General features: G+C 47.3%; 1 protein-coding gene across 1 annotated transcript; it reads right to left on the minus strand.

Annotated features, from left to right (window-relative positions):
• Positions 1 to 2,803: 2,803 nt before the first annotated feature.
• Positions 2,804 to 58,095, minus strand: LOC149857497 (syncytin-2-like). Its single transcript, XM_090063952.1, has 2 exons — positions 57,389 to 58,095; positions 2,804 to 2,990 (listed from the first exon to the last, which is right to left on the minus strand). The coding sequence occupies exons 1-2, from the start codon at positions 58,093 to 58,095 to the stop codon at positions 2,804 to 2,806; spliced, it is 894 nt and encodes a 297-aa protein (XP_089920078.1).
• Positions 58,096 to 72,089: the final 13,994 nt, after the last annotated feature.

The raw sequence follows: 72,089 nt of genomic DNA on the forward strand, positions 1-72,089 counted from the left end.
CTTTTTGCCTGTTCCAGCTTGCCCTTTAAAACTCTCCAGTGACTCCAGGGGCCTATGCCACCTGCTGCCTGCCTCTGGCCACTGGGTCCCACAGAAGTGGACCTTTGTCAGCCACAGCAGCCTGCACAGACCCAGGTGCTGGCTCTCAGCTCAGCCCCACTGCCTGCCTGAATGTCCCACACCATGCCCCTGCACTGTACTACAGGCACCTGCTCAGCACCCAGACTCTCACCTGTAGCCCCTGAGGGCTGTTGAGGGAACCACTGTCATTGTCTCCAATTCCACTTTCTGTGTCCCAGGGCTCTAATTTGTCCTGGGATGATATTATGAACATCATAGCACTGTGGAGTGAGGCTGAGGTCCAGAGCCAGTTCACTTGATGTGGGCACTCCAATGCCCACATCTGTGAGGGTCTGGTGGGCCACAAGTGGAACTGCAGGCATGTCTGGTTGACACACCAGTGCCACATAAAGGTCAAGGCCCTGCGGGTACAGTTGGTCCACATTACCAATGACAACTGCTGGTCAAGGGCTGTCTGCATGGTCATGCCCTTTATGTAGTAGCTGGATCACACCCTGGCACTCCAGGACCCTGGATAGAGACATGCCACATTCTCCAGCACAGGCAGCCTGCTGGAGCCTCTGCCTTAGCCTGGAAGCAGTGACGAGACGCTAGCAACGGAGAGCCCCTTGGAGTATGCCCTGCCATTGTTCCCATCCCCGGCATTGTCCAGCACCTCTGGCAGCCCGGGCAAGCACCTGCCCTGCCAGCTCCAGGTGCACAGCCCCAGATAGGAAGCCAGCCCAGGGATGGCACTATCTTCCCTCACAAGCTCCAGCTCTTCCTCTGAGGGGGCCTCTTCCTGGCCAGCCAGGTGCTGCATCCCTGCGCCTCAGGATGCCAATGGGAGCCACATATTGTCACTGCTGGCTGCAGAGAAAGACTCAGGTCACTGGGCACACCTGTCACACCCACACAGTAAACTTTGCATTGGGAGGAGGGCCTTCTTGCCCCCACCCCTGCCTCTGCCCCTGCCTGGGAGTTCCCATAGCACACAGGGAGGTGGGAGGCAGTGAAAAACTTTACTGAACAGCCAGTGTCCCCTCAGTTAGGCAGGTGCAAGCCTCTCACATGCTGGGGGATGTGTCAATGATGGCAGTGATGTCATCTTTGGCTGTGGTGGGCAGAAACTTCTAGCATAGGCAGAGGTATCCTTCCAGGCAGCAGCAAACATTGCAGAGAAGTGTAAACTTGCCCATCACATCATCAAAACTCAGGGTCCTGCACCGTCAAGACTCAGGGTCCCACACCAGGTTCTCAGGTGTGCCTGGGGCACTACGTCATAGTGAGTTAGGCACCCCTGAGTCCACACAAGCAGCTCATCATGGCTTGCCTGGGACACTTTCACCAGGGGCATGCTCAGGATGTAGTACGTGGTGTGGGGGGAACTCTGGAGAGGCTTCCTGGGGGGGAAGTTGGGGGTGCCATCAGCTCTGCATCCCAGTTGGCTGGGAGTCCCTTTCCCCCTGAACCTGGGTGCCATTGGCCTGGCGGCAAGGGAAGAGACTGCTTGGACTGCAAGAGAAGGGGGGAGTGGTTCTCGAGCACCTGCAGCTGGGTAGGGGGCAGGTAAGGCAGACTGCCCGTGGCAAGCATCCAGCAAACCACATGCCCCTGCATTGTGAGCAGGGATGGGGAGCTTGGCCACCAGCCAGCTATGCCAGCTTGACAAATTTACCATGATCCCTGGGCATCTGCGCATGTATGATCGCTGATCTGAGGCTGGGCACCATAGAACCCACTGGTATAGTGCATATTATCTCAGAAATGTTGCAAACTCTCACAAACAGCCTCTTTCTTCTGACTGCAGGTTCTGACTCATTCAGATGCATGTGGGGGAGAGGTACCAGTTGCATGCAGGGATACAATTTAGGGTCACTCCTGGTGCCATCTGGGGCCCTCCTTAAGCATCAGCTCTGGCAGCAGTGGACCCAGGATCAAACCCTGCTGCTGGACCAGGTGGTCACCATGCCAGAGGAGCAGCTGGCAGACTCAGGGGGTTGGTACATGGAGAACATTGCGTATGGGTAGGAGAGGGCTATGCATGAGCTGGAGAGCGCCCAGGAGAACTGAGCATTCAGGGTCAGGCTCCTGCCCCTTGAGGAGAGGCACTTTACCCTTCTTGAGAAGGTGCTGGAGGCCCAGGAGCAGCAGGATGCCATGGTGGCCAGGGCAGTAGAGACCATAGAAGAGGACTGTGAGGTGCTAGACACCTTCTTGCCCTTGGGAATCTCCTTTGCCCTGGCTGATACCCAGTCCCTGGCCCTAGCCTTATCTGCCCCCTGGCAGTCACTTGCCATGAGGTCTTGGGATGAGGTGCAGCAGTGCCTCCTGTGACCAGGGCCCCCTGTCCCAGCACCCATGCGCACCTGCAGTGGTGCAGTCAGAGTCTGGGGTGCTGGGTCCCCCATGAGGAGGGACAGGTCTGCCACCTCGCCAAGCAGGAGGTTGGGGACCTCTGGCACAAAGTGCCTGCTCTCCACCAGGGCTGGCAGGGCAGAGTTGCAGAAGATGCAGGCATTTTTGGCGCTACCACAACAGCCAGCACTCACATTGGTGAAAGTTCCTTCATGGTCAAGGACAGTGTGCAGCACAATGGAATGAAAGTCTGCTGGCTGTAGTGGAGCAGTTATCATGGGGTGGGCAGGTGATGGGGATGTGGGTCCAGTTCAGGACCCAGATGCAGAACCAGGCCACCACCACCAGGGGGCTGTGCATGCCCCAGCACATCCTGGAGGATGCCCTACATCTCCAGGATGACCTCCTTGACAGTTTCCTTGCCCATGCTGAAGAGGTGGCTAATGTAGTGCAGGCTGGTGGGCACAGCCAGTTTGACCAGGGCACTGGCCAGCTGGATCTCTGTGTGGGAGGGGCAGTCATGTGGTGGTAGTCCGCTGATCCAGGTGGGGGTGGATCTATTTGAGGAACTCCTAGAAGGTAGCCCAGGTCATATGGAGTGAGTCCAGCCACAGCTTGTCATCACAGGTGTGTTGGATGATGTTCAGCCACCAATTCTAGCTGGCTGGGAGGGCGCACATGCAGCACAGCTAGAACCCCAGGAGCTCATGGATGGCACCAGTGGCAGCATCCGTGTGTGTCGGTGGTGTCTCTGCTGTGGTCTGGGCGATGGGCCGGGGCTGATCATTTTTATGGGACCTCAGATGCAGCAGTGAGCCTGTGCATGTGGCCATGCAGTGCAGAGGGGCCAGCAGGGGCGACAGTATAGATTAGATTAGATTATATCTAAGGGGGTCTACACAAGATTACTATGATCAATCAAAAGTATGTGAATACTCATACTTACAATTCAAAGGGATCTGCACCTCTATTTGAAATTTCCAAAAGGGTCTGTGCTCCATTTACATTTTTTAGGGGTCTGTGCATGAAAAAAGTTGAAATCCATTGCTCTAGAGGCCTAGTCTGAATATGACTCTTGCTAAGCGCGTCTACATGAGACGCCTTCATGTGCAGTGGACTGTTTTACTGTGCATTAGTGCATCATGGCAAAAAGCACACTAAAGCACTAATGTGCAGTAGAATTAATTTACTGTGCATTAACATCACAAGAAAAATACCTTTTCTACTGAGTATTAGTCTGTGCTTCATCTAGTACCTCATATTAAAGGTACTAAACTAAATGCACAGTAGCAATGGTGTATTAGTGAAAGTGTAGATGTGCCTGCTGAATGGATCACTTATGACTGATTCCCCTTTCAGGTGGGAATAGTAATGTAGGATCATGGATGCAATGACCTGTTACCATGAGTGTTGAGACAATCATACCACTGGTTGTGAAGGAAAAACTGGCACCAGCATGTGGGGGTTATAACTCTGTCTCTGTCTTGCCTGTCTCCTCTCTACACTAACCAATTCCAGTCTTCTCAATCATCTCCCCAGAGCTTAAAGTATTCTTATTCCTTGTGTTGTGATGTCATGTATTTCTGCTTGGAAAAAGAGGTGACCAGACCTGAGTACTTGGGGGCATCCTGTTGGCTTATGTGATGGCACTGTAGTGTTTTTCAGGATTATTTCTATTCTATACAGATCTTAGTAACCATGTTCTCTTTTGCACTGTTGCACTTTGAGCAGAGGTGTCCATTGAACTGTCCCAAGTGATGCCTTAATCTTTCTCTGAGTGCTCACAGTTAATTTACCACCCACAAGTATATGTCAGTAATTCAAACAGCTCCTTCTAATTATTATTAATTAACATTTATCTTTGTGCAGAAAGGTTATAGCCCAACTGGGCCACATTTTTCTGCTGTTCAGATGTACAATAAGTGGCAGGCCCTGCCCCAAAGAGTTTACAACAGGGGTGGACAAAATGGCTGATCTGACCGGCATATGGCCCGTGGGTCAGACTTTGCCTGTCCCTGGTTTACAATGAAAGATTTAATGTGAATGGTTTTTACTTGCCCTGTTCCCTGCTATAGTACTGTTCCATCTGGGTCTTATTTAATTCCTAGAAGTCTTTTCTCCTTTATTTTTTGCAAATTGTGCCACCATCCTTCCAATCTTATGTCCAAGATCATCAGGGCCATCTAAGTTTGTCCAAACTGTGCTAAATCAGTTTAATACACATGCTAAGTGGGATTTTTCATTCAGTTTAAGCTGCAGAGCCAATGGGATTGGAAGATTGGAAGAAGTTCTCTTTTCCTGGTCATGAGAAGGCCCGATATAATTGTTACATATATCTGGTCTTAATATAAGCCTCAAAGCACTGTGCAGTTAAACTCTTCAAGTACTGGAAGTCAACCATTTATACCTCCTCTTTGATTTTGTTTCTGTAACTAGTTTCTGAGCTCTGCCACATTTTTTTTTTTTTGTCATCCCAGACTCCTGTTACCTATTAACAGGTCTTCCAAAGGACTTCGTAAAACTGCAAATAAATATTATTAAATATGTATTTTTCACTGTTTTATAGACAATTACAAATTCTAGAAGACAGGAGGAGTTTGATAGTCCATTAATGATACCACTGATTTATCCTCCTTCAACTGGTCCATGCAGACCTTCATAACTCTGCCTTTAATTATTCTTCAGTCTATTTTCCTAGGCCTTCAGAGAAGCTTACTACTCTGTAATTCAAAGGTGCATACCTCTGCTCAGTATTTCTTATTTTCTTGCTAAGTGATTCTCAGCCAAGGTACTGCAGCACCCTGGGTTGCCATGAGATCCTTTTAAGGATGCTGTGTGCTGCTGTGTAATGTTAGCACTGTTAAGTGTGCAAACACCTACACATGATTCACAAGATAAATCCAGAGATTCCAAATAGGAATCCACAATGTCAAAAACATTCTGTCCTGTTGTGATCTCCCTGGACACATTCACTGAGGTGTTACCTAATTAGCTCCAGAGTAAATGTCTCAGCATCTACGTGAGTGACTCTGTTAGGCCACAGGAAACTAACAAGCTGTGCTGCAGGTTAGTATTTATAAATACTAGTACTATCCTGCTGTGAAGTTTTTTTGTTCACAGCAATGCACGTGTAGACACTATGGGGCTGGCTGGGACATGAAGAAGCTTCAGTGTGGAGACTGCGTACTGACTAAACCCACACTGAAATGCCCTTGTGCACCAGCCAGCCTCTCTGGGCCCCCTGCCAGCTAGGGCTGCTCTGACCCAGTTCAATATGCTGTGGGCTTGGAGACAAGTTCAGATATGGCACCCAGGAGCAATAAATTCTGGTGTCATATGCATCAGAGTTTATTACTACAAATTAATTGCATGTGTAGATGCACCCGCTGAGTTCTTTGCAACAGAAGAATTGCTCTGTTATTTTTCTGTGTTCAAAAAGAAAATGAAAAGAGCTGATCTTTTCCAAGGGTACCTTGAGTCTGAAAAAGGCACCCATGGAACCATCAGTCAGTTTCTTGCCAAGAGGGGTGACTTTAGGTGACTACCTGTGCAGGCTGTTGGGTAGCTTAAGACCGCACTCTCAAGTTCTAACTCCCCCTGTGCAATATCTAGGGATCTGGGATGCTTATCACAGAGTGCTGGATTACACAGTGGTGACAAGGCACCTAGAAGTTAGATGTTGCAGTGGTTAGCGTCATGCCACCTAACTCTCCCTCCTCCCTTTTTTTTTGATCTAGCCCTTAGCGACTTGCCTAGGTGAAAATGAAGGCCTGGAACAGAGTATTTTGAGTTGCAGAGCACAACTCTAACCACTAGGATACATTTGCACTGCTTGCCTTCCAATTCCTGTGATTTTTTTCCCACTTTTAAGTTAACTCCACGTGTTCCTCTCTCCTTCTGTCACACTTGCATTTGAGGAGCATTAACACTGACATATGTTAATAGCCAGAGCCAAGAGGTAGTTCTAGTGAGACCTATTCCCAGCTCCCTTTCTCTCTTGCTATGAAACAATAGACAGGTCTGTATCCCTATCTCAGTTCCCCCTCTGGAGCATGAGGCTAATTAACATTCAGGTCTCTTGTGGTCAGCATTTGTGAAGCACTATAAAATCCTGAGTTAGACTTGTGGCGGACAAGAAAGCTCTTAATATCATTAAACTGTCTCCCAATTAGGCTGTAACTTCAGTGTTGCCTGGGTGGGTCTGTGGTTTGCCTGTAAGCCATAGCTGACCTAAGAGCAAATACTTGTTGGTGTTCATTGCCCTCCAGGTGGTGTCTCAAAGGGCAAATCTCACAGCGTAGCTGACATGCTATGCAACAGGTCATGAGTACGTAATAGGTGGCTGTTATGGCAGAAGGCTATGCAGGAGCTGCTGGGAAGCCCCTGGTTTGGTTTCTTGAGTTAAAAAGTATAGTAGAATCAGATTGGACATTGGGTTTGGGGGGGAATGATGTAAGGAGAGCCACAGGTGGGAAATGGATGATGCCTGTAGAATAAATATTTTGTTGCGACATGAATGCCATTCAAATAAGTATTTGCCATGGGTTGATATGCGGATGCAGTCTCTGAAGTTGCTCACTGTGAGGAAAACCCACCTGACCAGATGTGCTAGGCATCACCTCCCAGCATAACTTGACCTGCAAAGGAAACAATAACATCAATCAGGAGATGGCACGATTCTAAAGGCCACTCCATCACCCTACTTCTCTGTCTCGGGGTTGGTGCTGTTCTGACCTGTTAGCAAAATTTTTGCCTGGGTGGTTCATGGCCAGGAGTTAAATGTCACCTTTCTCCCATCTCATTCCAGAGCAGTTCAACCTTTCCTGCCTGCCCAGTGTCCATGACACTGACTCAGCCTGCAGGTCGTTTGCACCTCGCATAACTCTACTGATGACTAGTACTCTCCTCATCACTTGTTATTCTTGTTCCCACAGCGGCAGTACAATGACATCTTCAAGATGAAGATAGTCTGGTTCCTTGCCACCCTATCAGTCCTGCCCCTGTCTTGAGAGTTGTCCAGAGAACTGTCTTGGTAAACCCTAATCAATCTGGGACTGCCTCGAGATTCTGGTTGTTTCCTCAGTGGTTGGGAGTTCACCTGGCCTCATAGGGAAACAATTATTGTGCCAGGCCTTGATAAGAGGTGATGCTAAATAGTCTTGTACTGTGAAGGGGAACAGTTGCATTTGTCTGTGAAAAACAAGCTTCACCTTGCAGCAGGAAGCATGCTTCCCAGTCAGCGTGTTTACATGGGCATGTTAATGCACTACAATAAACTCTAGTACTTATTGTACCAGAGTTTATTGGTCCCTGGCATGCATTTATATGTGTGCCCTGGATCTCAGTATGTTGAGATGGGTCAGAGCTGCCCTGGCTGGGGGTGGGGGGGAGGGGGATCAGCTTGCCAGCCCAAGGCTCCTCCCCCCAGCTCAGCATGCTGTACAGGGGCTGGTTTAAGCATGAGGGTGTTTCAGCATGGGGCTAACTAGTGGCAACCCCCACAATGAAGCACCCTCATGCCCCAGCCAGCCCGGGTAGCAATTATATGGGCACTGCTGGGGAGTAAATTCATTTACTCCAGCCTAATGGAAGTGCATATGCAGACACATGATGCTTATTGCATGTTTACTGTGCAGCTAATTACTGCACAGTAAATATCTCATGTAGACATGCCCAGCAAGACTTTTTGGATGTCTTGGAGAAAATGGAATTTAGGCTAGTAGGAAACTGTTCATAAATGTGCAGTTCAGCTGCTGCTGTCTGAGCCGCATGCCATAGCCTGTGTTTGCTTCCAGAATCTCTAGGCAGTTTGCTTCTTATGTGCTCTTACAGAGTGTTCCAGGATCTGCATCTCCTGTAACAGCCAGGCTATTAGTTTTTTCTTCATGGAGCACAACTTGAGCTTACTGGGCAGCCCAGAGAGTACCTTGCTGTAGGAAGCTTTAGATTGGGTGGATGAAATTGGCTCCAGTTTGGGGTCACTTCAGCATGCTTCTTCTGTTCCGTGCCTTCCCAAGGGGAGGAGAATCACAGAACTCCATTAGTTGTAATGGCTGGTACTCCTGGGTTGGCTCGGGAATAAATTGTAAGCTCTACATTGTTTGGCAAAAGCTAAACAGAGCAGTATAGTTTGACCTAGAAAAGCCTCTTAATGCGTTTTTCATTTAGAAAGGGGCAATGGTCTTATCTAATCAAAAACCACATCCTTCAGAAGCAGAGTCACTGCAGCCAAGTTAACTCAATTAGTAAATCACCACAATGAGCTATTTAGAGGCAGCCCTTAATGGTTTTAGCAATGGGAGGATAATAATACAGTAACAAAGTGCCCTAATATACTGTGATGAGATAAACTGTCATCCCTTTTGGTTTCCATGAGGCTTTTGCAAAAGGACAGGATTGCACTGGGTTCTTCTACTCCAACATAAATCCGAACACATCCTCTCAGGCTGCCTGCTTGTCTAGGGGTCTGTATGCTGTGCTCCTCACTGGAACATCATATTTCTTCAACACAGCCACATTTTTGTTTTTTTTTCAGACTGTGGAGAAGTGAAACCATACACTGCTGCAGGCATTGAAATGGGCTTATGTTCATAAAATAGCCAGTACCTCTTTTTGGACATGTCTGCACTGGCTCCATGTTGTTCTCACGAGAGGCACTGACAAGTAAATCCTGCCCACCTACTCCTACTCTGCATGCTTCAAACTTGGGCCTGAGGTTGTGAGGACACTCTGGAGATGCCTCCACTGCTGATCTCAATTATGCCGGAGAAAGAGACCTTGACAGTAACAGCAAAAATGTTCCTTACTACCTCACTCTAATAACAACTGCATATGTGTAGAAGCAAACACTTGTATTTGGGTTTTCAAACACTGTAGTTTCTTTGTGATTCAGAATTTTCAGGCATTTAAATTAAATCACAGAACCACAAATAAAACATGTTACATTAAAAGAATTACACTATATTAGACTGTTGCTGAATCAAACACTTGGAAGTTAAGAAATAAAGCCTAGATTGTTTTGTTCAGTTTTACTTGGGCTCCTAGTGAGCACACTTTTTTGATAATTGAGTGATGACAGACTATTTTTCATATGGCACTTGCTTCATGTACTGCACAGGATGGACACTACTCAGGGATGAAACACCTGCTCAATATTTCTTTTAAAAGACATTTTAATGTGTTGCTCCCATACATCATTCTAACTCTACTCTAAATGCAGGATTCATTTTGCCAAAGGCTTTTTCATTGTGTTCCCACTAAAGTAACTGAGTGGTATGCAATCAACAATGAATGTATAAGGAAATTATCTTATTCCCATTTTACATAATAAGAAGTGTGGCACACAGAGAAAGGGCAAAAATTGCTAAATTCAATTCTGCTTTCCTCTGAGTAAACTAGAAATGTGTGTGTTTCTCTTTGGTTTTGTTCAAAAAAGTGTTGATTTCCCTATTAAAGAAACAAAATGTTGCGACATTGTGAATACTCCAAGGCTATTGCATTAAGCACACCCAGTTTCATTTATTTTCTTTTTCCTTCTCAAACATTTTACTAGCAGGGAGTAATACCCAGCCACACTTAACTGGGGATGTGTCTTCTGAGAGAGAGAGAGAGAATGTATTTGGGGCAAACTGAAAAAAATGGGTGGAAATGGTTCAGACGCAGCAAAGTTCAAAGTTTTTGTTCCTTGTTGAAATGAAAAAATGAAACTTTTTCACTGTAGATACACTGAGCTACTTTGTTTAATGAAAAACAACATTTTGGTTCCATTTTGGACATATTTTTCAAAAAAGCAAAACAGTAGAAATGAACCATAGAGAAGTAGGGTTGGAAGAGACCTACAGAGGTCATCTAGTCCAACCCCATGCCTGAGGCAAGATCATTCTTTTCCAAAGCATCCTATACAATCCATAATCTAGACTCTATGTAAGACTAGCATCAACCCTGACATGACACAGACCTAGCAGCCACAGGTAAAGCAGGAGAACCATGGCAGCCAACATTTGACATCTATAAAATAATATCAGTATATGCTCAAGAGATCTGAGGTAGTAGACCACACCCCCCATGACAGAGGAAGGCAAAACACCCCATAGTCAGTTCCCATCTGGTCCTCAATCTGATCCTGAGCACAGGGGGAAGACCCCCTAGCCAGGCACCTCTGGCTTTAAATCCCAGCAGGCACATTGTCACACTCTAGTCAAAGTCCTTAGCCTTGGCTGTAGCCAACACCCAATGCCTGTGAGGAAGGTTTGAAAACACCTTGACACATGTAGCATAGGGGAGGGGGGCAACCCGCAAAGCTTAGTGGCGAACCCAGAAGTGGACTGGAAGTACTTCCAATCCACTTCTGGGTCTGCCAGGGAGCATGCTAGGGCCCCTGCACTCCTCCTGGCTCAGCAATCAGCCACAGGGGTACCCCAGGTGCCCTCCCAGACCCAGGAGGCACCAGTCGCTGAGTCACCAAATTGGGCCAAATTTCCACCAAATTGAATCAGGGACCAAAGCTTCGCACAGCCATAATAAAAATGTTGAATTGCACTGGGCCTAGGATAAACTTCTGTCAGACTCTACTCAAAACCTTCTGACATTTTGACATAGATCCATTTATAATTATCTTTTGATTGTGGACATTGAGCAAGCAATCCCCCTTAAAGTAGTTTTGTCCATTTGATCTGCTGTTGAGGATTTGTGGTTGGACTATGATTTGTTTGGAACCTCCCCTCAGGCCTGCTCACCGTGGGTGACCAGCCAGGAATGTGAGACTTCAACACAGGATCTGGTGAGTAATTGCCTCCTTTGGGAAATTTCCTCATTGTGTCTTTATTCATTGCAATCTTTGAGAAGACACAAAGATCCAGGTGGATCAATGCAGTCATCATCCCCTGGCAGCACTCACTACTAGGAGTGAGTGAGTACAGTCCTACAGGGAGGATATCTGCTAAGTCAAGAGAAACAGACAGCAGGTGTGCAGGTGGTAAAGAATCAGGCCAGAGCAATGAGTCTGCTAATGGGAAAAAATGTGAAACCCCCCTGACCCTGGATCTGAAGACTGGAAGTCAGGTGACTGGAAGGAGGTAGAAGAATGGCTATATAAGCCTAGCCCAGGACCAGAAGGAGCTCTTGAATGTCTTCTAGAAATAAGTACTGTCTTGAGTTTGAATTTTTCATGTTATGAGTGGAGTTTTGGGGTGTCTGGTAGAATAAAGCTAAATGGTTTAGTGGCTGAAGACAGGAGAGAGATCCCTGCAAAGGTCAAGGACCCGGTGGGTGGCATGGACAGAATCTCGGACAGGGCTAGGGAACCAGTGAATGAGTGGAAGGGGGTGAAGCACTGAAACAGCCCTGCAAGGGTTGGGGAACTTATGGGCTGTGTGAGAAGAGGCTTGAGACAGGGCCAGGGACCTCATGAATAGGGAGAGACCTGCCAAGACCAGGGGTCTGGTGGGTGGAGTGGGCTAAAGCTGAGAGGGCAAACAGGTTCTCAGTGGCTAGTGCTTGGGTGGGGCTAGGAACCATATGGAGGCTTGTTTAGGAAGATCCCCGAGGCATTGACATGGCAATGTTGGTGGTTGGAGGCTGGGATTACTGCCCCTAATGTGATTCGGGCCAGGGGGACACACATAAGGCAATGGCTGGTGCTGGCAGTGTCCCTTGTAGGTGTGAATAATTCGCTGGAGGGTCTGAGCCCTATGACACTGATAGCCAGCAGGCCCAGGGTCAAAAAGGAGAGTGAAGCAGGGCCAGGAGGCCTAGAGCTGAGAGAAGGAACAAGAGAGTAATACCTTGATTAGGCAGGACTTAGAGCCAAGATATGACTGCCTAGGGATGAGCTAGGCAGAGTAAAGCATGCAAGGCTCCCTCTGATCTCTCAGGGCAGTTTCCATTATCTCTGATTTAGACATCACGGAGTGTCAGGTGAGCATAAGGTGGTGATCTGACAGACTAGCAGGGTGAGACAGGGTCAGATTGATTGCTATGGGGAGCCATGACTGTCCTCTGGAGGTGAATCCCATTACAGTGCTCTAGACTGCAAGTTAGGGAGTGCACAGAACACTTCCCATCCCTCCTTTTGAAGCTATTCCCTGGTCAACCAAGAAATGGATATACATCAGGCCAGGAAGATGAGACCAAACTGGTTCAGTGAGATGGCTGCCCTTCCGAAAGGGAAAAAAAAGTCCTATGTTTTAACTAGGCTCTTTGCTCTAATGGGGCAGAAAACTATCCACAGCTCTCTATGCATTGTATCCAATGAATACTAAATGTACAGTACAGTGCCTCAACTTTAAAAGGACCACTGGAGACAAGACTACCAAATTCCGTTTTTTGGTTTTTCCTGGGCCACAATTTTGGGACTTACGCTTAGGTACATGCAATGGAGCTAAAGCATAGCTTGCTGCACATGCGCAATGGAGTAGGATTTCAAGATGTGCGTATGCTTAAAATGGCATGTAGGCAGCTGTGGAATGGGCAATTGGGAAGGAAAAGTGAAATAGGATTCTGTGCTTTGTTTAACAAACTTATCTATTCATTGTCACATCCCATGACCTATTGGGCTATGCAGTGATAATCATTTGCTTGCCCTGGGTCAAAATTCTTAAGTATCTTATACAAAGTGAAAAAAATCCTAACAGGTAAGATTGAGGCAACCCCTTCCTCAAGCTGTGCTATAGGAGACAATGATTCAAAGCCCTGCTTTTAATTAGGGACAGAACAGATGTAAAGTTGAGAAGGTATCTCTAACCTGGTTTTGGGGCACTCACTTGGGAGGCAGACAGATGGTTCCCCACTCTCTGGGTGCCTGTCCTAGTCATCAGGATGTTGGGTGAAAGGAGACCTCCTGCATGACTAGTTTTGTTATTGTTTCTCTGAAAAAGTTTTAAAGCCAAAAATATTTGGCAAATCCAGGTCAAGTACTTCTGGGTTGACCATAACTGCATTTTTTAGCAAATATTTACATCTGTAACTCCCTGTCTGAAGCCTGTGTAGATTCGTTCTTCAGAAGTTTTCACCTTTGCTTCTGGTGCCATTATGCCACTTTGTATTTACTCACCTCTTTTCTCTATATCCAGCTTAAGTCTGGGATTGGTCTAGAAAGTAAAAACCTTCCCAATGCTGTTTACCACCTCCTTAATCACATGACAAAATATGTCCATTTGGGCTCCATTCACAGATTTCATAGACATTAGGGCTGGAAGGGACCTCACAAGCCCATCGTGTCCGGTCCCCTGCCCAATGGATAGGAAGTCAGCTGGGGTCAGGTGTACTATTTGACCATCTCTATTTTTGGGACCAATATAAAATAGACACTGAATATTTACTTAGCATAACCTATGTCATTGATTTCTCCTCTAAGTGGAAACTGACCTGCAACTTATATGTTAAATATAAATATTAAGGATTTGATAAAGCATTTGACTTGGTACTGCATGATGTTGTGATTTAAGAGCATGTGTCACAAGAGCCCACTAAATGGATTGAGAACTGGCTACTGAACATATTTCTAATGATAGTAGACAATAGTGATGGGGGGTATTATATCTAGTGGGATTCCATGGGAATTGGTACTAGAGCTGACTAATCAACATTTCAGTGACAGTATCGGAATAAACACAATGGGCGCATCCAGATGAGCATGCATGTGCCTGTTGCCCCGCCTCAAACCCCTTTGAGGCGGGGCAACAGGCATGTACGGGAATGAAAAAATGTTCCCCACTCCGCAAGTTTGCAGCACGGGGAGAAAATTAGACTCCCGATTATCCAAGGGTCTAAAAAAACCTGCTCCACAATACAGCAGAGCAAGCATGGTTCAAGACCATGCCTGGAGCCAGTCCTCCAAAAGAGATGCTCTGGTTTTGGCCAGAGTGTCTCTTTTGTGTTCCTGCTGCCCCCGGTACTGTCCAAGGTAAGTCAGGGGTGCATTTCATGGGTGTTGGGGGGGGTGAGGGGTGGCAGGGGGATGTGGGGAGGATTTGGAAAGTGGCAGGAGGGGATGTCCCAGGGGCTGCAGGGAGGTGAGGACCTGGCCCAGTTCCCTGAGGCTCACTAGTCTGGCTTTGCACCGGAGCAGGTTGCACAGCTCTGAGAGGCACACACAGGAGCCACGCCTCCTGGAGCCCTGTGACCCGCTCCAGTGCAAGACCGGACTAGCTAGCCACATGGGGCTGCGCCAGGTCCTCACCCCCCACAGGCACAGGGGGCAGAGGTGGGAGCTGGCCCTGAGGCCCAGCTCATGCTGATAGGACCTGGATCAGCATGCGGTTCCCAAGTGCCGCACCGGGTCCTGCTGCAGCCGGGCCCTTCCTATAGCTGCAGGACTTGGCCCAGCATGCAGGGACCACGTGGGTCCAAGCTGGGTCTGCTGGCCCTGGGGCTGCTTGTGCCAGCATGGGCCGGGCCCCAGGGCTGGCTCCTGCCTCTGACCCCTCTGCCTGCAGGGGGGTGAGGACCTGGCCCATGTGGCTCGCTAGTCCAGTCTTGCACCAGAGCAGGTCACAGGGCTCCGGGAGGCGTGGCTCCTGTGCATGCCTCCTGGAGCCATGCAACCTGCTTTGGTGCAAACCCAGACTAACGAGCCTCAGGGATCTGGACCCAGCCTGGCTGGGCTGCAGAGGGGGACCAGGAACTGGCTGGGCCTGGCAAGTGGTCTCCGCATGCCGCACCGGGTCCTGCTGCCACAAAACCAGCCCAGCTGGGTGGCAAGAGCAGCCCCAGGGCTGGCAGAACCAGGCTCGGCCCAGTGCATGGTCCCCCCACTGCTGTTGTTAAAGGTTAGTTATGGGCCCTGGGCGGGGGGGGGGGCCCTGTGAGGTATAGGGGCTGTGGCCCTCCAGGGTGGAGCTGGGCAGGGGGTCCTTTAGGGTGCCTGGGACCCTGGGCAGAGGGGCTGGGGCCCTGTGGGGAATAGGGGCTGGGGCCCCCCAGGGGGGAGCTGGAACCCTGGGTGGGGGAGCATTCCATGTGCTGTGTGGGGGGGCTGCACCCTGTGGGGCCAGAGGAACCACCCCTCCTGAGCAGCCCACACACAAGGTCCCGCACACCCACAGTGCCCCTAGCAATTGCCCCACTCCTACCCACAGACCAACCCATATCCCTCCACATCCACCCACCCACCTTCCCCCACACCCCTTATCACCCCCTTTCTACAAACCCCACATCCCCCTATCACACACCCATCATGTGCGAAGAAAACCAAAAGCACAGATCAACACATCAATATTTAGAATTTATTTTTTCATGATGATAGAGACACTGGTAGGCTTCCAAATTGCTTTAACATTGTAAATATACCAATAAAGCATTGCCCAACTTATCCCTCTCTCTCTCTGTCTCTAGATGTGTGTGTGTGTACAGTGTTTTGTTTTGTTTTTAATGTGGAAGAACATGGATTTTGGGGTATTTTAAAAAATGGATTTGGGATGCTGTTGCACCAGTCCAGCTGGCACAAGGGGTAGTGTCCCCAGGTATCAATTGTCTGGGCCCCAGAACCTCCGGAGAGTGAGTAGCCCCGAGCTGCTTGCTGGGGAAGCTTTTTATACTTCTGAGGCTAGGCCAGGGCAGATTTTTATACTACTGGGGACATCGCAGGTGCTGGCCCCGGGCTCTAGCTCCCCCTGGCTGCAGATCTGGAAGGAACCAGGCAGGGTTATTTTGCCCCAAGTGGCACAATTTGCTCCACAACAAAGTGCATGTCTGAGTATGTGCACTGAGGCAAAAAGCCCCAGCTCAATTTGCACTGCTTCTATTTGAGCTGCTGCAAGCACACATGTGGACACATCCAATCACTTCAGATAAAATTTGCAGATAACATATAAATAGGCAGGGATGAATAATGCTGAGGACAGAGTAGTTATACAGAGCAGTCTATCACCTGGTAAGCTGAGGCAAATGAAGCAAAATTTGTTTTGATAGAGCAATAAGCAAATGTAGATGTCTAAGAAGAAGGAGTGGAGACCATACCAATAGAATGGGAAAATGTATCCTGGAAGCTGTGAAGATGAAATGCATATAAGGGTCATAATAGACAAGCAGCTCAGCATAAGGTCCTAGTGCAGTGATGTGGCGAAGAGATCTAACATGATACTTGGATGCAAGTAAAACTCTACTTCTGCATCAGCACTGTCAGACAAATATGGGACTACTGTGCCTAGTTCTTGAGTCCATGTTTAGAAACCCACATCTTGAAAAATTGGAAACGGTGCAGAAAAGAACAACAAATTATTTGTGAATTGGTGAAAACACTGTATAATGGGGAAACTTAAAGAGCTTACTCTTTTCATTTATCAAAAAGAAAACCAAGCTATGACTTGATTACAGTGTATAAATATATTTGCAGGGCAACGTACGTGGTACTAAAGGACTTTTTAATCTAGTAGAGAAAGTCAGAACAGCATCCAATGGCTGTGTAAAATGAAGATGCATTTATTCAAATTCAAAACAAGGTGTGCATTTTTCATAGTGAAAGTGATTACCTGTTGGAGCAAACTACCAAGGAAAGTGATACATTTTTCATCTCTGTGTCTTCAAATCAAAGTTTGATGTCTTTCTACAATGGTACTTTAGCTAAACACAAGTTATGGGTAACCAAGGGAAATCTAAAGGTTGGCAATGGACAGAATATCAGACTAAATAGTCTAAGGGTCCCTTTTGGTCTTGAAGTCTATGAACCTGAGGGTCTGTGAACATTGCTACTGTTTAACAGAGGTGACAAAACAAATGTCTCCTGGACTGGGACTGGAAATCAGATCAAGTAAAGGACTAAGTATGCTATGAACCCTAACAAAAAGATTGGGACCATCCTCCTCTATTGTGTGGTGTGTGGCACTTCACCTTTGTGGAAATGAGTAGGTAGAAATTTTCCATGAAGAGCTCTCATTTACACTTGAAGTTCTTTACAACATCCTGGTAGTGCCCTTTTGGTGAGTATAAATGTAATTTACTCTCACTCTAAGGGACCTTCATACTGCCAGAGCAGTGGTAAAAAAGACCTCTATAAATAAGAGTTAGATCCAGAGTATGAGTTCCCGGGGGTACTACCTTGTGGTAAAGAAATAATCTGTATAGCAGGCAGTTTGACTCAAATACCGGGGGAAAGGCCGCATTCTCCCATCTTATAAGTACAGCATTCATTTCCTGGGAACCGAGGGGTGAAATCTTGTTCAGGGGAGAGCATGGTGGAGTTCTGAAAAATGCAGCTTTCTAAAGGGAACTAGTTGTTTTATTGTTTTACTTTAAATGAAGCATCAAGGCCAGTAGGCACTGATACTTTGATACTGTCTTAGCTTTTTATTCCATGACTTATAAGTCATAAGAATGTTAGAGGACCCTCTTGTGTAGTATTTTTGGCATAAATCTACTTTACTTTATGCATCCAAATGTCAGTTTCCCAGCTGCATAATTGCCTTTTTTGCACTTACGTACAGTTTGCAGTCCATATGCAGTACAGATGTGCAGGAGTCCTCCATGCTGTTATTGTGAGAGAGAAAAATGTAGGTCCTGAGACTACAAGAGACCGTGTGTAGCTCAATGAAATGGCTGCCCTTCTTTGAAGGGGGGCGGGGGCAGGGCTCTGGAGTCTAGCATGCACCCTTGCTTCCAGTGAAGCAAAAAATTCCTTACTACTCCTCATCCCTTACATGCAAATTGCAATAGCTCAGCTTCAAGAGGAAGGCTGGAGAGCAGCTGCCAAATTTACCAACCTGTGGATGAGAGGTTATAGCATTGTTCTCGGAAATTCAACCACCTTCTGAATACATTGCTTCCTGCCTGCATGATGCCCTAACCACTCATCTCTTGGGCTCATTCCTGCTTGCCTGCAATTTCAGGACTTATACTGTATATTGACCTGCATGCATGCCTTTCCAGAGTGGCCTACTTATGCATGCTTAGTAGCCATGTGGATGATCCATAGTGCTGGGGGAATAGGATCACAAACTTGGCATAAGTGCCAAGACCAACACATGACTCAGTGGCCACATCCACATCAAACACTGACTGTGCAGTAGCCTGATACTTCTGCACAGTAGGGGTGTGCAAAATGGGCTGTATTTGATTCAGATTTGGCCCAAATCGAGGACAGTGATTTGACTAGTTGATTCAGATCACTGTCCCAGTTTGATTTGCCTGAATCCGAATCTGGAGATTTGATGCTGATTCAGAAAATTAGCGATTCAGCCATAGACACAGCTTAAAATGTTTTTTCTACATACCTCGAGGTACCAGGTATGGCTTGTGAATGCTGCGATGCTGAGGCAGATGGAGCATCCCATAGGAGCATGGGGGGGGGGGGCCCACCTGCTCTGCAAGGGACCCCCCCAGCTCAGTGATCAGCTGTGGGGGGACCCCAGATGCCCCCCCCCATCCAGGAGGCACCAGTTGCTGAGCTAGAGGGTCCCCTGCATGCTCTCCAGCAGACCTGGAAGTGGACCAGAAGCACTTCTAGGTCCACTGCTGAGCATGCTAGGGACCACTGCCCCCCCCCACTCCCGTGGGATGCTCCATCTGCCCTAGTATCTCAGCATTCATGAGCCACCTGGTGCCTTGAGGTATGTAGAAAAAAACATTTAAAGCTGTATCTATGTTCAAATCATTGAATCTCTCCGAATTGATTCAGAGGGTTCCAGTTCGATTTGGAGAGATTAAAAGTATTAAAGTATCTGTCTGCAGGACTTTACTGCTATAGCCTACAACAGGGGTTTTCAACCTTTTCAGTAAGTGTATTCAGGGCAGCTGGGGAGGGGGGTGGCATGCGGTTGGATGCAGAATTAGAGTACGCTTACTAAAAAAGGAGCAGAGTGGCAGCAGTGTGTTAGGGTTATCATATTTCCAAGTCCAAAAAAGAGGATGCCTTGGAGGAGTGGGTAGGGGGAATATGATGGGGGGGGGGGGGGAGGGCAGTGACACGCCAGTGCCTTGCTCCCTTCCCTCCTTGCTGGTGCGCCTCACTCATGACCTGTAGCACCCTGGCACTGCCAGTGCCCTGCACACCCAACCCACAGTCACCACCGCCACCCCTCAATCCTGATCCCCAGCCCCTGCCCCCTCCCAGCCCTGCCAGTGCCCTGCACTCCCAACCCTTTGTACGCCCTGCTGCATCGGATCGCCGTTCTCCTGCTCTCACCAGCAGAGTAAAGCAAAATTGGGAACTTGGCTCCCGACTGTGCACATGCCTAACTAGGTATTCTGGGAACTGCAGTTCTATCTAGCAGTGGCCATGCTGAAAATGGACTAGGGTAGGAAATCCCAGACTTCTTGCTTGTATTTAGAAAATCCACCTGGAAGCAACACAGGGAGACAAAAAAGAGGACATATCCAGGAAAGGTTGGACATATGGTAACCTGGGTGGTGGGAAGTGGTGGTATGGGGTAGTGGGAAGCTTCCTCCCCCTGACACCCCTCTCCACATCTGTGTCCAACCAGCCTGGTGGTGCCTGTGCACTCCGCAGATGGGTGCCACTGCCCTCACTCACCACCAGCACGCTCCTGCATGGCAGTGGCATTTCATCCCTGCCTGCCCGTGCATACTCCAGGGGTACATGGACCCCTGGTTGACAACCCCTGGCCTACAACTTTCACACCTGTCATAGGATCATGGGGTTGGAACAGACATTGAGGATCATGCCTACTCAAGACTTCAGGGTTTTACTCTAGTCTTTCTGCTCCTGGCCTACTCTATTTGAATACAGTAGATTTTTATTCCATTTGGTATATTTAACTTGTATATTAAGAGTAAATGAGATTTCCAGCAGAGCATATGTCTGAAAAGGCAACTTCTTAAACATCTGTTGCAGCAAAAATGTATGGGCTAGATCCTCACCCCTGAGCATAGGAGCTCTGTTGAATTAGGAGTTTTGCAAGGCTAGGCCTGTTAGAAAGCAACAGTTAGGAAAGGCTTGCACAAGAAAAGATAAAACATCAACAAATTGGGGGCAAAGAATTCAGAACATTTGTTTCTCGCTTCCAGCCCATTCTACCCCTTCCTCCAGGTTTTAGTAGAGCCACAGTTTATTGGCAGCTGTCCACAGCTGTGTTGTGTGTGGTGTGAGGGGAGAGTCCAGAGTAACCACTTTACTAGGCACTATCATTCCATAAACTTGAGTTCTTTGAGACAAGAACTGACTGCTCTGTGGTGTGTGCTTAGACTATGCCTGCTACCATGAGGCCAAGGCCCATACAGGACTTGTGGAGATTGCTGTAACATAAAGATGACATAATAATCATCTCTGGAACTCACTATGCCAGGCATCCTCTCTTATGAGTGAGAGGAAAGGCCCAGAAGGGATGGGACCAAATTAGAAATGCAAAAATGGAGATTTGCTTAGTGAAACAGCCTCTCTGTGTTAAGTCCTAGGGAGGCAGAGATGCAAATGAACAAAATCCATCACTGAGAGTTCACAGATGAGGAGATGAAACTTGGCAAAGTGCTCACCCAGATGATTGGTGCTGGGCTGATTTCAGAAATGGAGCTTAGTGCTCAGTCTCTTTCCAATGATCTGCGTAAAATTAATGATTCAGCTAAAGCGAATGATGAAATGTTATATGACTCCTGAGATCAGGGGATAGATAAACAGGTGTAAACATCTCAAATGCCTACAATAACAGGATTTTTTCAGGAGGTGGTAAAGAAAAGAAACTTATCAGTAATAAAGAAGCTGATCAGGCCTAAGACAGCAGCTCAAGATGGTTTCCTGTGATATTGTGATTTATTTAGAAAATGACTGGAGGCAGAGAGATGCATTTTTTTTTCTTTGAAATGGAAATTGCTATAGTCAGTTGGTGAACTGAGTGAGGCAATGTGAACTGTGCTTTGGTACAGTCCAAGTTCCATATTATTGATGGGTGATTCTTTGTGTGAATATTGTACAGCCATAGTAACTAGAAACTCCAGCTCCAAGTAGGATAGGCAAGTACATACACAGAACAAGAGGTATACCCTGCCCCCGAGAAGCTTGCAATCAAAATTCAAGAAAAATCAAGCTGGGGGAAATGGAGGTACTAGGCCAAGATCACAATGCGAGTACCTAACTGACCAGAGCATACATCCTCCACACCTCAACATTTTATCTGAAGTTTGGGGAGTATTAGACACTTCCATAGGAATCGCTCACCATCTAACTGCAACTGAGAAAATCAATACCAGAAGGAATTAAGCTTCTTTCTAAGGATACAGTTGTTTGTTTTCATCAGTTAGTGAGAATTAGTTCAACAGCATTAAGAGTAATAAGAGGGTTCAATAAATGTTGTAGTTGTTGTCTGAAATAAATTCTCCATGTTGAAAACACACACAAAATTTTTAAACAGCAACAACTTTATTTACATAGCATCAGCTGGGTGTTTTATTTAGGCAAAGCATTTATGAAAGCCATAGCAAGAAATGCAGGTTTGAGCATGCTGAAACATGTTTTGAGCAGGCCCAACCACGTGGAAAGTTTTATATTTACTTTTTACAAATTGCATCACCATCCTATCATTTTGTACTAAATTATCGAATAATACAATTTAAAAATCTGTTCAAAAGATAGCCCCTTGTTACGGTGGTGCACAAAGAACACACAGTGGTATCTCTCATACATTTGCCATCTGTCTGTACCAGCTGCATGTACTTTTTTATGCAGTTACTGTTTTCAAAATCTGGTTGTAGGGCTTTTGTCGGGGTTTGTTCTCAATTGACGTAGAGGGCCACAAAATTAATATTGTAATATTTAAAGGGATTTAATATTTAAAGGGATCACGCTAACACCCATATGGTGCATTAAAGGGATTTAAATATTACAATATTAATTTTGTGGCCCTCTACGTCAATTGAGAACAAACCCTGACAACAGCCCTACAACCAGATTTTGAAAACAGAGGCTGCAAAAACTTTTTTAAAAAAAGAGGCTGCGAAATATGCTTCCCATACCAGCCCTGTACATCACAGGCATCCCCTGATATCTGGGAAGACCATACCCAGCCTGGGCTTCAAAATAATTTATGTACAAATTAGGGTCACCATAGATTTTTACCATCACCATTGTGCTTCTACTTATTTTAAAATATCTCAAAGTCTTCCGGGGGTGTAGGTAAAGCTTAATGATCACCTTACCAAAGCAAAATAAGATGTGTTTGTTCTGATCCATCTTCATTTCAATACTGATTGTGTCAATGTGGTACCTATTCATGGGGACATAATGTAGCTTGTCATATGTAATGGTGACAGGGATGCAGCATAGTAAGGAAACCAAAAAGTCCCCGACAAGCTGATGTTCTGCCATGTCGGTTTAGACTTACAGTGAATTGGACCCTCCAGTAATATCAGCCATGAAGGGTGCTTTTTTAACAATGGACCCAGGTAGCATTCCCAAAATATAGGCTAGCTCACTATGAGTAAAAAAAGCATAAGATCTATTGCTGGTTTTAAGTCTCACTTTTCTGATCACTTGATCACAGTGGATAATTAATTCAGGTGGAGTAGGTTGGCTGGCAATAATATTGTACATAAGATCCAGCAACTCTGTGATGGTTGCATAATACCTCTGACACAGTATATACTCCCATTTTTTAGTCTCAGAAACTATTTTGAAAGGGGTATCTTCACTGACGTTGTTCCAGCTGTGTGGGTATTGTAGTTCTGCTAATCCTATCTCCCAGTTCCTCAGAAGATCCAGAGGTTTAACCAGCTGTATAGTAAACTTTGAGCTGGTGGTCTGCAGAAAAATCCTAGCACTGTCGTTACTGAGCAACGTGATGTAAAAGCCACCATCACTCATCTTGTCCTTCTGGCTGAGGTACCCCTATGTGTTACAAACTTGGGAGGCTTCCACCCAGCTGTTAAATTTAGCCAGCCACCCCAACCATTTCACCAGCAATCGTTCCTTTTTTCCCCATTCCTCTCATTGCTAGGACTTTTACAACCCTGTAAACTCTGTTCTGTTTGGGGTTCTCTTTTTGTAGCTTTTCAGGGTAAAAACAACCTTCAATATTTTCATTTTTGTAATCTTTTAGGTGGTATACAGACATCTGCACATGTCTAAGTACTTCATCCACTATGAAAATCTCATTGGTGAACATTCATTTGTAACCTCTTGAAACCTCCCTTTGGTCCTAGGCACCCTCATGTGGTTTCCTTTTCTGACCAGGAGTGCTGCTGCTTTTATTTTGAAATAGTCCCTGTACACAACTTTCCACACCTGTGGAGAGTTTGAGAAGTTCATGTCAACTGGCCTGGTGTGGATAGTTTTGTGAAAACTGTGGTTATAGCTCTTTATAAACTCTGGTAACACATCAGTGTAGCAGAAGGTGTTGTGGGCTGTAAAATACCTCCACATCTTTGATTTTAATGTTATGTTAAACCTCTCTATCACCCTTGCTTTCACTGCACTATTCATCACAAAATGGTGAATATTATACTGTTTTAACAGTTTGCTTAAAGACTTATTAAAACATTCTTTCCCATGATCAGTCTGTAATTGTTGAGGTATGCAGCCTTCTGTAAAAACGGGTTTAAAGTCCTGAGCTATTTCACTACCCAGCTTGTCTGTGTACCCTGGGTACACCCAGGGGGTGTGCCCTGTCCTCCCATGACAGTGCTGGGTCCTTCCCAGGCAGGGCGCTGAGGAAGGGGTCAGCTACTAGAGTGGCTTCCACCCCTCTCTATAGAGCTAGGCCAAAACCAAGTACTTAACTATGGACAAAATTTATTACAAGAATAAATACAGACACTTAGTATAAAACAAAGAATATTTACAAGGCTTAACAAATAATACTATATATAATATTCCATAATTCACATATAATACCAAATATGAACCAAATAACTTACAACCTATACAATGCAATTAACACATAGGGATATTAACCTATATAACCCAAGTATATGAACAATAGTAGTTATTTAAATCTTCACAAATGACAATACCAATATACACATTGAGGCATTACAACATGTAAACCATACACAATGACAACCTTAAAACAGGGAGTGCACTCAGTACCTCCCAGAGGGGTTTCCCTGAAGCTCCTCTTCTTTAGGGCCCTGGGATGTGGACACACCCCTTCCCCAATGGAGGGTGGAGGTGGTGAACCCTCCTCATGTGTGTCAGCCTCCCCTGCAGGGCCCACTTCCCCAGTAACTCATGCTTCCTCTCTTGAGAAGTCAAGGCTCATCCCCTGGTGGCTGATCGCACAAAAGCCTCCCCCAGTGGCACCTTCAGCTCTCCTCAACAGCCTGGCACCCCACACTGAGCACCCAGGGCACTCTCTGTCTTGTGGGAGCCAAGCCCTTGCAAGCTCCAACTCCCCGGTCTCACACCAAGAGTGTTCCCCTTTCCTGGGCCCTGCTTTGGGGCTCTTTTAGTTAAAGGCGGAGCCGCACTGTAGGGCTCCGGTCACTCGGCCCAGGGCTGGGGCTAACCTGAGCAGCCCCGAGCTGCTCCCAGGGCAGTTCTTCATGCACCGACCCACACACTAGGTAAGGCCCAAGCAGCCATGAGCTGCTCCCAGGGCCAGTTCTCTGTGTGCTGATCTGCACACCGTGTGGGGCCCAAGCAGCCTCAAACTGCTCCCAGGGCCAGCTCTCCATGTGCCAATCTGTATACCAACTGTCCAGTCACTTGCTGGGTTTGCAGGCTCAAGCCACCTCAAGAAGCTCCTAAAGCCTGATCCCTGTGCTCTGATTTGCACACCACTGAAGCTCAAGCAGTCCCTCATCTTCTCTCCCCAGCATGCTGAGCATGCTGCCCTTTTATACTCTTTAGGGGCTCCACCTCCGAAGTTCTTCAGACCTGACTGGTGTTGTTCCAATTCAGGTCCAGCTGCTCCTTGCCTCCTCCCTTCAGACAAGGGTGGGGCATTGCTTCCCTTGTGCTGCCTCTGGATTGGTGGGTGGGCTCCACCAATCAAACAGCAGACCCTCAAGCCTGGGACTCAACCCAAGCCCTGAAAAGGTAAGCCTGCTACATCTTTTTAGACCCACACCCCAGGCATACTTTGATAATTATGTCTATCACTTTTCAGATGTACTTAACTCCACAGTTGTGTTTGGAAAACTGCTGCATATCCACCAAATCTGCCTGCCATTGCTAATCAATATTTGAAACAACACTCTTTGTTTCTTTTAAAATGTCTTCTTGCCAGGTTGTGTAGGGTATAAGCATCCTGATTTGAAAGCCAGGCGAGCACCGCACTTTTGTTCAGAACTTTATTCTGTCTCTTGGCCACTACAAAAAGTGAGTTCACCCTGCCAAAACTCCCAGCTTCTCCAGGAGAGTAATATATTTCCTTTAACAAAGCCTCCTGTGTAGACATGTCTGTAACCGCTGTGTCCCCACCCCACGCTAACACCCATATGGTGCATTCAAGCACTTGAGAACAAATTTAAACCATGGTGAATATACAAGGTTTATTAAACAGGTTATGAAATACAACATGAACGGTGGTATTGAACAGTTGTTCAAAACCAGGTCATGCAAGAAACCTTTTCTGAACAGAGGTGAGCTATTTATTATTATTATTATTATTATTTGAAAATAGTGCCCCGTACAGTCCTGCTTGGTGACTTTCGTGGGCTCACAGCCCTGCTCAGTGACCTCCACAAGCTCAAAGTCTGGGTTGGTAGCCGTTGTCTCTGAACAACACTGTTGCATCCGTCTTCAGTCTCAAACTGCTCTCTTTCAGCCAAGAACAAAAACAGTTCACGCAAAAGACCTTAACTGTCGGTGCAGTACCAACGTGCACGTTTTGAAAGCTCTCTATAAAGGCATTGTTTGCCTGCAAAAGGATTGTGATTAACGTAGGCCCAGACAGTTACAAGAAAAATCACCCTTACAAAAATAAACTAAATTAGTTACTTCAGCAGAGCCCCTTGAGACACAGTTGTCCATGCTCTCCATTTGTTTGTGTTTATGATGTGTTTGTGTTTGTGATGTTCCACATCATGTGACTGGGGAGGGGGCAGGGTGAGCGGGGTTTGTGATGTCATGCACCATATAAGGGGAAAAGGGGCAGGGTGACAGAGGCGGGACATCTGGTCCCAAGATGGCAGCCAAGCTGTCACATTAATGGGGGTGTTCCATAATACTACTAAGGTTTCTGCATTTTAGTTTGGGTCCCTATACACAAAGTGGTGGAAACTATGCCATTGCCACTATCCAATGAATATCAAATTCAATGGGCCACTGAAGAGGAGGGCTGGATACTGCCCAGGAAAAAAAAGACCTACCTGAAGCCTGGTAATTTAAAGCAACTTGCTAGGAAGTGGGTCATAATTTGAAAGTGTATTTTGGGGAAAGAGCTGCTTAGGCTCAAGATCTTATTCTCCCTAAGCAAATGTCCTAAGTGCTAGGTTTTGGGTTAAAAGGGAAGAAAAGCCTTTTTTTGTATTTTGGGTAGATGTGCCCACAGGGTGCTTTTATTCTCCATCCAGAAGAAACAGAATCCAAATTGCTTTTAGGTGCCAAAAATACTATTACATAGCTATGTAGATGCAAGAAACTGAAATAAGACTTAGCCCACAGTTTGCAGAGTATGAGAAAGTCATGCTTACTTAAGTCTTTAGAAAAATGAGATGCTTAGATAAGACAATGTTTTATAAAGCCTTTGGTAACTTTTACCCCTTTTTCGCTGATTTTCTAGTAGCTTCAAAATAAAATATTGTGCGTTTAACTATTTTAATTGCATGATAAATGTAAAACCTGCTAGGTTTCTTAGTTAGGCAGGAGGGGCATGGCTCTCCATTTAACCCAATGAGGAACTTCAGTATGTGGCAAGATGCCTCCATCTTGAAATCCCACTCCTCCATGACTACATAAGGTGCATGCATTTTTTGCATGACATACTGTCTATGCTGAAGTAAGAAGTAAAGAGGGTAGCTCCTCCTCCCTTGGTGTCCTAGTAATTATAACACTTGCCCAAACCACAGGAGACCCAGGTTCTTGTTTCCACTCTCCCTTCCACTTGAAAGGGCTTGAACCCACACCCAGATAATCATTTTAGGCTGCAGGGTCCAGTTTTGGGCTTCACATCTTAAAAAGTTTGAGCATTTCAGGAGTCAGTGATAAATGATAAAAGGCTTGGAAGGCAAGACGTATGGAAAAGTTGAAAGAAATGGGTATATTCAGCTTGCAGAAAAAGAGATTTCAAGTGGGCATGATAGCAGTTTCCAAATATCTGAAGGCCTGCCCTAAAGAGAAGGGAAAAAAAAAAGACTTTGTTTCACCAGTGCAGAGATGATGTCATGAACCAATGGCTGAAAGTTGAAGCAAAATAAGTTTAGATTGGATATCAGGAAAAATGTCCTTCGGTGTCAGATAGATGAAGTAGTGGAATGGACTGCCATGGGAAGTTGCAGAACTTTCATCTGTGGAAGTTTAAGAAGAATTTGGATAAACATTCATAGATTCACAGATGTATGGACAGAAGGGACCCCCTGCCATGGGCAGGAGAGAATACTGGGCTCATATGACCCCAGCTAGGTAACCATCAAGCCTCCTCTTAAAGACTCCCAAGATAGGAGCCAGCACCACTTTCCTTGGATGTTGGTTTCAGATCCTAGCTGCCCTGACTGTGAAGTACTGCCTTCTAATGTCCAGCCTGAACCTACACTCAAACAATATATGGCCATTATTTCTTGTTACTCTGGGAGGTGCTCAGGGGAACAGGGTCTCTCCCATTCCCCACTGGTCCCCCCTGGTAAGTTTATAGATGGCCACCAGGTCTCCTCTCAGCCTTCTCTTGTGGAGGCTGAACAGGTTCAGGTCTCATAGCCTCTCCTCGTAGGGCCTGTCCTGCTGCCCCCTGATCATGCAAGTGGCCCTCCTCTGGACCCTCTCGATGCTGTCCACATCTCTCCTGAAGTGCGGCGCTCAGAACTGGATGTAGAACTCCCAACTGTGGCCTGACCAGCGTCACATACAGGGGGAGGATCACCTCCTTGGCCCTGCTTGTGATGCATCTGTGGATGCATGACAAGATGCGGTCAGCCTTACTGACTGCATCCTCACATTGTCAGCCCATGTTCATTTGGAATCAGTAATGACTCCAAGATCTCTTTCTGCCTCTGTGCTTTTGAGAAGGGAGTTCCCCAGCCTATAAGTATGCTGCTGGTTCTTACTGCCCAAGTGCAGTACCCTGCACTTGTCAGTATTGAATCCCATCCTGTTCTTATTTGCCCATCCCATAACCTGTCCAGGTCCAGCTGTATCCTGTCCCTCCATTCTAGCATGCCCACCTCACCCCAAATTTTGGTGTCATCTGCAAATTTGAACAGGATACTTTTCACCCCCTCATCCAAGTCACTAATAAAGAAATTGAATAGTGCAGGCCTGAGGACTGAGCCCTGGAGGAGTCCACTTCCCACATCCCTCCAGGCTGAATATGACTCATCCACCCTCACTCTCTGGGTGCAGCCCCTCAGCCAATTTGCAGCCCATCTGACTGTGTAGGCATCAATGCTACAGTCACTTATCTTTTTAATGAGAATGGGGTGGGAGACAGTGACAAAGGCCTTCCTGAAGTCCAGAAAGACTACACCCTCCACAGCACCTGTGTCCAGTGATTTTGTGACCTGATTGTAAAAGGTAATCAGGTTGTTCTGACAGAACCTGCCCCTAATGAACCCATGCTAGTTGCCCCAAGCATCATAGCCCGTGCTGGCCCTTCACAGATGTGCTCCTGGATAATCTTCTCAAAGAGCCTCCCCAGGATTGAAGTAAGACCCATATTTGCCCAGGTCCTCCCTCCTTCCCTTTTTGAAAATAGGGACCACATTGGCCTTCTTCCAATCATCTGGCACCTGGCCAGAGCACCCCAAGTGCTCGTAAAGCCATGCCAGGGGCCCCTCAATAATCCCTGCCAATTCCCTCAGAACCCTGTGGTGGAGAGCATCTGGACCTGTTGACTTGAACATGTCCAGCCCCTCCAGAAGTTCCCTAACTCGGTCCTCCCTGACCCTAGGCCTGGCGGAGTCTCTCCTGAGTCTGTCCTGAATCTCGGTAGGGGTGTAATGGTCCCTGCACAAAAAAATGGAGGCAAAGAAATTGTTAAAAAGGTCTGCTTTTTCCTCTGGTGTAACCACCAGATTGCCAAGCATATCCTGCAGGGGTCCCACATTACCTGGTGCCTTCTTCATACCCTCTATGTATTTAAAAATGGATTTTTTGTTGTCCTTGATCCTTGATGCTAGCCCTAGTTCCATATCTGCCTTAGCTTTCCTAAGAGCCCCCCTACAGACCTGAGTGATGGAGGTATACTCCTCTTTGGTGACAGCCCTAACCTTCCACTGGGTGTATGCTTCCTTTTTGGCTTTGGTCAGGGATACTCTAGGACAGGGGTTGGCAATTATTTCAGCTACAGGGCTGCTTAATGACTTTTGGTGAGCTGTTGAGGTCTGAAAGGGTAGCCCCTCCTCTTGACAGGTGCCCTACCCCCTGGTCGCCATCTTGGCACCAGCAGTTCCATTACTAACACCTGACATTTGCCACTAGCAGTCCCTCCTCTTGCCCCTGGAAGTTCTGCTTTTGGGAAAAAGGGTTTGCCATATTGGAATGGGGGGAAAAATTATCTATATCTAGATATAGATATAGATATAGATATATATACACATATACACACACACACTAAAATTCAAACACCTATAATAACATATTTTACTCCCATTCTCCATGACCTGTGCATAGCAGTGGGTGGCGCCAGAACCTAGAGGTGCATGGCTTCAGCCGAGAACCCCAGAACTGCATGCAAGCCTCATGTGATAGAACCAGGTGGAGCCCATGCCCAAGCTGGAACAGGGTCCACACTCCTGTTGTCCCACCCTGGGTCCCTGCTGGCCCCATTCCTGGCCTTGGGGCACTAGTGCAGCCCCCATGCTCCTGCCTAGCTGCTGCTTTGCTCCAACTCACTTCTGCCTCCACTTCCCTCCCCCTTCCTGCAGCTGCAAACAGCACCACCACCACTACCACCCTCTGCTGCCACCACCACCACTGTCCTTGCCACGGCCCCCCACCACTGCTTCCCTTCCCATGCCACTTCTCTTTCAACCACCCTACTCTCCCTCCTTCTGCCTGCTGCCACCACCACTTCCCCCCCCACCCCCAGAGCTGCCACTGCTACCATGTTCTCCACTGCTGCTTCCCTACCTGTGAGGCTGGGGTAAGGGCATCCCACAGGCAAGGGTGGTAATATAGCATGCACTGCCCCTGTGTGAGTGAACTGAACTCAGCCTTGTGCAAGCAGAGCAGGGGCAGCCTGAGACCAGGATGGATACACTGAATTGGTAGGCACCTGCCCATGGGCTGGATGAAATCTCCTGGCAGCCTACAGGCCATATTTTCCTGCCCTTGCTCTAGAAATTCTTATGCTTGAAGTGCTTTGTAAAGAACAACAATAAGAAGTCCAGGAGTCCCCTCCATGCCCTCCTCACTCTGGCAATCTTTGTGGGACAATGAGAAGAGCTATGCAACCCAGAGCAAGTGGATATTGGAGAGAACCATGCTCAGCAGCAGGAGAATAAAACCAATTTCATAACCATCTTAGTTATGAAAGAAAATTAAAGCAGCTATGATAATATTATGGAAGGGATACAGAAAAATGAGTTCTGGCTGTTCAGTAAGATGGTGTGATGTTTGGAGTTATATTTGCTGTCCCCAGGTTGCAGAGCAGCATGGAGGGTGTTTCATAGATTTTTATAAATTGTAAGGCTGGAAGGGACCTCAGAAGATCATCAGGTCCAGCCCCCTGCATGAGGGTCAGGTGACCCCAGCAAGGTGACTGTCCAGTCTTGTCTTGAAGATTTCCAGGGTAGGCGATTGCACCACCTCTAGAGGGAGCTTATTTCACATTATGGACACTCTAACTGTGAAAAAAGTTTTTCCTAATGTTGAGGTGGAAATGGTTTTCCAGGAGTTTGTTGCTATTACTCCTGGTTTTCTCCAAGGGTTCCCTAGTTGTTCACCGAACCTGTGACGTACTCCCCTGATGTAGCAGTAAGCTGCTATCAATTCCCCTCCCAGCCATCTCTTTTTCAGGCTGAAGAGTCCCAGATCCCTTAGCCTTTCCTCTTATGGCTTGCCATGCAAGTCTCTAATCATATGGGTGGTCCTTCTCTTGACTCTGTCAAGTTTTACCTTGTCCTTGTTAAAGTGCGGCACCCAGAACTGGAAGTAGTACTCCAGTTGGGGTATCATAGTGTCAAGTGGAGTGGAAGAATCACTTTCTTGGTTTTTCTGGAGATGAATTGACTGAGGCATGCCAAAGTATTATCTGCCCTGCTGGCAACAGCATCATACTGCCGGCTCATATTCATGCTGTGGTCCATTATTAACCCCAGGTTGCTTTCATTTGTGGTGATGGTCGGTTTGGCACCAACAAGCCTGTAGGTGTGTAAGGGGTTGTTCATCCCCTTGTGGAGCACTTTACATTTTTCAATGTTGAACTTTATCTGGTTCCAACTCACCCAACTTGCTAGCCTGTCTAGATCCACCTATATCTGTAGCCTATCATCAAACTTGACAACACTTCCCCATAATTTCATGTCATCCATGAGCTTGGCTAGTGAGCTCTTCAGCCCCACATCCAAATAATTCATCAAGCTCTTCATCCCCACATCCAAGGCCACCCCTGCCCCAGCCCTGGAACAAACTGTAGATTAGGCAAGGGCCCCCCAAAGAGACCCTTGCGTGCCTATAAATAAATGCCAAAAGCTTGGGTAATAAGCAGGAGGAACTTGTACTCCTACTTAACACAAATAATTATGATGTCATAGGGATAACAGAGACCTTGCGGGACTCCACCCATGACTGGGCCATGGGTATAGCTGGCTATACCCCATACAGGAGAGATCGAGTGGACAAAAGGACCGGGGGTGTAGCTCACTATGTCAAGGAAAGGTATGCGTCCCTGCAAGCCGACATTGGCACCCAGGGTGGATGGCTGGAGATCCTCTGAGTTAAAATCCATGGAGAACATGGGGACACAATGGTGGGAGTCTATTACAGACCCCCTACCCAGGATCAACACCTTGACCAGGAGTTCACCAGGGAATTGGCTGAGGCCGCATGCTCCTGGTGCATGGTTGTTATGAGAGACTTCAACTACCCAGACATCACGTGGGAAGAGCGCTTGACCAAATCTGAGTGGTCACAAAGCTTTCTCTCCTGCATGGACAAGCTCTATCTGACATAGGAAGTCTATGGGCTGACAAGAGGTAAAGCGCTGCTTGACCTGGTACTGGCAACCGGGGATGACCTAATCAGTGACTTAATGATCAAAGGGAAGCTGGGTGACTGTGACCACGAGCTGATCAAATTCACCATATGCCAAAAAGCTGGCAAATCAGTCAGCAATACAGTAGTCCTCAACTTCAGGAAATCTGACTTTGACAAGCTAAGGGAACTTGTCAGAGAGGCCCTAAAAGGCCACAATGCAATGGAGAGGGGAGTTCAAGATGAGTGGTTGTTCATCAAGGGAGCAATCCTGGATGCGCAAGCAAAGTCCATCCTGTCTCAGAGGAAAGGCAGCAAAAGGGCACAGTAGCCCCCTTGGCTCTCCGGGGAACTGGAGGACCTCCTGCATCTTAAAAGGAAGACCTACAAAGGATAGAGGACTGGAACGGCCACCAAGGAGGAATACTCTGCTTTAGTCCAGACTTGCAGAGACCAAACCAGGAAAGCCAAGGCTGTGATGGAACTCCAGCTCCCTACAAATACCAAGGAAAATAAAAAGTCCCTTTTTAGATCTGTGGGGAGCTGGAGGAAAAGCAAGGGCAACATTGAACACCTGCTAAACCAGATGGGACAACTGACAACCAATGCCCAGGAAAAAGCAAACTTGCTAAATTGGTACTTCACGTCAGTTTTACACCAGTCCCATGGGATACCCCTGCCTACTATGGGACAGGAAGGCCCAGGTGAGGGAGATTCCTTACCCTTCATAAATGCTGACCTCGTGAAGGAACACCTTGAGAGGCTGCATACCTTCAAGTCAGACAGCCCTGACAGTTTATACCCACGGGTACTCAAGCTGCTGGCTAGCATCATAGCTCAGCCCCTGGCACGGATCTTTGAGAACTCCTGGTGCTCTGGTGAAGTGCCCAAAGTTTGGAAGAAGGCCAATGTGGTACCTATTTTCAAGAAGGGGAGGAAAGTGGATACGGCAAACTACAGGCCCAACAACCTGACCTTTATCCTGGCGAAGATCCTAGAAAAGATTATCAAAGAGGCCATTCTTAACAGATTGGTTGACGGCAACGTCCTGAGGGATAGCATGGGTTTGTTGTGGGTAGGTCTTGCTTGACCAATCTCATTTCCTTTTATGACGTGGTGACCTATCACCTAGATATGGGAGAAGAGATTGATGTCATATATCTTGACTTTAAAAAAGCCTTCTATCTGGTATCCCATGATCACCTCTTGGCTAAACTGGATAACTGTGGCCTTAGCCCAGCACGATCTGCTGGCTGGGGAATTGGCTCCATGGTAGGACCCAGAGGGTGGTGGTTGATAGAAGTCAATCGTTGTGGTGCCCTGTGATCAGTGGGGTCCCTCAAGGCTCTGTCCTAGGCCTATACTATTTAACATTTTCATTAATAATGTAGACATTAGTGTCAGAAGTGGACTGGCCAAGTTTACTGACAGCACCACACTCTGGGGTAAAGCATCCACACCTGAGGACAGGAGGGTGATCCAGGCAGACGTTGACAGGTTCAGGAAATGGGCAGATGAGAACTTGATGGTGTTTAACACCAAAAAATGCAAGTTTCTCCACCTTGGGAAGAAAAACCTACATCATGCTTATAGGCTAGGGGGTGCTACACTGGCTAGCAGCACAGATGAAAGGGACTTGGGGGTTATGATTGACCACAAGATGAACATGAGCCTTCAATGTGATGCTGTGACTAATAAAGCAACCAAAATGCTGGCTTGCATCCATAGATGCTTCTCAAGCAAATCCCGGGACATCGTTCTTCTGTTGTACTCGGCCTTGGTGAGGCCGCAACTAGAGTACTGCATTTAGTTTTGGGCTCCACAATTCAAAAAGGATGTGGAGAAGCTTTGGAGGGTGCAGAGGAGAGCCACACACATGATCAGAGGTCAGGAAAACAGACCTTATGATGAAAGGCTGAGAGCCATGGCTTCCTGTCATGCTGAAGGAGACCTATTCCCTCAGCTCCCACAAGAGTACTCCTCCTAGTATCCCTATCTATAGAACTTTCTTGTATGTTGGTACTTGGGCAACCTCCAGTCAGTGTTTCCCTGTCCCCCAGCAATCTCAGTTTAAAGCCCTATCTAGAAGATTGACCATCCTGACTGAGAACAGGAACTTACCTCTCCATGTGAGGTGGATCTCATCCCTTCCCAGGAGTCCTTTGACTCTGAAGTGTGCATTGTGGTTGCGGACGCCAAAGTCCTTTCTGTGACACTACCATCGGTGTGTCACTACCACCATTGACTTCCTCAGTGCATCCTTCCCTCTTAGAACTGTGGCCTGCAACTAGAAGCACAGAAGAAATGACTACCTGGGCCCCAGACCCCATGAGCCTAGCTCCCAGAGTCCTGTAGTTGCTGATGATCTGGTCTGCATTGCTCCTGGCTGTGTCATTTGTTCCCACATGGATGAGTAGCATGGGGTAGTAGTCGGAGGGCTGGACTAGCCTGGGGATCCTTTCTGCAACATCTTGGATGTGGGCCCCAGGGAGGCAGCAGGCCTCATGGGCTAGAGGCAGAGGGGACATTCAGTGCCCCACAGGAGGGAGTCCCCCCCCTCACCACTACCTTGCGCCTCCTCTTGGGGTGGCAGCACACTTCTTACCATCCTTCTCCTCCATCACAGTCAGAGCCTCCTTGTGTGGGGAGGGGAGCATACCTGTTGTGCAGGGCCAAGGGAAGAGCAACCTGGGTCCTACATTTCTTGGAGTGTGAGGTGACACACATCCAGGTAGCTCTGGGTTGGTCTTGGTTAGCATTCTTGTTGGCCACCATCCCTATGTCTTTCTCTTCTTCCTTCTTCTGGAGAAGGGCCTGGCAGTAACCATTGATGAAGTCTTCATGGGCCTTGTTGGTATGCAGCTGAAGTACCTCTTCCTCGAGCTCCCACACCTGGCCCTCCAGAGACTTCACTAGGGAACCCATCCCACAAGTGAGGGTGCCCCCATTCCCCGCCATGAGCAGCTATGCCAGGCAGCCCTCAGTTTGGGGCCAGGGGCTCCATCTGAATGGTGGCCAGATACACAGGCTCTGTCTGGGTGGAGATCTTGGTGGTGCCGGGATGCCTGCGGCCACTATGAGTCACTGCCATGGCTGAGAGTAAGTTCATGCCCCTACCTCATCCCAGCAGCTCCTCTTTGGGCCTCTGGGCTCAGGCTCCTTACTGAGACAAGCTCTCCAGGTGCCTTCTGTGCGCCCCTCTGGGCAAACTCCCATGCAAACTCCCATGTAAACTGCCATACCCAAGTAGAGCTGTGCCTGTTTGCATTCTCTGTTTGTGTGGCTCCCTGGGGGCCTCAGCTAAGTAGTGACCCCAGGAGGGGGGGTGGGCCTTCCCCTGCCAGGCTCTGCTCAGCTAGTGTGTCCAACCTGGTGTGGCTCCACACATATGCATGCACACATTCCCCCGCAACATCCTCCAAGTGCCCCTGCATTTGCCCACCCTCTCCTGGACCTGGTACATTTACCTCCTGGCTCTATGTTGGAGAGTTTGTGAAGTCTGTGTCTGGGTCTTCAGCTCCTGGGGGCACAACGGCCATTAACCCATGTGTCTCCTCTGGGAGCAGGCCCAACTGTTTCTCTCCTCTCTCCACAATGATTCTGGGCTTTGCTGGTTGCACATGGGGCCAGGAAGAATCTTCTTCACCTCCTTTTGTCAGTTCAGGTGTGGCATCTAGAAGCTGGCTGGCTCCTTGAATTCTGAGACTTGTCTTTTCAATCCTTGACAGCCCCTGGTTACCTGTGGTCCCCTCAGGTTCTGACTTAACTCCTGTAGAAGGATTTTCCCTCCTGAGGGCATAGAGGGCACCCAGAGTCCCGTGCAACAAAGCAGGTAAATGTTCGACAAAAACAGTGCTCATTTTTCAGCAGCAATACACAGTGCAGACAGGCAACAAGAATGATCAAGGGCTTGGAAGGGAAGTCATATGAGGAGATGCTGAAGGAACTAGGCACGTCCAGCTTGTAGAAAAGGTGCTTAGGGGAAGGGTCATGCTAGCAGTCTTGAAATACTTGAAAGGCTGCCATAAAAAAAGAGGGAAAACAGCTTTTCTCTCTTGTTGTGGTGAGTAGGATACAGACCAATGGCTTGAAGTTGCAGCCAAGTAGGTTTAGAATGGTTTGACAGAATCACAGCACAGGCAGGGCACAGCTGCAATTGGATTGCCAGAGCAGCAGCTAATGAGATTAATTAGAAGGCACTGCAGGCAACCCTGGAAAAGGGAAAGGGCTTGGGGGAGGTAAGGCCGCCTCAGAGGCTGGTCAGGCAGTCTGGCTGTGGAAGCTGGTGGGGATGGAACCCTCTGTGAGGGGCATGAGGACTGGTGCCAAAACTATGGAGAGCACTCAGAAGGCAGCCCAAAAGAAAGGAAACTGGGAGCCTCCATAGGAAGCAAGTTAAGTACCCCAGGCACTTTTTATTTTGGCTTTTGTTTTTATGTGGAGCCTGTCACTAAGGAGTGTGGTAAACCCCATGTGAGACATTTTTTTTAACCAGGGCTAGTGATTGCATTCTGAGGTTTCCATACCTGCCCCCTCCCCCATCCAGTGGTCAGAGCAGGAGTTGGACTTTGGAGTCAGAGTGCGTAGCACCTGGAGTAGGATGGAAATAGTGTCAGGGACCCAGATAGAGCCCGGGGAGGCTCAGCAGCCCATGAAGGAACAGAAACAAAAGACTCTAAGGGCCAAACCAAAAAGTGGAAACCCCAAAGCTCAGTTTGGTTAGTGGACTAGAGCTAGAGGGCCCAGCAAGAGAAAACAGGCAGAGGGTGAGATGACTGAAGCCTGACAGAGGGACAACTACAGGCTTACTCTAAGACCCTCAGGCAACCTCCCTTCTTTCCAAATATTAACACCAAAGGAGTGGTGGGTGAGTAAAGGAGGTGAGGATCCCCTACATTTGGAGCTGGAACAGCTAAAGCATGGCCACCATGGGGTGTCATGGCTGCCCCTGGAGTGCAAACCTGCCACATTTGGATATCCAAAAGAACTTCTTCACTGTTAGAATAGTGAGGCAGTGGAATAGGCTGCCTAGGGAGGTTGTGGACTCTCCATCACTGGAGGTCTTCAAGCAAAGGTTGGACAGGCTCTTTTTAAGCCTTCGTTAAAAGTATTGAGTGGTGTCTAGAGCCAAGACTGGGGACTTTGTCCAGGGTGTATCAGTACTCCTGCTGGGATCAAAGCTGGAGGTTCCTGGCTTAGAGGGCACTGCACCTCTGCTCAGGATCAGACTGAATTTGGGATCAGGTAGGAATTTTAATCCATGGTCAGATTGGTACAGACTGTGGGTTTTTTTGGCTTACTCTGTAATGCGGGGCATGAATCCTGTGCTACTTGGGATTTCTTGAGGATATAATGACATTGGCTGCCGTGGTTCCTCTGCTTTACCTGTGGCAGATTAGAGTGTTAGGTCTGTGTTGTCAGGGTTGATGTAGAGTTTAGATTATGGTTTGTATGGGATGGTTCGGATAGGGATGATCCTGTCTCACGCATGGGATTGGACTAGACAACTTCTGGAGGTCCATTCAATCCCTACTTCTCTCTCATTGTATGATTCCTTGGACCACAATGCCAAGGCCAGCTTCCAGGCAGCTTCCATCCCTGCATTTTTCTTTCCAGCTTCTCAGATCACTTCCCCTGACTTTTTCCATCTCTTTGTTGGTATGGACCCCTTTTGCAAGCCAGCTTCTTTGAACTGAGGCTTCTTTGATGTCCCACCTAGGTACCATAAACAGCATGGGGTCTCCAGGTACTGGAGCTTGACTGCATTGAAGTTCTGGTGTGTCTTGTGTGCAGCTGGTTGTTTTCTTGGTGGCTTGTTCCCCTGTAACTGAGACATGTAGGGCAGAGTTTTCCCGGTCTGCTTCACAACACCATTAACCCATTCTTTTCTAGTATATAAGTCAGTCAGGGAAGCCAAGGCATCCAACATTATTGTTACACAAACACATTTGACTCACAACTACTATAAACAATATCCTAGTCTGTCACACAGTGCACTTGAGGATACAACTCTCCTGTGTGTGCGATCATCCAGGCAATGAGAGCTTTAACTGAAGCTCCACAACCCTTTCTGCCTAATGAGATTCCACTGTATTCCATCTACAGCCAGTTATTGCCTTGGGCTTCCTTGCCCACTTACCCACATCACACAAACTACACAGAAGCAATGACTACTGTTTCTTTTGGTTCGCTTTCACTGCTGTTATAACTTTCCCTGGTTAAATGTGCCATTTGCATTTAATAGCAGTGAGGTTTATAGTTCTTGTGATAGCTTGTTCTGCGTGTTTGATTTAAAAAAAAAGAAAGAAAAGATTTCTGTACTAAAATAGTTATCCCTGGTACAGCTAGGGTTTTTTTTTTATATGGTTCTGACCAATCTTTACTGTTTGTCTTCTCATTCTTAAGCTACTTAAAGTGCTATAAACATTATGGGTAAAATTCTATTTTATTTTATGTGTTGAAATGACAGTTTTCCAGCCATGTATCTGCTATTTTTGGTACTTAAGCAGAGCTCGCAATTCTGCTATCCATGCAATTCAGGTGTATAAACATCCATACAGCTACTGAACATGTGCAGTAGGTGACACCCTGGCTGGACAGATACTGGGCTACTTAGGTCTAAGTCCTGGAAAAGATGGTGGTGAGAGCCTTTCCACATCTCAGTGAAATAGCCAGGGGACTTGCTCATGAAGCAGGAGAGCCAAATTCTTTTGGCCTTTCTAACCCACAGGAGTTTTAAACCTGTATCTTTCTGACTTCTCCACGTAGTACTATAACCCTCTGGCTATCAGTTAAACATTATGCAATACTCTTTCTACCTTTCTCTTTGAAACTGAACCACTGCACCTTGAATTTGACATTCATCATTGACTAAAAGGTATGGATAGCAATAAGGATGCTTCTGCACCATGGGGAACAAGGATCCAGGCTAGAATTTGGGGCACCTTTTTTCCCCCATCAGGCAATCCATCTCAGTGTATCACATACCCCTTAGTTTACTCCTGGCACAGGTTTAAGGAAGGACTAGAGACAGCACTATAACTTCTCACATAGTTGTTAGAGCACTGTCCTAGTAAGTCATGTCTTCAGGTTCAAGCCCCCTACTGATATATGAGGCCAAAAGCCTTGATTTCCTTCTTCCTGGTCAAGCACCTTCACCCCTCTATCTTCAAGATTAATACTTAGGAGGACCTTCCTCCTCCTCCAGTATGTAATTGCTGATAGTCATGGGCATTCTGCCACATACCATCTGGAGTACTGTGTCCAGTTTTGGCCTCCCCCCCACTACAGAAAGGATGTAAACTCTCTCCATTGGAGAGAGTCCAGTGGAGATCAATGAAAATGGCTAGGGGGCTGGGGCATACGACTTATGAGGGGAGGCTGAGGGAACTGGGCTTATTTAGTCTGGAGAAGAGAAGAGTGAGGGAGAATTTAACAGCAGCTTTCAACTACCTGAATTGTGGTTCCAAAAAGGGTGAAGCTAGGCTGCTCTTAGTGGTGGCAGATGTCACAACAAGGAGCAATGGTTTCAAGTTGCAGTAGGGGAAGTTTAGGTTAGATATTAGGGGAAAAAAACCAAAACCCTCTCACAGGGAGAACAGTGTTATGGGATGGGGTCCTGCAGGATGGCCGTGATCTCCCCAAGGCTTCCTTACTGTGCCACGTTAGCCCAATGGGCACCCTCTATTCTCACCTGCCATGTCTTTGATCAAATGATTGATAGGGAGGCTGCCTTTTAGTCCTCTTGGACATGGTCTTGATCGACTCTCTGAACCCCATGGGTTTCCAGACCCCTGGTGGGTCTCACTCCAAGATAGATGTCCCTCTGGCGCCGGGGTCTGTGCACCCCAAATGCTGCACCTTCACTGGCACCGGGGTCCCCACACTACCATGGGCCCCTTATGAGGCCTCCTCCTTCCCCAGTAGCCTCACACAAACCTCCAGTCTTATACAACAGTAAATGCAAGCCCCTAGGCTGTAACATAAATTCAAGCCGCTCAGCTATAACCTCATTCAAACCCTACCGTGGAATGCTCTGTCCCTTAACAGTATCGGAAGCTGCTTCTGCAGACAGGTCTCTCCCCTCTGCTTGCTCTGGCAGAGCTCCTTTCCCCTTGGCTGCTGGCAGGGAACTGCCTTCCTTGGGCCTACTCCTGGGGTTTATATAGGCCCAGAACCTTACCCCTTCCAGTCAGCTCACCATGTGCAGGTGCAGGCTTATTTACCCTCTGGCTTGTTGCCCTGGTAACCTGCACCTGGGCTTCTGTCTCTCTCTCTTTGGGTTTTTCCGCCAGGCAGTTTCTACCCTTCTAGGAGTAGGGCACCTTTGTGCCCTGCAGCAGATAGTATAGCACTGGAGCAGGTTACCGAGAGAGGTGGTGGAATCTCCACCTTTGGAGATCTTGAAGACTTGGCTAGATAAACCTTTGGTTGGAATGATATAGCTGGGGACGGCACTGCTTTGAGGGGGGGGGTGGTGAACTGTACCTCTTGAGGTCCCTTCCAACCATAATTTTCTATGATTCTATAGAATTTCCTGACTTGAACCCTGAATCCATGGGCAGATAGCTGAATACCTACCCAGAATGCTGCACTTCCTTGCTATCCACATGATCACTCTTATGTCCATATGTCAGGGTGTGACAGGGTGCTGTCTTCGGCTGCATTTATTTTAGTGGGCACCTGTCAAGTCTTGCTGTATTTTCCTCCCCTGGGGATCATCTTCCCTCCAGCTTTACTGACCTACCATGGCTCACCACCTGTAGGATAATGTGCTGTTGTCTTAAGGGCAAAATGCATGCTCCTACTTTCCCTTGATGTGCCCCATGCCTTGCAGGTGCTTTATAATTTTCTCTTTACGTTGGGGTCTCAGCCACTGTGAGCTTACCCCCTCTCTCTCTAACTAGGCCTGTCAGTCAAAGCCACTAAGCAGGGCTTGACTTTGAGGCTGTAGCTCTCTAACCCACTCAGGCTCATGGCCTTCCATTTCATACTCTCCATGACACCAAGCCTACTGGCCCTTCTACACTGTGTCCGTATGGCACCAGGCTGTTGGGACCTCAGCCCCCTCTGGCTTTGCCCCTCTTTCTGCAGTTAGGGCCGTTCACCTAAAGTCCACACACTAGGACCTGGCTTCAAGGCTTCTACCTTCCATTCAAGTGACTCTGGGCTCATGGCCCTTGTGCTGCACCCTTAGTGCAGCATGACTTCTTGAGCCCTCTATCATGGCACTCCACATTGCTAATGAGGTCTCCTCCTCCCCTTCAGCCTCAGCCACAAACCGCTGGTCTTAGCATAAACCATAGGCCTCTATGGCCATATAACAAAAATAAAAATAGGAGCGGTAAACTGTCTGTTTATGTATGATTGTGCTTCTGTCTCACAGTGTGGCGCATTCTTCCCAAGGAGGCTGCCACAGCTGCTCCATAGTCATTGAGAGTCTCCCTCTCTGCTGCCCCCTGGCCTTCTCTGCTTGAGGTTTATATGGGTCTGGTCTTTCCCTTCCTGTCACCTGACTGACTGACAGAGCTTGATCCTTAGCCCCTGCTTGACTGAATGGCTGCGCCTGGAAGGTTCTGGATTTAAAGGAGCTGCTCTGCTTGCTGATAACAGGGCTAGGGTTCCCTGTTACACAGGGGTAATAGATTCATAACCTGGATGAAGTGACAATAGATGGTTCCTGCATCAATGGTACCTGCCAAAGCCTAGAGTTAGCATTAAGTTTGCTGAAAACCTTAGTATCTTGCAACTGGCCAAGTGTGTGCTCAGCCTCTGGCATGGGTCCTGTTTGTATTCCTACCTCTTGTTGATTTCTGAGGGCACCTATACACATGATGGACCTCCGCTCTGATGTGTGATAATTATCAGGCATCAGAGCTGACATGATTAATCAGGTCTGTTGCAAATCTTCCAGATCATGCTAATTAGTGTACTCTAGCAGCCTCCATATCATGGGTATTCAGTTTCCCTGCATTTCAAAATGGCAGCAGGGGTGCTTGAACTCAATCTTGTCAAATGAGCTTGAGTTAAAGCACCCCCACCACCATTTTGGAGTTTAGGATGCTGAATATACGTGATGCTGTGGGTGTTTTAATTAGCGGTTCTCAGAGATCGCTCCCCTTCTCTCTCCCCCTTCACTGTAGCACATGTATAGAAACGTTGAGACATCAGCCATCTCCAGAAGGCTTTGCCACAATGACCATGGACACACACCAATAAGAAGGCTTATCAGGTTGCTCAATAACTCCCTTGTGAGCCAAGCCTTAGAGTTGCTTCTTGAAGGCATTTATTAAGGGCAGTAGAATTTAATGAGGCAGTGCTAGTGTGATGGGCTGAACATCTTTTCTGAGCTTAATCATAGGACTGTAGGGATGTTAGGTTAAAAGGGACGTCACAGCGTTATCTAGTGCAGACCCCAGATCGAGAATGAATCATCCTTGAATAAACTATCCCAGTCAATTGTCTGTCCAATTTGCTCTTGAAAATTGCCAGGGACAGAGATTCCATAACTTCTCTACGTAACATGTTCCAATGCTTGACCACCCTCATAGTTTGAAAGTTCTTCTGAATCACCAGCATCGATTCCCTCTGCTTCAGTTTGAGGCCATTGCTTCAAGTCTTGTCCCCTAAGTTACAAAATATATTTCCAATTTAGGGCTGTGTGAAATGGAAGCGTTTTGTTTCAACCAGCATTATGATGTTTCAACAGAACAGCATTTAATTTCAACTTTTGTTTTTAGTCAAAATGGCTGTTTCATTTCGTTCCATCGAAATGTTTTCCGTTTCGACCCCGTTTCGATGTTTCACCCATAGGATATAATGGGAAAGGTTGAAACAGGCTAAAACTCTGTCACTTCTGGCCCAATATGGATAAACCTTGCAGAAATAGTAGCCCCTTCTGAGGGCATGATATGTGCCAAGTTTCAAGAAGATAGGTGCAGGGGGTTCAGAGAAACTGAACCCCAAAATCTTGAGAGCAAAATTTGTGTCACATACACGTGTTAAGACACAGTGGGGTCAAAACTACAGAATTTCTAGCCCCTGCTGAGGCCACGAAGTCTGACAAGTTCCAAGAAGATAGGTGCAGGGGTTTGGGGGGAACTGCACCCCAAAATCTTGAAAGCAAAGCTCATGTCACATGTATGTGTTAAGCCACAGGGGAGTCAAAACTACAGAATTGCTAGCCTCTGGTGAGGCCACAAAGCCTGCCAAATTTCAAGATGATAGGTGCAGGGGTTTAGGGGGAATGGCACCTCAAGTTGCTGACAGGCAAAAGTCATGATATAGATGATACTGTGTGTGTTAAGGTGCAGCGGACTGAAACTTGCAGGGGAGGTGGCCCCTTCTGAGGCCACAAAGCCTGCCAAGTTTCAAAGAGATAAGTGCAGGGGTTTGGGGGAAGCTGCACCTCAAGCTGCAGACAAGTAAAACTCGTGACAAGTGAACTTGTGGTTCTGGTCCAGAACCCAGAAGCCCTGCACCTATTTTCTTGGCAGCTGGCAGACTGTGGCCTCAGCAGGGGCTACCATCCCTGCAGCTTTCACCCTGATGTGCCTTAACACACACACAGTCACCCATGTAATGAGTTTTTCTTGTCCGCAGCTTGAGATGCAGTTTCCTCAAACCCCTATGCTTATCTCCTTGAAACTTGGCAGGCTTTGTAACCTCAGCAGGGGCTAGCAAGCCTGCAGTTTTGACCCTGCTGTGGCTTAATATGTACACATGACATGAGTTTTGCTTTCAGGATTTTGGTATGTGTCACAGGGTAACGGCACAGTATAGACCTGAAGGGCAAAAGGGGAACCCCAGGACCCAAAACAAGGCTGGGAAGATGAGGAGAGAAGAGAAAAAAACAACAATCTCCTTTACCTGCAGCCGACAACGCGGAAGGACCTTAAGAGACAGCAGGACCCACGCGGCTGATTAGCCGTGTCTTTTTTAAATTGAGGCCAGCTGCGATCAATAGCGATCGGACCTGGCGCGGGGGCATAAAGAGCACCCTGAGAGAAGAGATGGAGGAAGGAGAGAGCTGGAGTGGAGCCATGAGTGGAGGCACTCCTGGGGCCCCGCTCGGAGGTGAAGAAGGGGCCAATGGCCAGCCACGAGGCAGGATGATATCCCCCAGCTGCAGGAAGGAAAACGCCCAGGGAGAGGTGGCGGATGCCCGGGCTCGCAATGGCGGAGCTAGGTGTGAGGATCGCAGGACAGAGTCCGGCAATAGAAGCCACCCCGAAATGAGGGGAACGGAAGAGGACCCGGCAATCCAGGTGGGATCGGCATGGGTTTGGGGAGAATCCCGGAGTCCTTCCCAGCAGGGAGCTGAAAGTACAAGCAGTGAGAGGGGCTGCAGAGTACAGGATTCTGCCGGGAGGAACCACTCGGCGAGGGACCGAGTAGAGAAGGAACCGGAGTGGCTGGGAGCAGCCCAGGTGGCACTTAGAAAAATACAGCAACCAGCCAGAGGGCTGCTGTAGATAGGATTAAGCAGGGAGAGGATTTTTTCCAGGCCAGAGAGGCAAAAATTTAGTTTGTAGCCCGGGAGCCTTACGGGTAGTATTTTCTTTTGAGTTCTGTGCTAAGTTGCCCACTTTTGGAAGGGTAGGGAGGAAGCCTCAGAAGGATTTCTTAACCAGCTGGGTCTAGGGTCAGTATAAGCCTATGGATTCGCAACCGAGTACCCCTTGGCATCGCAAAACAAGGGTCGGGCCTGGAAATCATCAGCAACTCAGCGTGGCTGGGTGTCAGGGTGAGGTGTAGGGGAGGACCATCACCCCAAGAGTCCCGGCATCGGATAAGCTTCAGTAGTCAGCCCCTCCACTGAAATTTATGAGCAAAGTAATGGCAGGAAAGATAGGGGTGGGGACTACTCCTAAGACCTATCCGAACTAGACAATTCCAGGGACGAGGCAACAGACAAGCCCACACACCAGAGGCCGAGCAGCGCGAGACCGGATGTTTGAAGCCTGCCGGTTGCAGTGTGCAGTTTCTCCAACCCCCCTGCACCTATCTCCTTCAAACACGGAAGAGTTTGTGGCCTCACCGGGGCTAGCATTCCTGTAGTTTTGACCCTCCTGTGGCTTAACACATACACCTGACACAAGTTTGGCTCTCAAGAATTTATGGTGCAGTTTCTCCAAATCATCTACCCCTATCTTCTTGAAACTTGGCACACTTTATGCTCTCATAAGGAGCTACCATTTCTGCAGGTTTTATCCAAATCTGGCCAGAAATGACAACGTTATAAGCTGTTTTCACCTTCCCCATTATAGCCTATGGGCGAAATGTCAAAACAGCATTGAAACAGCAAAACGTTTCGACTTGCCTCGTTTCGTTTAGAGGCTGTTTCGACCATATCTGTTTTGTTTTGATTTTGCTGTTTCAACCTCGAAACAGGTCAAAACAGCATTGAAACAAAAGTGGTGGCTAAATTTTGCGCAGCCCTAATTTCCATCTATTTTATAATCACCCTTTGGGTATTTGAAAACTTCTATCAAACTTCCACCCCCTCTGTCTTCTCCATGCTACGTAACCCTAGTTCTTTCAGCTTTTCCTCATAAGCCATGCTTTACAAGCCTCTAATAATTTTTGTTACTCTCCACTCAACTTTTTCCAATACATCCACATCTTTCTTGAAGCCTGGGGCCCAAAACTAGATATAGTGCCCCAGGTGAGGCCTTACCAGTGCTGAATAACGTGTAAGAATTACTTCCATTGATTTGCAAGAGAGACTCCTGTTTCATAGATTTCATAGACATTAGGGCTGGAAGGGACCTCAGGAGCTCCTCGAGTGCAGCCCCCTGTCCCAGGGTCAGGAAGTCAGCTGAGGTCAAAGGATCCCAGCAAGATAAACGTCCAAGCATCCACTGTTAAAACAACCTGGTATACTGTTGGCCTTTTTTTTGCAAAAAGAGCACACTGTTGGCTCATATTCAGCTGCTAGTTTATTGTAATCCTCAGGTATGTCTACTGTAACCCTCTGAAGTACTGCGCCCAGTCAGTTACTCCTGAGTCCATATTCTTGGTTGCAATTATTCCATCCCAACTGCAGGATTCCACATTTACCTTTTTTGCTGAATTTCATGTCACTAATAGGCTAGAAAAATGATCAACAGTCCAGGTAATTCCAAATCCTAACCCTACCTCCCAGAGTGTCTGCAACTCTATTCAATTTGGAGGGTAAGGTTGTTTCAGTTTTTACCAGTCACTTGAACTACCTTTGGAATTTCTAGAATAAGTTAATTTTTGCATCTTTAAACTTGACCTCAGTTAGTCTCTGTACTTGGCCTAATTCTTCATTTGCTTTTGAGCAAAACAGTGGTTCTTCAAGGTCCTGGTGTATACAACAGTTTTCCCAAATAGATGCCATCTCATACTGCAGCTGTTCATTCAGCATCACTGTGGTCTTCAGGGACTTCTATTCTATTGCAAATAGCATCTTGACAGCCAGGTGGAGCATCGGATGAGCAAGCAGAGACATGTACAACATCTCAGGAACCACTGTGCTGGAAACCCTTTGTAGCAGGAGGCTTGGCGCTTTTGATACTTTAAGAGCTGTCTGTAGCTGAGGCAGGCTGCAGGTATGGCAGGAAGGCAGTTGGGGACCCTGCCTGAGAAGTGCCTGCAGGTGTGACCAGGGCTGATTGTGGAGCCATCTGACTCAGGAGGGGGTCTGGGTTTAGACTGGATATAAGCCCAGGCCCTGAGTTGGGACAGGGGTGAGATCCTGGAGGCTACTGAGAGAATATCTCCTAAGCAGAATGGCTGTAGCCCCTGAGTACCACAGCAGTCTAGAGGTTTGGGAAGGAACTATGGGGAAGAGGAGGGCCCTGGGAGCCCAGGGAGGGTGTCCAGATGTATGAAGAGGGGCTAAGAGTGAGCCCAGAGCCTAGAGAGGCATTGAATGTGAGACCAGGGGGTTGAGGAGCCTGGAGAGGGGCTGAGTGAGGGACCAGGGGTCCAGGAGCCCAAGGGAGATGAGCATGTGGCCTGAGGGTCTAATAGTCTCGAGTGGGCTGAGAGTATAGAGCAAGAACATCAGGGAGTGATGACACCTGCAAGGCTCAGGGCATGGTGTAGGAGAAGAATGGAACCACGCAGTCAGCCCTTAAGGCAATGACTATAGATACCTGATGGTCATTAGGATGAGTCCATCTGGGAAGCCCTGGGGAAGTCTCCCTTATATAAGCATAGATACATCAAGATGTGGCGGGTGAGAAAAGGGGTGAATGCCCAAAGGCAGTGGAGTAGGTAAGGGCTGAAGGGACTCCAGGGGCTTTGCAGCCACAGCTGGAAATGATTGTGTTACACCCCCTGTATAAATCTTGAAGTACATGTAGTATCTCAGAGCTGAGGGCCTCACTCAATTCAGCTCCAGTCATTTAGAATTGACTCCACAAGTGGCCAGTAAATGCATACCATTTTTATCTCCTGAATGGCAAGACATGAGTAATCGCTTCTTTTATGACTTCTGGCACATATGGTTTACTTAGCTACTCATTCATTATGTGGATGCTTAGAGATATGTCTACTGGACATGAACAGTGGTAGCTGCTTTCTACTTAACCTTAACAGAGTAGTTACTATAAGACTGTTCAGAAGATCCATTGTGGACTTGGGTTCATTAGCATAATTAGGAATGAGTGAGAGTGGTGCCAGAATCTACCCCCAGAGTCTGCATCCTGGCAATATTGCTGAGATGGGACTCCCAAGACAGTTCCCAGCTGCTATTGCCTTGAGAGCAATGAGCTCAGGTGGGCAGAGCATGGGGGATGGCAGCAGCTCTTCTGGGACCATTTTGAAATCCAGGCATGGAGACTCTGCATTCTGACTCTCCAACCCCCAAGTCTCACACCTGCACACCCCCCCCAAACCTGCATGCCTCCAGTCCCACTCTCCCACATGGTCTGCCCTTGGTGTCAGTACTGTTTGTTATGCCACTGCTCAGGCTGACAGTTGCCACTGATGCTTTGACAGCTGGTGACAGGGAATAAAACTGTCATTCTTACGTATAGGTTTAACAGAATCCTACAATGATTCTCATTGCTTCTTGATGCTCTCAGCTTGTCGAGCTACTATAATGGATTTCTGGAGGGTTAGACTGGGGTGGAGTTGAAATGTTTCCAACATGCAAACATCTCTTATACCAGAAACAAAATATGACTGTATATGACAAAAGTCGGCAACAGCTTCACCATTTTTCTTGAAATCAGAAAAATAAACTATATCTCATAAACAAGATGTTGAGTGGGTAATAAAGATTTGAAAAATTCACTGATGATGGTAAGCATATATATGACTTTGCTTCTTCACCTGTCAGGTTGAAGAACAGCAGGATGTCTTTAGCCTGTGGCCACATCAGATGCAGAAGTGTTTATCTCCTCTTCCTTTAGTTTGCTTTTCATGCCTAATGATTGCCTGATTCATTTGAGTCCTCTCTTACACTCAGACCAGTCCTCACCAGCCTTGTGGTGAGTTGGTCTGTGTGCATGTCTTTAAACATTGGACGTATCCAGGTTCTTCTTTGAATCCACAAGATTTGCATTTAGTTTGTTCTCAGAGCTTTTATGGCACTTGGTCCACCACCACCATTTAATATTAGCCCCTCTGGGGAATATTTTTATTTCAGGGAAAAAAGAAACAGAGTGGGAAGAGGGCATATATTCCACCTTGATTCAGCACAACCATCCAGCTCTACTTTCTGCTTGACAGACCTCAGCAAATGATCCCCAATATCAGGATGACTGTACTAAGGGGAACTCATGATTAGAATACAGATAAAAGATTGTACTGTAGCATTAGCAATAAAAACTTCATTTTTCAGATTTGCTTACAGGTGCACCACCATTTGGATCCCACTACTTTCAAGTATGGAGCTGGATAGAACCTGCCCTTCCAGACTACTGCAGATAGACAAGCCCTTACTGACTTGCCTTTCACATGTGTGAGCCCTCTTCTTGTCTTTATCCTTTCATTTCTAGTTTATAGCCAACAAGCACATCCAGACTGATGTATTTTACTGAATTTTGCAATTAATGCCTACAGAAGTGGGTGTTTCCATTCCAGAGAGAGCTGATCTGCTCAACAGACAGCAAGAGATTCCCACTCGGAGAATACTTTGTGCTGCTAAGTAAATGCAGTTGAATGTTGTCCCCATTGTAAATCTTGGTAGATAAATCAGAGGTAAGGCACTAAAACCTTGCACAAGGTACTAAATATTCATCATATCTACCAATTTTCTGATATCCAGAGTCCACATCAGAAATAAAAATACAATAATGTAAGAACAGGGGGATTGTGGCACAGTATATGCTCTCCAAATGTACTAATTTTTTTTTTTATATAATCAGGTAAACAACTAGAAATAGAATTACAAGTTGAAGTTATTCCATAAGTAACTTGTTTTTTCTTTAGCTGTTTTCAGGAAATAGATATTTTTGTGAGGCAATTTTAAGGGAATTAGGATAAAATTCTGAAAATGGCATTAGAAGTAACATTACTGACTAGATTTGGTATTAAGCTTCCAAATCCATTAGAGAATGATAATATGGTAGAAGCTAGAAAGTAATGGGGAATGGTGATCTGCACTTGAATGGTAAAAAAATCTATGGGAAGGGGGGAAGCCCCCCAACAACTAGTGATACAAAAAAGCTCCTTTGATATTTTACTGTTGATGTCTGTGGTATTGGTCTCATATAATGACATATTATGTCCTCTGCAGTGAGTACCAATGTGAAATGAACACTGAAAATGTGTTTTACAAATAAGAATGTGTCTCGGCATCTGCAGGTGAAAACATGTTTGGATCCGTCTCTGCTTGTTGCTAAAAAGTGATCTAATGCTTCATGTGAAACAAAGCCTCCAACAATTTTTTGTCTATTGATGAGAAATGATTAATATAATACCTGCTGAAATCGCTTGCTAGCCAACCCTAAGATAGATAGATGAATTGTACCCTATACAGAGATGCAGCAGTGTGCAAGTTAAACAATGAGGAAATAAGGAAGTATTATTGATGGAGATTATTTCTCTCCTTACTTGATCATAATGGTTTTATCTCTATGTAGGAATGAATTCTAGTTTGTAATGTGGTCTCTGGGAGTTGTATTTATTCTGTTTATTGGTATCAAGAACTTATTACTTTGCATAAATTATTCATGTGAATTAGACATGCTTGTGATGTTTATATTATTTGTATTTTGGAGGGAATGGAAGTGGGATATTCTTTGGTTTGTGCTGTAATAAAACATCTTTATTTTTATATGTTTTTATTTTTTTACCCTTTTTTAAATAGAAAAACAACTAGGAACACTTTGGAAAATTCCAGATCTGTTTCAGAGATGCAGATACAGCTCCTAAATCACAATGGATACATCAGAGCATATTGAATTCTTCATGATCCAGCAATACAAAGGATTCCATTTAGTCTCTACTAGCTCCAGGCAGCTGGAGCTATGGACTCTGTGCACAGGGTTGTACTGTCTAGCCAGCCTCTGAGCTGATGGGAATGCTGTGCAATAAAATGTTGGATGCGCTGAAGTGCTTGAATCCTGACCCAAGAAAGGAAATTAAGGAAGGAAATCACTTTGGCTGAGATGGCACGTAAGACAGGGCAAAAACAAATCCCTCAGGAGAGTGAAGAAATATGGATATTATTGCCAGGATAAGGTACAATGTGAGAGAATGGGATGGGGGCAGGGACTTCCCCACATTCAGCTGAGCATATTCACACTCTCCAGCTAGGAGAAGAGAGGAAGATGGTGGACTCCAACCAGACTCTTTTCAGATCTGTGCCTGCTCTGTGTATGGTGGGCCTAGACTTTACCTATTTGTCCTGTAGCTGACTTTACGCATGGTGGATTCTTCATACCTTGCAGTATTTAAGCTGCTGTATTTTTCTACTGAGAAGTGACTAGCAGTTCTGGTACCCTGGGCAGAGATGCTGTCAAGCTCTCCTCTCTCTTTCAGTACCCTGGCTGAAAAGGAGGGCAGGTGGGGAAGCTTGACAGCATCTTTGTTATGCACTACCAAAATGACATGAGGAGAGGGGGCCAAAGACGCTAGCTGCTGCTCCTGGTGCTGTTACATGGGTTCCCTACACCCACCTGCTGATGTCATGCAGAGTCCCTTAGAGTCCCCAGGGGTGCCATTCTGGCATCTTTTATAAATCAGTGCCCAAGACTGGTGCCCTGCTCACCTCACTCTAGTTAGGCTACTGTTTTGAACTGCTATAGCATAGCCAGAAATGATGGGCTGGCTGAAGGAGACATTGGGTGACAGTCTCACCTGTGTTATACAGGAGGTCAGACTAGACTATCATAATGGTCCCATCTGGCCTTAAAATATATGGTACTCTTAATTTTATAACAGGGAAGTGCAGCCTGTAGAAATCCCAGCACACAATACTTCATATTGACTAAGCCATCAAGCAGGAGCAGCACAGGATTGCAAGGGCCTAAAGTTGCATGATAACTTTAGGCCACTCCAGGGGAGGATTAACTTGAATACACCTAATTTTACTCCTGTTGTATTAATTTGTAGCCACTCTCTACAGTTCTTCCACCAAAGTTTGAAGTCCTCCCGCTGCTTGGCCCCCTGACTGCTTGGCCCCCTGAAGTCTTCTCACTGCTTGCTCTGATTGCTCTGATCCTGTCATAGTTTCATAGTTTCATAGTAGCTAGAGTCGGAAGGGACCTAGGAAGATCATCTAGTCCGACCCCCTGCCTTGGCAGGAAAGAGCACCGGGGTCAGATGACCCCGGCAAGGTGCTCATCTAACTTCCTTTTAAAAATCCCTAGGCTAGGAGCCTGCACCACTTCCCCTGGAAGCCGGTTCCAGGCCCTAGCCACCCTGACTGTGAAGTAGCGCCTCCTAATATCTAATCTACTCTACTGTCAGAGTAGAGCGAGATGGTTCTGAGTGGGGGGTGGGACCATGTCACTTGGACCTTGCTCCACCCTGCTCTAGGAATGGAGACAGCCAGATCTGAGCAGGGGTAGAACCATGTTGCTCAGAACAGACTCTGCTCCTTGCTGGGAGGAGAGCCATTTGGGTCTGGGGGGACACCAGGGCACCCCTGGGGAAAACCAGGAGTAATGGCCACAAACTTCTGGAAGATGATTTGAGGCTTAATGCTAGGAAAAAACTTCTTTACAGTTAAGGTGCCCAGGATGTGCAATAAACTCCCTCCAGAGATGGTACAATCACCTACCCTGGAAATCTTCAAGAGGAGACTGGACGGTCACCTCTCTGAGGTCAGTTGACCCTAGGTGTCTTTCCTGCCTGATGCAGGGGGACTGGACCTGATGATCTTTCAAGGTCCCTTCCAACCCCTTACAATCTACAGTCTGTAAATCTAAGTGGGCAAGAGTAGGGTATCACCTCCCCCAGTGCATCAGGCCTTTGGCTTTTAATAAAAATTTCCCTAGAACAAAAACAAACAACTGTTTATTCTATCCCAAACAATGCATTTCAACCCAAATGACAGGCTTTGATTCACCATCATGTCAAAATTTTCAAATCAATCCTAAATAATTTATTTTTAATTCAGTGGCTATCTTGAAAGCAATTATTTGCATATGCCTGTGCATGATACTCAGAGATCAGTTTTTTTGTTCTTCTTTTACAAAAACAGCAGGAAGAAGTGAAATATCTGAGCTGTCATGAAAACACATACAAAAATGTTGCCAATCTCTGCCTTCCAGAAAAAAACAAGTGATTCTATGGGAAGCAGTAAAGTTAATTATTTCTTGAGTTCCTTTCCCTGGAGCAGTGAGGTAAGGATGCAGCTGCAATTGAGGAAACTTAACACAGCTCAAAGCTTTACAGAAGTGTGAGCTCTGGTACAGAGGTTAGTAAGGAAAAACCAAATGCAAACACTGCCTCGTGACTGCAGGCGCTGCTGTTTTTAGAAAGGTAAGTATACCCCTTGTGATATCAGACACCAGAAAACAAAGTCTGGGGCAGTTCCCAATTAGGCTTATTGGATGGGTGATCTAATCAGGGTTGATTCCAACCTGGGCCTGTTGATCATTGCATGCTAGTGGTTTCTTAGAGCAATATCTAACCCAGCATGACTTAGTTATTTTTGAAACCGTACACTGGCCCCCTTCCCCCTTGCTGGCCTACCCAAATGAATACACCAAAGTCAAAGCAATTAGTAATGAATAAAGTAAATGTATTGCAAGGATAGTGAAGGATAATTGTCTTACCAGCACAGGCCAAACTGAGAATCAGGAATCACAGCTCCTGTTAGCACCCCATTCATAGGATGTCCCTTCTATATATGTTTTAGGGGTTGTTCACATGGTAAAGTCACATCTGCAGGCAGCTAGAGTAGAAAATCATGAAAGAGGAGTATGTGTGTTACCTGATCAGCCTACCTGTTACTTGGAAAGCAGAAAAGAGGGAAAATACAACAAGACAAAGCTCGAAAATACAACAAGGCAAAGCTCAAGGAAAGAATATTTCCTTGCTGTGAGGGAGAGGGGCAAATAGTAGACATACCAGTAAGTTAAAAGTTCAGGGCAGAGATCTACTACTTGGCTCATGAGTGGACATTTACCTTGTATCATAAGCAGCCAATTTCTGATGCATTATTTAGGAGAGTTGCACTATTGCACCCAGTACACATTGTATCTAATAATCTCAGAGCACTTTCAAATGAGAATCAAAGTTAACAGATTTGTAGATTTAAGACCAGAAGAGACCATAGATTCATAGATTGTTAGGGGCTGGAGTGGACCTTGTAGATCATTGGGTCCAGTCCCCCTGTACTAGGCAGGAAAAGACAACTGGTGTAGGCAGAGCTCTCCCCTCTCCTCCTTCCCTGCTACAGGGGCCATTCTCCTTCTTCTCCCACCCTCAGAGCCCTGCAGGCCACGGGTGAGGGTTTAAACTCCTCCTCAGTCTTATTCAGGCCTGCCATGGCCTGGTTACACCCCCACCCCCTTCAGCTCAGTTTCCCTGTGAAAGGAAAGGGAAGGCTGCTCTAGCACCCTTGGGTTTCTGGCCTGAGACACTGCAGGCATGTTACTGCATTTCCAGAATGAAAAGGGGTGCCTAGCCACTTGCAAACTGGTTCAATCTTTGCAGGATAGACTAATTGTGGATCTTTGAAAACTCCTGGTGCTCTGGTGTAGTGCCCGAAGACTGGAAGAAGGCCAATGTGGTGCCGATCTTCAAGAAAGGGAGGAGAGTGGATCCGGCTAACTACAGGCCCATTAGCCTGACTTCTATCCTGGGGAAGATCTTAGAAAAGTTTATTAAGGAGGCCATCCTTGATGGACTGGCCCAGGCTAACATCCTAAGGGATAGCCAGCATGGGTTTGTTGCAGGTAGGTCTTGTTTGACCAATCTCATTTCCTTCTATGACCAGGTGACCTATCACCTGGACAAGGGAGAAGAGATTGATGTCATATATCTTGACTTCAAAAAAGCTTTTGATCTGGTATCCCATGATCACCTCTTGGCCAAACTGGCCACTTGTGGCCTTGGCTCCACCACGATCCGCTGGCTGGGAAACTGGCTCTGTGGTCGGACCCAGAGGGTTGTGATTGATGGCAGTCACTCATCGTGGTGCCCTGTGACCAGTGGGGTCCCTCAAGGCTCTGTCCTTGGACCAATACTGTTCAACATCTTCATTAATGATGTGGACATTGGAGTCAGGAGTGGACTGGCCAAGTTTGCCGATGACACCAAACTTTGGGGCAAAGCATCCACGCCAGAAGATAGGTGAATGATCCAGGCTGACCTGGATAAGCTCAGCAAATGGGCAGATGAGAACCTGATGGTGTTTAACACTGAAAAATGCAAAGTTCTCCCCCTTGGGAGGAAAAACCTGCAGCATCCTTATGGGCTCGGCAGTGCTACGTTGGATAGCACTACAGAAGAAAGAGACTTGGGGGTCATCATTGACCACAAGATGAACATGAGCCTGCAATGCGATGCTGCGGCTAGTAAAACGACCAAAACGCTGGCGTGCATCCATAGATGCTTCTGGAGCAAATCCCAGGACGTCATTCTCCCCTTGTACTCGGCCTTGGTGAGGCCGCAGCTGGAGTGCTGCGTCCAGTTTTGGGCTCCACAATTCAAAAAAGATGTGGAGAAGCTTGAGAGAGTCCAGAGGAGAGTCATGCACATGATCAGAGGTCAGGAAAACAGATCTTACGATGACAGGCTGAGATCCATGGGACTCTTTAGCCTGGAAAAGTGTAGGCTCAGGGGTGATCTGGTGGCCACCTATAAGTTTATCAGGGGTGACCACCAGGATCTGGGGGAACGTTTGTTCACCAGAGCACCCCAAGGGATGACTAGGTCAAATGGTCACAAACTCCTGCAAGACCGCTTCAGGCTGGACATAAGGAAGAATTTCTTTACTGTCCGAGCCCCCAAGCAGACAGGTCACCTGTGTAGCAAAGGTAGGTCCTTGACATTGGCTTCTGGAACCAAATTAAGGACTAAGTTAAAGAGGAAAAGAGTTGAAGGATAAGCCAAGTCAAGAACCAAGTCAGGTACCAGTCAGGAGTGCAGAGCCACTGTTAGGATTCAGTGAAGCATTTCAAGCTAGTCGGGGGCACAGCAAGGCAGTATTTTCTTTCCCCAAACAGCTTGCTGCTGTCTGCTCTGGCCTTACAAAGCTCTAATTGGTCAGGTCCCTCTTTCTGAAACCCTAGAGGATGAATCAACCTTGTCCCTGATCATTTCTAACTCAGGTCTGGGGCAGGATTCTTTCCAGATGGGCTTAGGTTCACTATAGCTACTGTGCACAAAAGTATTCAAGAATTTCACTGATTCAGAGAGTAGAAGAAAGACTGATCATAAATCTTTAACCTAGGGATAAGGCATTCACTTGAGAGGGGAGAGCCTGGTTCATATTCCCTGCTCCCAAGGCTTCCCCTGTATTTCACTTTTAGTACTCACTGGGCATGTCTACAAGAGATGCTTTACTGGGCAGTAGACTTATCTATTGTGCAGTAAAGCATCACCATCTACACATGCATGGCATTCACTGCATGGTCAGCTAGTACCTGCAAATATAGGTAATAGATTAACCATACAGTAGTTACTGCGCAGTAGTGCTTGTGTAGACACTGATTGGGAGAAAATTTGCCACATAAGGGGCTACAGGGGAAGGGGAAGTTCTATCCCCAGTCCTGGTGCTGCTCAGCTCCTTACTTCCCCCAGGAGCCTGACGTGGAAATTCAGACAGGATCATTGTTTGGCTATCAGAAGCACTTTATTTTGCGAGGCCATGGAAGAAAAAGCAAGAGGCAGCTAATTCTCAACGAGACCAAAGCACAGACCCCTTTATATACTAGTAGGTCATGTACAGGTTAACCTGACCCGTAAGAAACTCTTGGCGACTCATCCCGTTGTTTGCTGAACCAAGTGCATTTTCTCAAGCTGTCTCTTGATCAGCTTATCCTGAAGGCTGCCTTGTTGTTTTCCACTCGGCCTTCATCCACATCCCCCATCCTGTCCCGACACGTGTACACTTATTTCAGTACTTTTCCATTCTTCATCATTCCCCCCCTTGTAAGCGCTTGTGCTTACATCTCTATATTCATAAGGCCTCTGACATCTTCTTGTCATTCGCACTCATAGGCCACTTCCCTGAGCACCTTCATCTGCAACTCAGTCCTAGACAATCTAGAAACACTCTGGGCAGTTTTTGATAAGCAACAGCATAAGCAACACAGAATCATTTGGATAATAATAAAAATGGCAAAAATGCATAATAAACTCAGAATACACCATTTCAACAGGGATTTAAGCCATCCCCCTACATCTGGTAGCCATCCCCACAAATCAAAGGGTTTCTCCCCTGCAACCGCCTGGATCACCTGCAACTGCCTTCTCATGGTGTGAAGATCCCTTTCTACTCGTTGGTGCTGATCAATCCAGGCACAGCAAGTATGATTAATAGGAGCACAGACCCCATCCAGGGCAGCTAAGAGATAATCTAAAGCCAAACAGTTTTCTGCAATCACTCGTCCCATCTGAGAAACCTCATCATTGAGGGCCCCTAAGGGATTGCTACTGGCATTGAAAAACTCCTCCATAACTCCAGAAATGTTTATAATGGCTCTTGCCAATTCAGCTACCCCTAACCAAGGGAGAAAAGCCCTAGTAAACTGATGGAACCCAGTAGGACGAGGAACAAGTGGGTTTCCAATGGTCTGCTTGTGTCTAGGTAAGTCAGGTGGGAGATTGGTTGCTTCGTGCCAGGAGAGGTTCGAGCATATCTCAAATCCTGGGTTAATTCTCCTTAGGGTACAAGTACCAACCCAGTGCCATGGTAAGATCTTATGGGCTTCATTACCGCAGAGCCAAAACAATCCTGGGGCTGCTGCAGTGCTCAGGTTTTTACAGGTTGTGTTTCTCACTCGACACTTTTGATTGACCTGTAAAGTGTAGGAAGGGGCACGTTGGCTCCTTATCAACCTTTGCTGAGGTAAGGACTGATTACAAGAAATGGAACTTAGCAGCACGTGAAACTCAGAACCATTCATTATCAGCCCATGCAGGGTGCCAAGGGTCTTATAAATCATAAGGGGCTTGCTGGTACACTGGAAAGATGTATCACCCAGCAGAGTTCCAGTTGTATTACAGGGGTGATAATCAAAGGTGATTCTGCAGTTGGGGTAATGTCCCCCCGAACAGTCAGTTCCATTTGACCTATAACAAAGGGCTGCTTTGAGTCTGGAAGAGATTTTCCAGCTGTCCCGAGTTCCTTTCCACCAGTCAGGGAGTAACTGTTTCGTTCTGTTAGAATGAGGGAAAAACCTAACAAAACTAGATTTTGAGTTATTTCCCCAACCTTTGAGGGAAATGGGCACCCCAATTATTGGAATCCCTCGGGCTGGGTGTGTGGGCCCATGTATGCACACCCAGCAGTTTGTAAGATTGCTTGAGCTAGGAATGCTCTGCCCCATGCGTATTATGCTGTTTTCCTCCCATGCTCTGACTAAAACTCCTGGCATGACACAGGGTAAAAGAAAAGGCAACAGTTCGGAGCCTACTCGAGCAGCGTCCCAAACGCTGCTGTCCCTTGGAACTTTGAGGGGCTATCCTTGACTAAAATTTCAGCCTCCAGCACACTACTATCAATAAAATGCTGACCACAAGAATACAAAACAAGTCAGGTCTGAGGACCTCTGAACAGAATTCTGGATTTGGAAAAGTATCCATGGGAGGGCTTCTGGCCACTTTAGACCAGTTTGTTCACAGGTTTTTGCTAAGCGAAGCTTAATTTCAAAGTTTTTCCATTCCACTTTACCCCCACTCTGGGGATGATTTGGGGTGTGGAACTGGTATTGGATGGAAAGGACCTTGCAGACGTGTTGGACCACCTGGCCAACAAAATGGGAGCCATGGTTTGAGTCCAGGGAAAGGGGTAGACCAAAGCGGGGCAGCAGCCTATCGGCAAGGGTATGCCTCAGGCCAGCCACTGAAAAGGCAGACAATGACCAACACGTACTTCCAGGGCCCCGAGCTGGGCAACTCGATGAAGTTCATCTGGAGGTGGGAAAAGGGGTAAAGACCTAAAGGTCTGTGGAATGCATGTGGCTGGTGGGGTGGTTGGCCAGAGTTGCGCTGCTGACACTGTGGACACTGGCAACAAAAATGGGCCACCACAGCTGAAAAACTTGAGGCATACCAATGGCATTCAACCTCGGCTGTCATCCCCCCCTTTGGCCGAATGGGCCACTGAGTGGGCCATTTGAGCCAAGACGGACAGCAGGGCCCTGGGGGCTACAAGTAGACTAGAAGGGTGCCACCACAGGGAGTCAGAGTGGAGAGAGCAGCCCACGGAGATCCAGGCATCCTTTTTGGCATCTGGGGTGGCATCCTGGAGAAAGGGAAGGTCAGTAGAGACAGGAGAAGAAAGGTAGAGAGCAGCTTGAAGGCCCGGAGCCAAGAGTTCTGACAGGGTGGTGGTTTTGGCCACGACATCCGCCCTATCATTTCCCAGAAACACAGGATCATCAGTAGAAGTATGCACTTTGCACCATAGAACAGCAAGGGTGGAGGGAAGGAGAACAGTATCCAGGAAAGCAGTAATAAGGCAATAGTGAGAGATAGGAGTCCTAGCAGAAGTAAGAAAACCTCTCTGTTTCCAGATTTGTCCAAAGGAATGGCAGACACCAAAGGCATAGTGAGAGTCTGTATAGATATTAGTGGAGTGTTCAGTAGCAATGTGAGAGGCATGAGTAAGAGCAATGAATTCAGCAGCTTGAACACTAGTAACAAAAAGAGGAGCAGATTCAATAACACTATGATCAGAACAGACAGCATAGCCAGCTTGGAGAATACCATGATTATCTCGAAAACAGGAGCCATCAACGTAGAGAATGAGGTCAGGATTAGTCAGCAGGGTATCGGAAAGATCAGGGCAGGGAAGAAAGAAAATCAGTGAGCTGAGTGCAGTCATGGGGCTGACCATCTGAGGGTGAAGGGAGAAGAGAGGCAGGATTGAGGGAATCACAGTGGACATGGGTCACGTGGTCCGCAGCTAGGAGAACCACCTCGTAATGGGTTAAACGGCCAGGGGACAAGTGCTGAGTTCTGCCGCGTTGGAGGAGGGTAAGGACAGCGTGTGGGACAGCAAAAGTGAGGGGGTGCCCAAGGACAAGGTTATCAGTTTTAGAAACCAGCAGAGCAGCGACAGCAATGGTGGGGAGACAAGGAGGAAACCCAGAAGCGACTGGGTCAAGGGAGGCACTGTTGTAAACAATAGGATGGTGTGTGGAGGGTCTGAAAGGCTGAGTCAAGACACCAGAAGCAGTGCCTTGGTGTTCATGGCAGAAGAGAGTGAAAGGCTTAGAATAGTCAGGCAGTCTGAGGGCAGGAGAAGAAGAAAGGGCTTGCTTGAGCAGACAAAAGGTAGATTCATGGACATCTTCCCAGGGTAGCATGTCAGGGAAGGAATCAGAGGTGAGAAGGGTGAGAGGTTTGGACAGTCCAGAATAATTAGGTATCCACTGTTGGCAGTACTTGGCAGCACCTAGGAAATCATGGAGTTGGAGTGTGGTCTGTGGGTGAGGAAGAGAAAGAACAGCAGAAAGATGATCAGGAGACAGGTGACAGGTACCGGGAGAAATAGTGTATCCCAGTTAGGTAACAGTAGTCCAACAGAATTGGAACTGAAAGCGGGAGCCTTTGTGGCCCCGCACTGCAAGTTGTTCTAAAAGGGCAACAGAGTCAACTTGGCAATGAGGGAGGGTATCAGAGCAGAGGAGCAAATCATCTATATATTGAACTAGCACAGAATCATAAGGCAACTGCACAGAATCAAGGTCAGACTTGAGAAGCTGGCTATATATGGTGGGTGAGTCATGGAAACCCTGGGGCAGACGGGTAAAGGTATATTGCTGGCCTTGATAAGTAAAAGCAAATAAGTATTGAGAGTCGGGATGAACCGGTATAGAAAAGAAGGCATTACAGAGATCTACCACGGAAAAATAAAAAGCAGAAGCAGGTATTTGAGAAAGTACAGTGGAGGGGTTGGGTACCACAGCTGTCAAGGGAACCACAAAATTGTTAATAGCACACAAATTTTGGACAAAATGATAAACAGGCAACCCCTCAAGTGTACACTTTTCCTTCTTTCAGACTGGAAGGATAGGGGTATTACAACAAGAGCAGGTAGGCATTTTAGGAGTGAGTGGGGTTGGTCAGTTGGGAGGAGTGCTGGCTGCACCTGCCTTTCTCAGCCTGGCGATCCTTTGCATGTATGCAATATAGTTTCACAAAAGACAGGAAGTCACAGGAATCATTTGCTGTTAACAATTGTTTATAATGCAGGCAACTGTTCTGTGTAATGGTTGCCTTTTGCTTTTTCCATCAACCACCTCCAAAACACCCTCTCCAATCAATCAAGCAGGAGCAAGTACAAATTAGCATTTTTTTCTTTCTGCTCTTAATTTTTTCACAATAAAATGAAAAGCTATCTCTTGTGATTGGGAAATCACTATACAGCTGAAACAGTATACACATTTTTTGTTTTATTAATATTGATCAATATTAATACGTCTTAATACTGTCAAGCATGTAGTGTCAGTGTGTGTGTGTGTGTGTGTGTGTGTGTGTGTGTGTGTGCATGTGTGTATAGACAAGATGAGAATTTTCTCCTGCCAGGAGAAGGTTCATATTTTGGCCCCAGCCCTGGGGCAAAAGGGAAGGAGAGAGATGCCACAGCCCAGGGTGCAACAGGGGGATTCTTGAGCCAAAGCCTTTTCAGAGTGTGCATGCATGGCTTGTGAGGGGTGAGACACCACTTACGCTTCATGGGAATGTGGTACCATGATTTTTTCTTGTAATGAAGACAATATTGTAAGCGTTCGGTTACTTGGTCTTCCTTGCCTTCACCCCACTATCACTCTGAACCTGCCCTGGCTCCCTGAACTGGAGTGGTGGCCACCTGGCCCTGGTGGCAGTGTCACGCCCCTCCCCTAGCTCAAGTGCATTTTGGAGAACAGGCTTAGCTGTATTTGGATACCTCCTGGACAGAGGCAAGCTGAGGGGAGCTTCTTCTGCATTTCTGTACTTTCCACTTTTTGAAGCAGGAATTCAGCTGGGAGGTGCTTTGATGCTCAGATTTCACTGTTTCATCCAGGACATTATGTATCAAGTTATATGACCTCTGGAACGCCTCAGCCATCTCTCCCAACTTCTCCATGTTTTTGTCCATGTTTTTCAAGACGGCATCATCTGAATGCATGGACACACGGAAGCTGTCCTGCCAGGCCTCCCTGTGTGATAGTCTGGCTCGTGCAAATTCCTCCAAAGTCTCCGTCAGGGTTTCTTGGGAGCATCACTGCTTTAGGTGCATACCCCTGCAGTACTCTGCTGTAGTGTGAGCTAGCGTCCGTGGTCGGGGGACATGTCCCTGGCCACCATCAGGCACAGGTGCAGTAACTGTTAAAAGAAAAACGTCTTCCTTTTTCTTCCCCCAAGACGAGGAAACTGCACACCACCATTACCACCCTCCACCCTGCACTAGAGAAAATGCATGCAGGCACAGAAAGAAAACCCACCATTCATATAATGCCCAGAACAATGGTGTATACCCCTCATCCACAGCATGGCAATCTACCACCAACCACACATGAATGTAACACCCCCCCCAGTTCCCAAAGCACAACTGGCATGAACCCGAGCAGTGCAGTGCCTGGCAATGGCAAGAAGCACATTACAAGATACTTACAAGTCACCAGTAATGAATCTTTTTGTGTCTTGGGAAAACAAAATGATGATTGAGTTCTGGAAAGAGGAACCACATCAGCTGTACAGTTTCTTCCTGTTCCTCCTCCTACTCCTCGAACTGAACTATGCTACTCCCCAGAGTTGAGGGGGACACTGGCACTGAGATCAAGTCCAGGGTGACTTGCTGTTGTTCTTCGCAGTGCCCACCCCCTGGGAGCATGGAGCAGTCTCTGTACTCCTCTAATATGCTCACGGTACAACACTTAGGAGGGGCTGCCTCTGTCAGTGTGCTCTCCTCCTCAACCCTGGTCCTGAAAGTCTCTATATTCAGAGTGTTGCCTGCATCCTTGGAGAGAGTGATGGAAAGCTGGTCGTAGAAAGGAGTAATTGTGCGCCCTGCCCCAGAGCAAAAGTTTGCATCTTTGGCACAGTAAAATGCAGATCTCAGGGCCTTGATTTTGCACTGGACCTGGTCCAGTCACAATTGTGTCCTTGACCCTTCATTGCTTTTGCAATGGAGACATAAACAGGTGTATTCTTCTTGTTTTCCAGCCCATCTATGATGCTTTGACCAAATTTTGATTAAGTCCTGCAGTTCTTCTCAGGTCCAGTTGGGTTTATGTGCATTGGTGGTATCAATCTCCTGTTCCATGACCACCATACAGCTGGCCTTCAGTTTCTGAGACATAGGGAAGCAACTCATGGTCAACAGTAAGTGATTCATGAAAGGTCCCTGTTGAAATTTGGGGGTCTGCTTTATAAAAATGCCACCAAAATTCAAATGATTGTGAAGCCATCATCTGTGCCAAAAGGTGAAGAAGCACACCTTTACCAACAAAAGACATGTTGATGGGGTTGAGCATGGCATACAGAAGGCCATTGTTTATTGGGATGGCTTCTCAATACCCAGGAATGTTACCAAAACTGATTCACACCTGCCTTGCCTGCTTGTGTTTTGGCCTGTCATCCCCAAGTTAGTACCACAATGAAGACCTTTTTGTTATTACTGAATAAAATAATTTTATTGCATAGGCACAGTCTGCTTTTGTAGACCTTGGAAATGTATTCAGCTGGCTGGTCCAATATGAAGAAGAGAGGACTACTGCAAAATCTTCTGTTTGCAACTTGTCTTGAACAAAGACTTGATGCATCAGAGCATGGCTGCACAAACAACCTGTGCCCCAGCACTACTGGTTAAAAACCAGTGATTACCTATGAAATGCAGCTAGGTAGACAGAGATCAACCCCCTCTCCTGCCCCCTCCTCCCCCACCGCTGGTGATATACTAAACATGTGAGATGAAACAAGGGGCTGATGATGGAGAGGGGACAAATGGAGAATCTGGAGGAAATGCATGAGAAATGGGAAGCAGAGAATGGAGGACAGTGCAGTGAGGGAAGGCTTCTATGACATGGAGAATCTGGAGGACATGAGTGATCAGGAGGAGGAGAGGATGGTGGAGCAGGAGAAAGAGAGGCTGGTTGTGCTGAGACAGCAATGTGATGCACTGGTGACCTTACTGACAGTAATCAGGGACTGCCAGATAAGCATTCTAGTAGTTGCAGCATTAGCATGTGGTCAGGCTGTCAGAAGAATACTGCAAAAAAGAAAATGAGCATGTACTGAGAAGTGGGAAAACACAGTGGAATGAGAAGATGCATTGGAACATGACTGGGCTGTGTTGAGAAAGCTCAGGACCAGCATCCATATGGTCTGGGACCATGAGCATCTTGGACTGGTGTAAGTGAATTGTGCTGGCCACTTGGAATAACCAGCAGTGGCTGGAGATGTTCCAAATGACCGGGGAGATGTTTTATCATTTTGTCTTGATGCTGGGGCCCCATATTGTGAGGCAGGACACCAATATGTATCAGGCTATCCTGCTGGACAATGGCCATCATGAAACTGGCCACCCCATGCAGCCTCCATTATGTTGCAAGCCATTTCAGCATGGCTCCCTACATGGCCAGGGAAGCAAGTCATGAGGTATGCCAGCTGCTAAAGGACGTCGCTGCAAACAAATTTATCTGCCTCAGGAATCCACAGCAGGTCATACATGGCTTCAATGACAAGGGGTTCCCTAACTGCATGGGGGCTCTAGACAGGATTCACATCCCAGTGCTGTACCCTTCAGGGAGGAGAAGGTCTCTCACAAACATGAAAGTATTTGCCTCCATGATACTGCAAACCATAGTGGACCACTGAGGCTGGTTCACGAATATTTTTACCAGGTGAGCCGGCAGCACACATAATGCGCAGGTGTTCAGAAACTCTCCTCTCCCTGACCTTGTGGAGAAAAGACACTATGCACCAAGAGCCCATGAGACAGTGATCCACAGTGTTGCTGTTTCCCTGGTTATATTAGCAGATGTTGCTCTGGCTCATGAAGTCTTATTGAGGGAATGTTTCTGACCCACAGAAGCTGCTTTTCAACTACTGTCTGAGCAGCTGCAGGATGGACATTGAATGTGCCTTTGGCCAACTGAAAGGACTTTGGTGGGTGCTTACATGCTAGCTCAAGGTGGAGCCAGAAAATATCACAGCATTTATAGTGGCAGCCTGCATGCTGCACAACATCTGTGAGACCCACGGAAAGGTTTTCAGGGAGTCGTGGGCTGGAGAAGTGTGACAGGCAGAGGCCAGACAGAGACATGGCTGAGCAGCAGCGCAGAGGCCAAGAAGATATCAACAAGGAGAAGCTGGTTGAACAGCACTTGTTCAGGACTCCCTGGCAGTACATATTGCTGACAGCAACTAGCAGTGCTTTCTTATCAGTACAATAAATTCTTTTAAAATTTACCAACTAAACATCTGTGTCTGTCTTCAGGGGTGTGCAGTGTAGTGGATGGGGGTGTGGAGGGGAGGAAGAGCAGGGTGGGCAGCTTATTACACATAGTAGGGTATTGCTGCTTGGAGGCTGGCAGTGGTTTGTGTGGGGGAGGGAGCTCATTATACACCAGCACCTACTGTCCCACAGGTGGAAAGGTTAAGTACGTTGGGTGGCATTGGCTGGGGGGGGGGAGGGCTGATGGTGGGCATGGGGGATGGGTGGGAGGGTTTATTTCTTCATTTTTTCTCTATTCATGGGGTTGGTTTGGAGAGGTGATGCATGAACGCTTTCACTGGTGATGCAGCCTGATGATGCTTTCTTTTGATACAAATTTTTGCTCATAGTTTCACAAAAGAAAGGAGTCAGTCAATCACAGCAGTCATTGTCTTTCAACAATCCATTAATGACTTTATTTGGTTTTCAATAGCAAAAGCAGGAGTGAGTTACATTTGTACTTACATTTGTATTACATGGTTTACACTTGGGTTACATGATTTACATGGTTTACATGGGTTACAAATGGACTTACAAATGTTTACATGGATGACATGGGTTTACTAAGTGACCCATGGGTTAGTAAATGTTTCCCCAGCTAGAAGCTGAGTGATAACAGGTCCCAGGCACCAGGATAGGGAGGGAATTGTAATTTTTGAATTGCTGCTGGCCAGAAAACTTAGGATGGGAGGGAAGGAGAGAGGGAGCCCCCCTTCCTGGTTACTAGCCATGTCCCAGTTAGGGATGTATGGGGGGAATGTCCCTGCTACAAGACGGGTGAGACAGGGACCTTGGGAGGGAATATTCCCCTGGAGATAGGCAATAAGGTCCCAGGCAGGCAGGCATGGGGTAACAGGGACCTCAGGAGAGAATGTTCCCCTCCAAAAGAAAGCCTGCACAATTCAGAGAAGAAACTCAATGAAAAAGAAGAGAAGCCTCAGCAGTATTTGTGGCTAGCACCAATTTGAAAATTACAATGTTTAAGGGAGAGTGGTGATAAGACCCCAGGATGCAAAAGGGAGACAGGGAGGGAATGTCACCCTAGCCACAGCCAGAATTTTCTGGGACATGGCCAGTAATCAGGAAGGGAGAAGACAGTCCTAGGGATAGAGGGACTGATGGAGGGAGGGAATGTTCCCCAGAAGATGAATGAGATGGGCAAAAGACCCCAAGCATGGGGCAACAGTCACCTCAGGAGGGAATGTTCCCTGCCAGAAGAAAGCCACCACAATTCAGAGAAGAAACTTATGGAGACAGGAGAGAATCCTCAGCAGTATTTGTGGCCAGCACCAATAATTGTGGCCAGCAGGGTGGTGATAAGACCCTAGTACGCAGCAAGGAAATGGGGAGGGAATTTTCCCCAAGCCAGAATTTGCTGGGACATGGCCAGCAACCAGGAAGGGGGAGGCCAGTCATAGGCATAGAGGGAATTATGTATTTATTTATCATTAGTTATGATTAGTTTGTGTGTGTCCCCCATGCAGCAGGGACAGAACAGTGCCCAGCCAGCAGGGATTTAAAGCCATGATTTATTTAATCTTTGCCATTGGTAGTAAGGTGGTGGGGCATAGGAAGGATTGACAGTGGGTGAACTTTTTCACTCCTTTTTTACAGAGGAGGAAACTACACAGCAGTCAGGAAATTCATAAAAAATGACTGCTAAGTCCAAAGATTATTTCCCTCAGTGGAAATGTACATGTGTGTTATCATAAGTCTATGTAATCTAAATATACTTTTAAAACTTATAGTTACTGTAAGTTATAATTATATATAATTATAATAACTATCAGTTATTAAATAGTCATAACTCATATTATATTATATTATAGTTAGTTATATGTCTATATATTCTTCAGTATATAGTCTATATAAGTCTACAGACATCGGGCTATATACAGTATAAGTCTATATATGAGTCTATGTAATAAAAGTCAACTACAAGTACAAACATGTTATACTACATATATGGTTTGAGAGAATGATTAATGAAGTGTCTCTCAGGATCTTCCACTTCTTCATCTTCTCTTCCTTCCTGCTCTGGGAACAATGTGTAGCTAGCAAAGGAATGGCACCTAAAAATTGGAGGGAGGGAGCACTAGAGCACAATAATATAATATTGCATAGCATTATACTTATACTAATAAATTGCCCATCAGGAATGATGGGGTGGGGCAACAGAGGCCTGCATTTGCCCCATCCCCCCAGCTTTGGACCGGGGCCCAGGCTGGGGCCTGGGCCATTTCTCCCCTCCCCTTCTGGCCGGGGCCTAGGCCAGTTCCCACCTCCCCTCCACCGCTTTGGGCTAGGACCATTTCCCATCTCCTCCTTCAGGCAGGGGTCAGGGCCTCAGCCATTCTCCCCCCCTTCGGGCTGGAGTGGTCATCGCCTCCCCCCATCCCTGCCTTCCCACTCCTCTTCAGGTCGGGGCCTAGGCTGGTCCCCACCTCCCTCTGTCCCCACTTCCCCTGTCCTGCCTCCCCTTTGGGCCAGTCCCCACCTCCACCCTGTCACTTTGGGCCAGGGCCATTTCACCCCTCCCCTTTGGGCCAGAGCCAGGGGTGCTCTCCACCTCCCCCTGCTGCTTTGGGTTTGCACCCCCTCATTGTGTCGGGAAGCAGAGAGGAGGGCTGCCTTGGTGGTGACACGCCACTTGTCAAGTACCCGTGCCCACTTCTCCGTGCCCCCAGAGAACTCTATGTAACAGAAGTCTAATATAAGTAATACATACCATGGCATATAGTTCAGAGAATGCTGAAGGAAGTGGCCTCTTCTGGGAGCAGCCACTGTGGAGCTATCATGAAAGCATAGAAAAAGAGGATAGGATTTTTTATTGAAAACCAACATGCACCAGGTACAAAACAAAACTTTCCAACAAACTGGTTTTACAAGAATGTTCAAGCACACAATCCACCCCGTCCACCCTCACTTACCAATGAATGCATAACAGCGCTGATTTCTTTCAAGCTGCACATCTCAAAGCTGTGCTCATCCAGGGACTCAAAGATTCCTTGCACCCCAGTTTTATGCCCTGCAGTCTTGTTCATAGAATCATAGAAGTCGGGTCGGAAGGGACCTTGTAGATCTTCAAATCCGACCCCCGGCCTGGGCAGGATAAAAACTGGGCTCAAATGACTCCAGCCAGGTAGGCATCAAGCCTCTTCTTAAAGACCCCCAGGGTAGGAGCCAGTACCACTTCCCTTAGAAGTTGGTTCCAGATCCTAGCCGCGCTAACTGTGAAGTAGTTCTTATGGATGTCTAGTTTAAACCTCCTCTCCAACAACTTGTGGCCTTTATTCCTTGTTATGCCAGGGGACACTAGGGGAAACAAGGTCTCTCCCAAACCCTTCTGGACCCCCTAGTGAGTTTATAGACGGTCACCAGGTCCCCCCTCAGCCTTTGTTTGTGAAGGCTGAACAGGTTCAGGTCCTGCAGTCTCTCATTGTAGGGTCTGCCCTGTTGTCCCCGGATCATGCAGGTGGCCCTCCTCTGGACCCTCTCATTGTTGTCCTCATCCCTCCTGAACTGGACACAGTACTCCAGCTGTGGCCTGACCAGTGTCGCGTAAAGGGGGAGGATCACCTCCTTGGCCCTACTTGAGATGCACCTGTGGATGCACAACAAGGTCCGGTTAGCTCTGCCAACCGTGACCTCGCATTGTCAGCCCATGTTCATCTTCGAATCAATAATAACTCCAAGATCCCTTTCTGCCTCCATGCTCTCAAGAAGGGAGTTTCCCATCTCATAAGTGTGCTGCTGGTTACTACTGCCCAAATGCAGCACCCTGCACTTGTCAATATTAAAACTCATCCCATGTTTGTTAGCCCACCCCTGCAACCTATCAAGGTCTTACTGCAGTCTCTCCCTCCCCACTAGTGTGCTCACATCACCCCAAATTTTGGTATCATCAACAAATTTAAATAGGTTGCTTTTCACCCCGTCGTCCAAATCGCTAATAAAGAAATTGAACAGCGCGGGTCCAAGGACCGAGCCCTGGGGGACTCCGCTGCCCACTTCATAGATTTCATAGATTTCATAGACATTAGGGCTGGAAGGGACCTCGGGAGATCATCGAGTTCCAAAGGGCAGGAAGTCAGCTGGGGTCATAGGATCCCAGCAAGATAAGCATCCAATTTACTCCTGAAGGTGTTCAATGTAGGTGCTTGAACCACCTCCATTGGCAGACTGTTCCAGACCTTGGGGGCTTGGACAGTAAAGACATTCTTCCTTATGTCCAGCCTGAAACGGTCTTGCAGGAGTTTGTGACCATTTGACCTTGTCATCCTTTGGGGCGCTCTGATGAACAAACATTCCCCCAGATCCTGGTGGTCACCCCTGATAAACTTAGAGGTGGCCATCAGATCACCCCTGAGCCTACGCTTTTCCAGGCTAAAGAGTCCCATGGCTCTCAGCCTGTCATCGTAAGATCTGTTTTCCTGACCTCTGATCATGCGCGTGGCTCTCCTCTGGACTCTCTCAAGCTTCTCCACATCCTTTTTGAATTGTGGAGCCCAAAACTGGACGCAGTACTCCAGCTGCGGCCTCACCAAGGCCGAGTACAAGGGGAGAATGACGTCCCGGGATTTGCTCCAGAAGCATCTATGGATGCACGCCAGCGTTTTGGTCGTTTTACTAGCCGCAGCATTGCATTGCAGGCTCATGTTCATCTTGTGGTCAATGATGACCCCCAAGTCTCTTTCTTCTGTAGTGCTATCCAACGTAGCACTGCCGAGCCCATAAGGATGCTGCAGGTTTTTCCTCCCAAGGTGGAAAACCTTGCATTTTTCGGTGTTAAATACCATCAGGTTCTCGTCCACCCATTTGTTGAGCTTGTCCACGTCAGCCTGGATCACCCGCCTATCTTCTGGCGTGGATGCTTTGCCCCAAAGTTTGGTGTCATCGGTGAATTTGGCCAGTCCACTCCTGACTCCAATGTCCACATCATTAATGAAGATGTTGAACAGGATGGGTCCCAGGACAGAGCCTTGAGGGACCCCAGGTCAAATATGACCCGTCCACCACCAGCCTCTGAGTATGACCCTTTAGCCAATCTGCAATCCATCTGACTGTGTAGGCATCAATGCCACAGTCGCCTAGTTTTTTTAATGAGGATGGGGTGGGAGACGGTGTCAAAGGCCTTGCTGAAGTCCAGAAAGACTACGTCCACAGTGACACCTGCATCCAATGCTCTTCTCACCTGATCATAAAAGGCAATCAGGTTGGTCTGACATGACCTGCCCCTAATAAAACTGTGCTGGTTGCCCTTAAGCATCATCCCTGAAGCCAGCCCATCGCAAATGTGCTCCTTGATGATCTTCTCAAAGATTTTCCCGAGGATTGAGGTAAGACTGATAGGCGTATAGTTGCCTGGGTCCTCCCTTTTTTAATGATGGGGACCATGTTGATTATCTTCCAATCATCTGGCATCTGGTCTGAGCATCATGAGTGCTCATAAACCCATGCCAAGGGCCATGCAATAACCCCAGCTAGCTCCCTCAACAGTGTGGGGTGGAGAGCATCTGGACCCGCTGGTTTGAACATGTCCAGCCCCTCCAGAAGTTCTCTAACCCGGTCCTCCCCACCCTGAGGTCTGGAGGCATTCCCCTCGAGTCCAGCTGACATCACGGTGGGGAAGTCCCGGTCCCTGCACAAGAAAATGCAGGTGAAGAATTGGTTAAAGAGGTCTGCTTTCTCCTCTGGAGCAACCACCAGATTGCCCAGAGGATCTTGCAGGGGTCCCACATTTCCTGGTGCCTTCTTCATCCTCCTTATATATTTGAAAAAGGAATTTTTATTATTTTTGATCTTGGACACTTGTCCTAGCTCTATGTCCGCCTTAGCTTTCCTGACAGCCCCCCTACAGGCCCGAGCAGAGGATGTATGTTCCTCTTTGGAGATAGCACCCCCCTTCCACTGGTTGTATGCCACCTTTTTGGCAATCAGGCATGCCTGGACACGCTTCGTGAGCCAGGGGGGCTTTTGGGCACTCTTGCCCCCCTTGCTTCTTGTTGGGATGGTCATCCCTTGGGCCCTGAGTATCGTCTCCTTAAGGAACGACCACTCATCTTGGGCACTGAGTTCCCTTGAGACCCCCAGCGCCTCTCCCACTAGTCTCCTCAACTCGTTGAAGTTGGCCCTCTTGAAATCTAGGGCTACCGCCTTGCTGCAGGCCCTTGACACCCTGCGCTGGATATTCAATTCCAGCAAGCGATGATCGCCATCGCCCAGGTGGTCAAGGACCTGGAGGCCCCTTACCGGGTCATCACCTGTGGCCAGGACCAGGTCCAATAGGGCATTTCCTCTGGTGGGACTGTGCACCTCCTGAATTAAGTGGAAGTCCTGTATCTTGGCCAGGAACCTCCTGGAACAGTCTGACCTGGCTGACTGTTCCTCCCAGCAGATGTCCGGGTAATTTAAATCACCCATGACAACTACATCCCTTGCCTTAAGTGCCTCTGTAAGTTAGCCTGAAAATTC

Source organism: Crocodylus siamensis, chromosome 9, assembly GCF_052110815.1.
Source record: "Crocodylus siamensis isolate JL-2025a chromosome 9, ASM5211081v1, whole genome shotgun sequence".
Lineage (NCBI taxonomy): Eukaryota > Metazoa > Chordata > Crocodylia > Crocodylidae > Crocodylus > Crocodylus siamensis.

Excerpts from the sequence above, each read along its gene's own strand:
- LOC149857497 (XM_090063952.1), bottom strand. The coding sequence starts at position 58,095 with ATGAATGGTTCTGAGTTTCACGTGCTGCTAAGTTCCATTTCTTGTAAT. Across the intron at positions 2,991-57,388 it reads GGGGAGAAACCCTTTGATTT|GAGTTCCTCAAATAGATCCA; the intron begins GTGGGGATGGCT and ends GCTACCTTCTAG.